The sequence below is a fragment of the Lactuca sativa genome, chromosome 8 (genome assembly GCF_002870075.4).
Source record: "Lactuca sativa cultivar Salinas chromosome 8, Lsat_Salinas_v11, whole genome shotgun sequence".
Taxonomy (NCBI): Eukaryota; Viridiplantae; Streptophyta; class Magnoliopsida; order Asterales; family Asteraceae; genus Lactuca; species Lactuca sativa.
Window position 1 is genome coordinate 97,449,475 of NC_056630.2, and position 72,089 is coordinate 97,521,563.

At 35.8% G+C, this 72,089-nt stretch overlaps 1 protein-coding gene across 1 annotated transcript; it reads right to left on the bottom strand.

Moving 5' to 3' along the window:
* Nucleotides 1-37,701: 37,701 nt before the first annotated feature.
* On the bottom strand, nucleotides 37,702-45,344 carry LOC111880293 (formin-like protein 6). The gene is made up of 18 exons (XM_052765983.1): nucleotides 44,990-45,344; nucleotides 43,733-44,436; nucleotides 42,712-42,936; nucleotides 41,289-42,331; nucleotides 41,088-41,205; nucleotides 40,906-40,977; nucleotides 40,725-40,823; nucleotides 40,608-40,649; nucleotides 40,432-40,512; nucleotides 40,300-40,350; nucleotides 40,125-40,206; nucleotides 39,941-40,035; nucleotides 39,798-39,869; nucleotides 39,597-39,713; nucleotides 38,753-38,821; nucleotides 38,612-38,678; nucleotides 38,031-38,520; nucleotides 37,702-37,932 (listed from the first exon to the last, which is right to left on the bottom strand). Exons 1-17 carry the CDS (start codon nucleotides 45,060-45,062, stop codon nucleotides 38,273-38,275), a joined length of 3,258 nt encoding a protein of 1,085 aa, XP_052621943.1. The 5' UTR covers nucleotides 45,063-45,344; the 3' UTR covers nucleotides 37,702-37,932; nucleotides 38,031-38,272.
* Nucleotides 45,345-72,089: the final 26,745 nt, after the last annotated feature.

Sequence of the window (72,089 nt, forward strand, 5' to 3'; positions counted from 1 at the left end):
AGCGTATTGTGTTGGGTCCTAGCCTTGGAATTTCATTTGGGTGATCTACCAAGGACTCAATCTATCAACTAACTTGAATTCATTTTTCTCCCGTTTTGTAGATGTCAAAGTTCGACAACTATGGTCTTCTCAAATCCCGTGGAACAAGCATTCCACATGAAGATGATATTCCACGATTCGATCGAGGAACAAGAGATCATGCTTCACTTCCTCCTCCTTCCCCAATTATTCTCCCTAACCCACAAGTTCAAAGGCTTGAAAAGTTCAAGATCACTCAAGCCCTTTTGGCAAGTAAACATAAAGAAGGAAAGTCCGTGTGTGCACACGTCCTAGGGATGAAGTCACACATTGATAAGTTAAGAATGTTGGGATCCGTTGTCTGTGAGGAAATGGTTGTTAATTGGGTTCTTCAGTCACTTCCCAACTCATATAGTGAGTTCGTAAGAGAGTACTATATGATGAACTACGACGTGACCCTTATAGATCTCACCTATATGCTTGTTGCTGCTGAATCTACAATGATTTGGCGCAATAGAAAAGCAAAGTTGATTGGTGAATCTGCCTTCGAGACCTCTATGGATATAGACAATGGCAATGAAAGACATGCTATGATCGAAAAGTTTGATCATAACAGAAAGGCGATGTCTGAAGTAGTTCCATGTCCCGTTCCAAAAGAGTCGATTTGCTTTTATTGCCAAGAGAAAGGGCATTGGAGATGAAGCTGCCCCATTTACCTAAGAGATCTAAGAGATGGGAGAGTCGAAACGTATGGCTCTAATATAGGTAAAATCCATTTACTAACTCTTTTAAGCTTCTATTCTAGATTCTTAATACATATTGTAATAAGATTACAATTGATGTTTTGTAGGATCGAAGAAAAGAAAGGGAGCTTAAGGGAAGAAGTGAGCAAAATCTAACCGTAAAGGAATGGATTTCGATCGCATTTCTCGAAGATTAGATTCTTGAGCTACTACTTAGAGTTAGAATTAGAATGCTAAGAAAGATGTATTAACATAAGTTTTTCAATGAATTGCATTGTAAGGACAAATTTTTCCGCAATAAAATAAATTTTGATTTTAAATTTTATTTATTTATCCTTACAATGGCGTGTATGAAAAATTGATGTTAAAATGGTTCTGTTATTAGCAATAATGGATTTGGTTCTTATTATGTTATTTATGGAAAGTCGAGAATTTACCAAACAGGGAGAGTTTCTCATCGCCCAAGTTTCAATTGAACAGAAACTTGGAATCATGCAATGTGGATGCACGATGAATGAGAAATTTCGTATTTGGAAATTAGACTAATTCATTGACAAAGTGTCAAGTGAAGGACTAGGAGATCGAGTACACAAAGTTGTGTGATCAAATTCCACCATAAGAGTAACGAGATATTCGTCATGATTTACTAAAGGTTTAGTAAATATGATTATACTTATAAGATTAAGTGTAATTCTGAATTGATTGAAAAGGTTTAAATCAATAGTAGAACGAATAACAAGAATCAAGTAGGCAGAGAGATAAAAGTTTCTCCATTCTAAGAAGAAGGGAGAGTACCTTTTATGCTTTATGATAGGTCTTAATGATTAAGAACCATATCTCAATTGATCATCTAAGTGAGTCTTGGTACAATTGTATGTCCAAGAAGAGGAATCAAAGATTGAAGAAATGGTCAAATCAAGAAGTCAATCATACTTCGTTCCAAAACAACTCTTAGAGTTAAGATTGTGACAATGAGTGAAAAGTATTAAGAAGGTTTAAAACATTCATTAAATGTGGTAAGTTGTGATGTCTTAGATAAGATAAAGATCAACTAGGACCAATTTATGAGGAGTTTTGATAAAAACTACACTAACTCTTGAATATTTGTTTGTCAAGAAATGGTTATTGACAAGAGAACCTTATATGTCAAGGAGTCATTGGGAGTCTTAATGGTCTTGAAAGGTCTCAAGAACAAATCAAATAAACCTTATCGATCATCACTAGCACACGAGTTAAGGTTTACAACCTATCATGATGACATTATTTTGATTCTGTGCCAATCCAATCGAGTTAATTATGCATGAGAGTTCTATGAGTTCTCATTTTGAATGCATAAAAGGCAAAGCACCTTAATCAATGAAAGGTACATTGATAAGAAAAGGTGAGCTGCTTAACTACTTGGAAGACATGGTGGGCAGCTGTGCTACCATAAGGCAAGAAATCAAGATTAAGAAAGCTCGGTCCATATGAGTTTGAATTTGTCGTAAACTTTAGTTTTAACAAATTCACATGGATAAGAACACATACACCGCTCAAATCTAAGTGTCATAAGATTTCCTCCTTCATGAAAATGATTGTGAAGAAATGCTTTCACTAAGAGAGATTTTAAGAAGATAGTGATTGTAAAATTGCATTCTCAAATTCGATTATGGTTACGACATCCCTTTCCATAATTTGAATTGTGAGGTTTGGCAATTAGTCTTAATTGTTTAGACACACATATGAACTATCGAAGGCAAAGGTGTATAAGTTCAAGAAGCATTGATAAAGTATTATCAAAGCACTAAGTATTAGAAACATGAACTTAAGAAATTCAATAAGTATTGTTTTCTGAAAGTTAAGATGTTTATGAATACATGTCGAAGCTAGTGGGAGCATAAGTGTTATGATAGTGGGAGCATAAAAGTTATGATTGTATGATTATTAAGAAAAGTATTGCAAGGTTAGCAATATTAATTATAGAAAACAAGAGTCATACTTTGCAAAGTTGTAAGAGTTGTAAGGTTGTTTTGCTATAATTAAGGGAGAGAATATTATGCTTCATTTCAAATCTAAAGGATTAGGTTGAGAAATGTTAATAAATTTAGTCAAAGGTACATAGTGTGTTCTTAAAATTTCGATTATGATTACGGCATCCCTCTTCACAATTCGAATTTTGAGAACATAGCAAATAAAACATTATGCGTCGTGTCCCATACGCTTCGGGTATAGGATCGATTGCAAATGCTTTAATGTTTGACCATTCTAAAATTTTCCAAATGTCGAGCGCATTTAGAGGGAAAAGGGACTAGAATTGGTTTTGACTAAAACAATTAAACAACTATCAAAGGACAACCCAAAGTTCGACGAGGATTGGTCGCTTGTGAGTAGTTGGAAGTATAGTATTGGAAAATATGGAAATGTTTCCATATTGGATGGACCGTATCGACATCATTATGAATAGATAAGATACTATTAAGAATGATTTGTCACATGGAAAATATGGAAGTGTGTCCATATTGGGAATTGAATATTGAAAATCTATGACTAGATTAGAAACTTCTATGCAAAAGGATGTTCAAAGAATGTACTTTGAGTGAGAGACATCACGTCTATGGAATTGTCTTGTAACAATCTCCGATATAGGACTTTGTAATATCATTGGCAATAGTCTTTGTGACTTTGGTGCAGTGACATTACGAAATGATAGTTGCATAGAATGTTAGAATCTAGCATATTCTATAAGTAGCAAGAATCTGATATTCTTTGACTTATGAAAAACGGATTTGGAGTTGTGAAATGAGAAGGATTGGAAATGTGTTCAATGTGATCTATTTCACAAAGTAAGAACCATAGGTAAACATTGTGTGCATGCTAGGAGCATGGGACAAGTCTTGTAATTCAAGTAAGAAGTTGATTACCCAAAACGACAAATAATGAGTAATCAATATGGTGATAAATAAAAGGTGTTTTATTTATGCTCAAAGGGTTGAGGCCATATGAGATTAGTATTATTCTTGTGTTTCACATTTGCATGTTTTGACTTCCAGAATAATTGAGTTTATTAAGAATAATCGAATTATTCAAACGGGCCACAGTCGTTCATATGTTGGAAGTAGATATGAATGAAGACTGTCGTGAATTGGTGTGTGGATTGTCTAAAAGAGTATTAGACATAAGCAAATGTTTGGTGCAACGTTCATGAGTGCTTATGAATGTGATTTGAGCATTGGATTAGACCCACGCTCACTTGGATCACTCCATGGATTTTATCACGAGTGATTGGTGAGACGATAACATCTTATATTCTTGAAACCGAGATGTGTGAGTTGTATCTTGCAAATCGGTTGCACATTGATAATATGTAAACGCACCAGTAACTTGGTGTTAGAAAACATATTGTTGTGTGTAATTCGGTGCGTGAGTGCAAGCGAGCATTGTATCAAAGTTTATCCGTTCCTTTTATTCAAAGTAGGATAAAAGTGATATCTTTTGGGCCCCTCGATGGTTTAGTGATGACAAACGTAAATGCTCGGCCGGGCTAGGGCTAATTTGATTTGTTCAATTAGTCAGTCGTCATTTATCGGAAATCGAGATATAGTACAAAGAGAATGATTTGAAATCATATCTCATATGATATCCAGAATGGAGGAATATATGATCCCTTATCTAAGGACACACGTATTTGATATGATCAGAGCTGACAGCGGCTTTGGAAAGCTACGATTGCAGATCGGGATCCGAAGTCATACGCAGAATAGTTATTAGACTTATCCAAGTGGGAGACTGTTGGATTAGTGTCTAAGTCCATAACTATTTTGGTATGTACTTGACCCGATGGTGCATGGTCCTTTTGGGTTGCCTTCACCAAAGCAACTTGATTGGAGAAATAAATAAAGAGAGAGAGGTTATTATGATTTATTAATATGTTATAAGAATAATATATTAAAGGAGAAATCATATTTGTTTAATTAATATTGGTCAATAATTAATTAAGAATTAATTTTGTGATCAAGTGTAATTAATTAAACTAGAGGGGCTGAATTGTAATTATGTACAAAATAAGGTAAGGATTATCTTATATATATGGTGAACGAATTTGAGGTGTAAATCCCTTAGAATTCGAGTATGATAAGGATTCAAGGATTATCTTATTGGTTGCTTGGTGGATAAGCAACTAGATAAGGATAATGACTGAAACCCTATCTCTACACCTATATAAACACCCCTAGGGTCACGAATTCGTGTAACCCTTCCCAAGAGGATCTAAGGACGAATTCTAACCTCCCTCCTTTCTCTTTATACCTTCTCCACTTGCTTATGGTGTTTGTAAGCCATTAGAGGAGTGACATTTGTGACTCTCAGCTTTCCAAGGTCAATTCAAGGAGGATTAGGATTGTTATTGCTATATAACAATCAAGGTATGTTCTTAAACCCATTTATATGTTAATATTGATTTCCATATGCTAGAATTAGGGTTTATAGTCTTGGATTCAAAGCATGTACAATAGAGAAACCTAGATCCAAGCATTAGGGTTTGTATGAGCACATAGGATGTCTTATGACCAAAACCCATCAGTGGTATCAGAGCCTTGATTGGTTTCTATTGTATTGATGCTTGATATATCTAAAAAATTCGTTTTTTTGGTGTTTTGGAGGCTGGACTCGCCGAGTCCATAGCTGAACTCGCCGAGTCCAAGGTGACTCGACGAGTCCAAGCCTGACTCGACGAGTCAGCTCGTCAGATGGAGGGTACTTCGGGATTTCTTGCTGTTTTTGCTTATAGATAGTTACCTTATCATGTTAGATCAATATTAATCCGATTATATGATATATTTGACTATATTTTTGATCTAATTGAAGATATTTATCAATTAATAAGATAATTGTTTCCTTATAAGATAATTGATTAATTATTTTGAGTAATTTGATAAATTGTTTTGCAAGAAATCATTAAATAAATCAAATATGGATAATTATGTGATTAAATGTTAATTTGAATTATTTGTTATTTGATCCTTGTAGTTATGAAAAGTTTCATATTTTGCCCTTTAGGTTTTATAGTTTAAATTTGAACCCCAAAAGTTTTGTTGTTTTGAAATTTAAATAGTTGGAACCCTAATGTTTTGAAAAAGGTTTCAAAACTTACCTTCAAGTTTTGGAATTTAAATTTTGATTAAATAGTTTAATTTTGATGCATATTTAAATTCTAAACCCTAATGTGTTGAAAAAAGTTTCAAAACTTGCCCTCAAGTTTTGGAATTTAAAGGTTGATTAAAAGTTTAATTAGAAATGTTAAATTCTAAAACTCTAGTATTGTTTTGAAAAAAGTTCAAATCACACCCTTATGGTTTTATTAATTAATTAAGGTGTATAATTAAAGAGGTTTAACAAATCCATAAAAGTTTAGGTTAACCATTTAATAGAATTAAAAGTGTAATTGTTAAAGTTAACCACATAGTATTTTAAAAGTTATAAAATACACCCTATACTATATATAACATTAAAAGTCTAACATTATATATATGTATAACTAAAAGTCAGTCTTACCGTTAGTAGGCCTCATTCACGAAGTTGGTCTATAAGGGGTGTTTAAGGAAATTGCCTATAAAATGGCGATTGAATGGGTATCCACTCTTACCCACCGCACTCTTGACTAGTGGAGGGTCGTTAGCCGAACGGGTAGGATAGGACGAAACCTTCCATTATAAGTATAATGAATTATTAAAGTAACTAAATGTTTTCATAAAATTCCCAATCTTAGTTACTTAGGCAAAAGTGAATTGATGCAATTCCATGAAATTACACTTTGTGCCCTTGCGAAGACATTAGTGGAGCGTGTGTGGTTAACCGGCACACTAAATGGTTCTAAGCAAAGGTAGCAAAGGGTGACTCAATGTTTGTCATAGTTCGTTGGAGCGTGTGTGGTTTACCGGCACATCGAATAGGTGACTGTAACATGTGAGGGCACCATGTAAGTTTGCATGGTTATTCACACCCGCTTTGTGATCCTCGGCATCCCAGTCACAAACAAGAGGGGCATATCGAGATATAAACATGCCATTGAAAGTTCAATGTATCTCAAAGGATCTAGGAGTTTTCATAGATTTAAAACTTAAATTTCTTTTTCGTTTTTCATGGCGGAAATTAGTGAATCGTCATTCACTTACCTTCAAATATTCTGCAACTAGATTACGGCATCCCTTTTCTAGGTTGTAGCGTATTGTGTTGGGTCCTAGCCTTGGAATTTCATTTGGGTGATCTACCAAGGACTCAATCTATCAACTAACTTGAATTCATTTTTCTCCCGTTTTGTAGATGTCAAAGTTCGACAACTATGGTCTTCTCAAATCCCGTGGAACAAGCATTCCACATGAAGATGATATTCCACGATTCGATCGAGGAACAAGAGATCATGCTTCACTTCCTCCTCCTTCCCCAATTATTCTCCCTAACCCACAAGTTCAAAGGCTTGAAAAGTTCAAGATCACTCAAGCCCTTTTGGCAAGTAAACATAAAGAAGGAAAGTCCGTGTGTGCACACGTCCTAGGGATGAAGTCACACATTGATAAGTTAAGAATGTTGGGATCCGTTGTCTGTGAGGAAATGGTTGTTAATTGGGTTCTTCAGTCACTTCCCAACTCATATAGTGAGTTCGTAAGAGAGTACTATATGATGAACTACGACGTGACCCTTATAGATCTCACCTATATGCTTGTTGCTGCTGAATCTACAATGATTTGGCGCAATAGAAAAGCAAAGTTGATTGGTGAATCTGCCTTCGAGACCTCTATGGATATAGACAATGGCAATGAAAGACATGCTATGATCGAAAAGTTTGATCATAACAGAAAGGCGATGTCTGAAGTAGTTCCATGTCCCGTTCCAAAAGAGTCGATTTGCTTTTATTGCCAAGAGAAAGGGCATTGGAGATGAAGCTGCCCCATTTACCTAAGAGATCTAAGAGATGGGAGAGTCGAAACGTATGGCTCTAATATAGGTAAAATCCATTTACTAACTCTTTTAAGCTTCTATTCTAGATTCTTAATACATATTGTAATAAGATTACAATTGATGTTTTGTAGGATCGAAGAAAAGAAAGGGAGCTTAAGGGAAGAAGTGAGCAAAATCTAACCGTAAAGGAATGAATTTCGATCGCATTTCTCGAAGATTAGATTCTTGAGCTACTACTTAGAGTTAGAATTAGAATGCTAAGAAAGATGTATTAACATAAGTTTTTCAATGAATTGCATTGTAAGGACAAATTTTTCCGCAATAAAATAAATTTTGATTTTAAATTTTATTTATTTATCCTTACAATGGCGTGTATGAAAAATTGATGTTAAAATGGTTCTGTTATTAGCAATAATGGATTTGGTTCTTATTATGTTATTTATGGAAAGTCGAGAATTTACCAAACAGGGAGAGTTTCTCATCGCCCAAGTTTCAATTGAACAGAAACTTGGAATCATGCAATGTGGATGCACGATGAATGAGAAATTTCGTATTTGGAAATTAGACTAATTCATTGACAAAGTGTCAAGTGAAGGACTAGGAGATCGAGTACACAAAGTTGTGTGATCAAATTCCACCATAAGAGTAACGAGATATTCGTCATGATTTACTAAAGGTTTAGTAAATATGATTATACTTATAAGATTAAGTGTAATTCTGAATTGATTGAAAAGGTTTAAATCAATAGTAGAACGAATAACAAGAATCAAGTAGGCAGAGAGATAAAAGTTTCTCCATTCTAAGAAGAAGGGAGAGTACCTTTTATGCTTTATGATAGGTCTTAATGATTAAGAACCATATCTCAATTGATCATCTAAGTGAGTCTTGGTACAATTGTATGTCCAAGAAGAGGAATCAAAGATTGAAGAAATGGTCAAATCAAGAAGTCAATCATACTTCGTTCCAAAACAACTCTTAGAGTTAAGATTGTGACAATGAGTGAAAAGTATTAAGAAGGTTTAAAACATTCATTAAATGTGGTAAGTTGTGATGTCTTAGATAAGATAAAGATCAACTAGGACCAATTTATGAGGAGTTTTGATAAAAACTACACTAACTCTTGAATATTTGTTTGTCAAGAAATGGTTATTGACAAGAGAACCTTATATGTCAAGGAGTCATTGGGAGTCTTAATGGTCTTGAAAGGTCTCAAGAACAAATCAAATAAACCTTATCGATCATCACTAGCACACGAGTTAAGGTTTACAACCTATCGTGATGACATTATTTTGATTCTGTGCCAATCCAATCGAGTTAATTATGCATGAGAGTTCTATGAGTTCTCATTTTGAATGCATAAAAGGCAAAGCACCTTAATCAATGAAAGGTACATTGATAAGAAAAGGTGAGCTGCTTAACTACTTGGAAGACATGGTGGGCAGCTGTGCTACCATAAGGCAAGAAATCAAGATTAAGAAAGCTCGGTCCATATGAGTTTGAATTTGTCGTAAACTTTAGTTTTAACAAATTCACATGGATAAGAACACATACACCGCTCAAATCTAAGTGTCATAAGATTTCCTCCTTCATGAAAATGATTGTGAAGAAATGCTTTCACTAAGAGAGATTTTAAGAAGATAGTGATTGTAAAATTGCATTCTCAAATTCGATTATGGTTACGACATCCCTTTCCATAATTTGAATTGTGAGGTTTGGCAATTAGTCTTAATTGTTTAGACACACATATGAACTATCGAAGGCAAAGGTGTATAAGTTCAAGAAGCATTGATAAAGTATTATCAAAGCACTAAGTATTAGAAACATGAACTTAAGAAATTCAATAAGTATTGTTTTCTGAAAGTTAAGATGTTTATGAATACATGTCGAAGCTAGTGGGAGCATAAGTGTTATGATAGTGGGAGCATAAAAGTTATGATTGTATGATTATTAAGAAAAGTATTGCAAGGTTAGCAATATTAATTATAGAAAACAAGAGTCATACTTTGCAAAGTTGTAAGAGTTGTAAGGTTGTTTTGCTATAATTAAGGGAGAGAATATTATGCTTCATTTCAAATCTAAAGGATTAGGTTGAGAAATGTTAATAAATTTAGTCAAAGGTACATAGTGTGTTCTTAAAATTTCGATTATGATTACGGCATCCCTCTTCACAATTCGAATTTTGAGAACATAGCAAATAAAACATTATGCGTCGTGTCCCATACGCTTCGGGTATAGGATCGATTGCAAATGCTTTAATGTTTGACCATTCTAAAATTTTCCAAATGTCGAGCGCATTTAGAGGGAAAAGGGACTAGAATTGGTTTTGACTAAAACAATTAAACAACTATCAAAGGACAACCCAAAGTTCGACGAGGATTGGTCGCTTGTGAGTAGTTGGAAGTATAGTATTGGAAAATATGGAAATGTTTCCATATTGGATGGACCGTATCGACATCATTATGAATAGATAAGATACTATTAAGAATGATTTGTCACATGGAAAATATGGAAGTGTGTCCATATTGGGAATTGAATATTGAAAATCTATGACTAGATTAGAAACTTCTATGCAAAAGGATGTTCAAAGAATGTACTTTGAGTGAGAGACATCACGTCTATGGAATTGTCTTGTAACAATCTCCGATATAGGACTTTGTAATATCATTGGCAATAGTCTTTGTGACTTTGGTGCAGTGACATTACGAAATGATAGTTGCATAGAATGTTAGAATCTAGCATATTCTATAAGTAGCAAGAATCTGATATTCTTTGACTTATGAAAAACGGATTTGGAGTTGTGAAATGAGAAGGATTGGAAATGTGTTCAATGTGATCTATTTCACAAAGTAAGAACCATAGGTAAACATTGTGTGCATGCTAGGAGCATGGGACAAGTCTTGTAATTCAAGTAAGAAGTTGATTACCCAAAACGACAAATAATGAGTAATCAATATGGTGATAAATAAAAGGTGTTTTATTTATGCTCAAAGGGTTGAGGCCATATGAGATTAGTATTATTCTTGTGTTTCACATTTGCATGTTTTGACTTCCAGAATAATTGAGTTTATTAAGAATAATCGAATTATTCAAACGGGCCACAGTCGTTCATATGTTGGAAGTAGATATGAATGAAGACTGTCGTGAATTGGTGTGTGGATTGTCTAAAAGAGTATTAGACATAAGCAAATGTTTGGTGCAACGTTCATGAGTGCTTATGAATGTGATTTGAGCATTGGATTAGACCCACGCTCACTTGGATCACTCCATGGATTTTATCACGAGTGATTGGTGAGACGATAACATCTTATATTCTTGAAACCGAGATGTGTGAGTTGTATCTTGCAAATCGGTTGCACATTGATAATATGTAAACGCACCAGTAACTTGGTGTTAGAAAACATATTGTTGTGTGTAATTCGGTGCGTGAGTGCAAGCGAGCATTGTATCAAAGTTTATCCGTTCCTTTTATTCAAAGTAGGATAAAAGTGATATCTTTTGGGCCCCTCGATGGTTTAGTGATGACAAACGTAAATGCTCGGCCGGGCTAGGGCTAATTTGATTTGTTCAATTAGTCAGTCGTCATTTATCGGAAATCGAGATATAGTACAAAGAGAATGATTTGAAATCATATCTCATATGATATCCAGAATGGAGGAATATATGATCCCTTATCTAAGGACACACGTATTTGATATGATCAGAGCTGACAGCGGCTTTGGAAAGCTACGATTGCAGATCGGGATCCGAAGTCATACGCAGAATAGTTATTAGACTTATCCAAGTGGGAGACTGTTGGATTAGTGTCTAAGTCCATAACTATTTTGGTATGTACTTGACCCGATGGTGCATGGTCCTTTTGGGTTGCCTTCACCAAAGCAACTTGATTGGAGAAATAAATAAAGAGAGAGAGGTTATTATGATTTATTAATATGTTATAAGAATAATATATTAAAGGAGAAATCATATTTGTTTAATTAATATTGGTCAATAATTAATTAAGAATTAATTTTGTGATCAAGTGTAATTAATTAAACTAGAGGGGCTGAATTGTAATTATGTACAAAATAAGGTAAGGATTATCTTATATATATGGTGAACGAATTTGAGGTGTAAATCCCTTAGAATTCGAGTATGATAAGGATTCAAGGATTATCTTATTGGTTGCTTGGTGGATAAGCAACTAGATAAGGATAATGACTGAAACCCTATCTCTACACCTATATAAACACCCCTAGGGTCACGAATTCGTGTAACCCTTCCCAAGAGGATCTAAGGACGAATTCTAACCTCCCTCCTTTCTCTTTATACCTTCTCCACTTGCTTATGGTGTTTGTAAGCCATTAGAGGAGTGACATTTGTGACTCTCAGCTTTCCAAGGTCAATTCAAGGAGGATTAGGATTGTTATTGCTATATAACAATCAAGGTATGTTCTTAAACCCATTTATATGTTAATATTGATTTCCATATGCTAGAATTAGGGTTTATAGTCTTGGATTCAAAGCATGTACAATAGAGAAACCTAGATCCAAGCATTAGGGTTTGTATGAGCACATAGGATGTCTTATGACCAAAACCCATCAGTGGTATCAGAGCCTTGATTGGTTTCTATTGTATTGATGCTTGATATATCTAAAAAATTCGTTTTTTTGGTGTTTTGGAGGCTGGACTCGCCGAGTCCATAGCTGAACTCGCCGAGTCCAAGGTGACTCGACGAGTCCAAGCCTGACTCGACGAGTCAGCTCGTCAGATGGAGGGTACTTCGGGATTTCTTGCTGTTTTTGCTCATGGATAGTTACCTTATCATGTTAGATCAATATTAATCCGATTATATGATATATTTGACTATATTTTTGATCTAATTGAAGATATTTATCAATTAATAAGATAATTGTTTCCTTATAAGATAATTGATTAATTATTTTGAGTAATTTGATAAATTGTTTTGCAAGAAATCATTAAATAAATCAAATATGGATAATTATGTGATTAAATGTTAATTTGAATTATTTGTTATTTGATCCTTGTAGTTATGAAAAGTTTCATATTTTGCCCTTTAGGTTTTATAGTTTAAATTTGAACCCCAAAAGTTTTGTTGTTTTGAAATTTAAATAGTTGGAACCCTAATGTTTTGAAAAAGGTTTCAAAACTTACCTTCAAGTTTTGGAATTTAAATTTTGATTAAATAGTTTAATTTTGATGCATATTTAAATTCTAAACCCTAATGTGTTGAAAAAAGTTTCAAAACTTGCCCTCAAGTTTTGGAATTTAAAGGTTGATTAAAAGTTTAATTAGAAATGTTAAATTCTAAAACTCTAGTATTGTTTTGAAAAAAGTTCAAATCACACCCTTATGGTTTTATTAATTAATTAAGGTGTATAATTAAAGAGGTTTAACAAATCCATAAAAGTTTAGGTTAACCATTTAATAGAATTAAAAGTGTAATTGTTAAAGTTAACCACATAGTATTTTAAAAGTTATAAAATACACCCTATACTATATATAACATTAAAAGTCTAACATTATATATATGTATAACTAAAAGTCAGTCTTACCGTTAGTAGGCCTCATTCACGAAGTTGGTCTATAAGGGGTGTTTAAGGAAATTGCCTATAAAATGGCGATTGAATGGGTATCCACTCTTACCCACCGCACTCTTGACTAGTGGAGGGTCGTTAGCCGAACGGGTAGGATAGGACGAAACCTTCCATTATAAGTATAATGAATTATTAAAGTAACTAAATGTTTTCATAAAATTCCCAATCTTAGTTACTTAGGCAAAAGTGAATTGATGCAATTCCATGAAATTACACTTTGTGCCCTTGCGAAGACATTAGTGGAGCGTGTGTGGTTAACCGGCACACTAAATGGTTCTAAGCAAAGGTAGCAAAGGGTGACTCAATGTTTGTCATAGTTCGTTGGAGCGTGTGTGGTTTACCGGCACATCGAATAGGTGACTGTAACATGTGAGGGCACCATGTAAGTTTGCATGGTTATTCACACCCGCTTTGTGATCCTCGGCATCCCAGTCACAAACAAGAGGGGCATATCGAGATATAAACATGCCATTGAAAGTTCAATGTATCTCAAAGGATCTAGGAGTTTTCATAGATTTAAAACTTAAATTTCTTTTTCGTTTTTCATGGCGGAAATTAGTGAATCGTCATTCACTTACCTTCAAATATTCTGCAACTAGATTACGGCATCCCTTTTCTAGGTTGTAGCGTATTGTGTTGGGTCCTAGCCTTGGAATTTCATTTGGGTGATCTACCAAGGACTCAATCTATCAACTAACTTGAATTCATTTTTCTCCCGTTTTGTAGATGTCAAAGTTCGACAACTATGGTCTTCTCAAATCCCGTGGAACAAGCATTCCACATGAAGATGATATTCCACGATTCGATCGAGGAACAAGAGATCATGCTTCACTTCCTCCTCCTTCCCCAATTATTCTCCCTAACCCACAAGTTCAAAGGCTTGAAAAGTTCAAGATCACTCAAGCCCTTTTGGCAAGTAAACATAAAGAAGGAAAGTCCGTGTGTGCACACGTCCTAGGGATGAAGTCACACATTGATAAGTTAAGAATGTTGGGATCCGTTGTCTGTGAGGAAATGGTTGTTAATTGGGTTCTTCAGTCACTTCCCAACTCATATAGTGAGTTCGTAAGAGAGTACTATATGATGAACTACGACGTGACCCTTATAGATCTCACCTATATGCTTGTTGCTGCTGAATCTACAATGATTTGGCGCAATAGAAAAGCAAAGTTGATTGGTGAATCTGCCTTCGAGACCTCTATGGATATAGACAATGGCAATGAAAGACATGCTATGATCGAAAAGTTTGATCATAACAGAAAGGCGATGTCTGAAGTAGTTCCATGTCCCGTTCCAAAAGAGTCGATTTGCTTTTATTGCCAAGAGAAAGGGCATTGGAGATGAAGCTGCCCCATTTACCTAAGAGATCTAAGAGATGGGAGAGTCGAAACGTATGGCTCTAATATAGGTAAAATCCATTTACTAACTCTTTTAAGCTTCTATTCTAGATTCTTAATACATATTGTAATAAGATTACAATTGATGTTTTGTAGGATCGAAGAAAAGAAAGGGAGCTTAAGGGAAGAAGTGAGCAAAATCTAACCGTAAAGGAATGAATTTCGATCGCATTTCTCGAAGATTAGATTCTTGAGCTACTACTTAGAGTTAGAATTAGAATGCTAAGAAAGATGTATTAACATAAGTTTTTCAATGAATTGCATTGTAAGGACAAATTTTTCCGCAATAAAATAAATTTTGATTTTAAATTTTATTTATTTATCCTTACAATGGCGTGTATGAAAAATTGATGTTAAAATGGTTCTGTTATTAGCAATAATGGATTTGGTTCTTATTATGTTATTTATGGAAAGTCGAGAATTTACCAAACAGGGAGAGTTTCTCATCGCCCAAGTTTCAATTGAACAGAAACTTGGAATCATGCAATGTGGATGCACGATGAATGAGAAATTTCGTATTTGGAAATTAGACTAATTCATTGACAAAGTGTCAAGTGAAGGACTAGGAGATCGAGTACACAAAGTTGTGTGATCAAATTCCACCATAAGAGTAACGAGATATTCGTCATGATTTACTAAAGGTTTAGTAAATATGATTATACTTATAAGATTAAGTGTAATTCTGAATTGATTGAAAAGGTTTAAATCAATAGTAGAACGAATAACAAGAATCAAGTAGGCAGAGAGATAAAAGTTTCTCCATTCTAAGAAGAAGGGAGAGTACCTTTTATGCTTTATGATAGGTCTTAATGATTAAGAACCATATCTCAATTGATCATCTAAGTGAGTCTTGGTACAATTGTATGTCCAAGAAGAGGAATCAAAGATTGAAGAAATGGTCAAATCAAGAAGTCAATCATACTTCGTTCCAAAACAACTCTTAGAGTTAAGATTGTGACAATGAGTGAAAAGTATTAAGAAGGTTTAAAACATTCATTAAATGTGGTAAGTTGTGATGTCTTAGATAAGATAAAGATCAACTAGGACCAATTTATGAGGAGTTTTGATAAAAACTACACTAACTCTTGAATATTTGTTTGTCAAGAAATGGTTATTGACAAGAGAACCTTATATGTCAAGGAGTCATTGGGAGTCTTAATGGTCTTGGAAGGTCTCAAGAACAAATCAAATAAACCTTATCGATCATCACTAGCACACGAGTTAAGGTTTACAACCTATCGTGATGACATTATTTTGATTCTGTGCCAATCCAATCGAGTTAATTATGCATGAGAGTTCTATGAGTTCTCATTTTGAATGCATAAAAGGCAAAGCACCTTAATTAATGAAAGGTACATTGATAAGAAAAGGTGAGCTGCTTAACTACTTGGAAGACATGGTGGGCAGCTGTGCTACCATAAGGCAAGAAATCAAGATTAAGAAAGCTCGGTCCATATGAGTTTGAATTTGTCGTAAACTTTAGTTTTAACAAATTCACATGGATAAGAACACATACACCGCTCAAATCTAAGTGTCATAAGATTTCCTCCTTCATAAAAATGATTGTGAAGAAATGCTTTCACTAAGAGAGATTTTAAGAAGATAGTGATTGTAAAATTGCATTCTCAAATTCGATTATTGTTACGACATCCCTTTCCATAATTTGAATTGTGAGGTTTGGCAATTAGTCTTAATTGTTTAGACACACATATGAACTATCGAAGGCAAAGGTGTATAAGTTCAAGAAGCATTGATAAAATATTATCAAAGCACTAAGTATTAGAAACATGAACTTAAGAAATTCAATAAGTATTGTTTTCTGAAAGTTAAGATGTTTATGAATACATGTCGAAGCTAGTGGGAGCATAAGTGTTATGATAGTGGGAGCATAAAAGTTATGATTGTATGATTATTAAGAAAAGTATTGCAAGGTTAGCAATATTAATTATAGAAAACAAGAGTCATACTTTGCAAAGTTGTAAGAGTTGTAAGGTTGTTTTGCTATAATTAAGGGAGAGAATATTATGCTTCATTTCAAATCTAAAGGATTAGGTTGAGAAATGTTAATAAATTTAGTCAAAGGTACATAGTGTGTTCTTAAAATTTCGATTATGATTACGGCATCCCTCTTCACAATTCGAATTTTGAGAACATAGCAAATAAAACATTATGCGTCGTGTCCCATACGCTTCGGGTATAGGATCGATTGCAAATGCTTTAATGTTTGACCATTCTAAAATTTTCCAAATGTCGAGCGCATTTAGAGGGAAAAGGGACTAGAATTGGTTTTGACTAAAACAATTAAACAACTATCAAAGGACAACCCAAAGTTCGACGAGGATTGGTCGCTTGTGAGTAGTTGGAAGTATACTATTGGAAAATATGGAAATGTTTCCATATTGGATGGACCGTATCGACATCATTATGAATAGATAAGATACTATTAAGAATGATTTGTCACATGGAAAATATGGAAGTGTGTCCATATTGGGAATTGAATATTGAAAATCTATGACTAGATTAGAAACTTCTATGCAAAAGGATGTTCAAAGAATGTACTTTGAGTGAGAGACATCACGTCTATGGAATTGTCTTGTAACAATCTCCGATATAGGACTTTGTAATATCATTGGCAATAGTCTTTGTGACTTTGGTGCAGTGACATTACGAAATGATAGTTGCATAGAATGTTAGAATCTAGCATATTCTATAAGTAGCAAGAATCTGATATTCTTTGACTTATGAAAAACGGATTTGGAGTTGTGAAATGAGAAGGATTGGAAATGTGTTCAATGTGATCTATTTCACAAAGTAAGAACCATAGGTAAACATTCTGTGCATGCTAGGAGCATGGGACAAGTCTTGTAATTCAAGTAAGAAGTTGATTACCCAAAACGACAAATAATGAGTAATCAATATGGTGATAAATAAAAGGTGTTTTATTTATGCTCAAAGGGTTGAGGCCATATGAGATTAGTATTATTCTTGTGTTTCACATTTGCATGTTTTGACTTCCAGAATAATTGATTTTATTAAGAATAATCGAATTATTCAAACGGGCCACAGTCGTTCATATGTTGGAAGTAGATATGAATGAAGACTGTCGTGAATTGGTGTGTGGATTGTCTAAAAGAGTATTAGACATAAGCAAATGTTTGGTGCAACGTTCATGAGTGCTTATGAATGTGATTTGAGCATTGGATTAGACCCACGCTCACTTGGATCACTCCATGGATTTTATCACGAGTGATTGGTGAGACGATAACATCTTATATTCTTGAAACCGAGATGTGTGAGTTGTATCTTGCAAATCGGTTGCACATTGATAATATGTAAACGCACCAGTAACTTGGTGTTAGAAAACATATTGTTGTGTGTAATTCGGTGCGTGAGTGCAAGCGAGCATTGTATCAAAGTTTATCCGTTCCTTTTATTCAAAGTAGGATAAAAGTGATATCTTTTGGGCCCCTCGATGGTTTAGTGATGACAAACGTAAATGCTCGGCCGGGCTAGGGCTAATTTGATTTGTTCAATTAGTCAGTCGTCATTTATCGGAAATCGAGATATAGTACAAAGAGAATGATTTGAAATCATATCTCATATGATATCCAGAATGGAGGAATATATGATCCCTTATCTAAGGACACACGTATTTGATATGATCAGAGCTGACAGCGGCTTTGGAAAGCTACGATTGCAGATCGGGATCCGAAGTCATACGCAGAATAGTTATTAGACTTATCCAAGTGGGAGACTGTTGGATTAGTGTCTAAGTCCATAACTATTTTGGTATGTACTTGACCCGATGGTGCATGGTCCTTTTGGGTTGCCTTCACCAAAGCAACTTGATTGGAGAAATAAATAAAGAGAGAGAGGTTATTATGATTTATTAATATGTTATAAGAATAATATATTAAAGGAGAAATCATATTTGTTTAATTAATATTGGTCAATAATTAATTAAGAATTAATTTTGTGATCAAGTGTAATTAATTAAACTAGAGGGGCTGAATTGTAATTATGTACAAAATAAGGTAAGGATTATCTTATATATATGGTGAACGAATTTGAGGTGTAAATCCCTTAGAATTCGAGTATGATAAGGATTCAAGGATTATCTTATTGGTTGCTTGGTGGATAAGCAACTAGATAAGGATAATGACTGAAACCCTATCTCTACACCTATATAAACACCCCTAGGGTCACGAATTCGTGTAACCCTTCCCAAGAGGATCTAAGGACGAATTCTAACCTCCCTCCTTTCTCTTTATACCTTCTCCACTTGCTTATGGTGTTTGTAAGCCATTAGAGGAGTGACATTTGTGACTCTCAGCTTTCCAAGGTCAATTCAAGGAGGATTAGGATTGTTATTGCTATATAACAATCAAGGTATGTTCTTAAACCCATTTATATGTTAATATTGATTTCCATATGCTAGAATTAGGGTTTATAGTCTTGGATTCAAAGCATGTACAATAGAGAAACCTAGATCCAAGCATTAGGGTTTGTATGAGCACATAGGATGTCTTATGACCAAAACCCATCAGTGGTATCAGAGCCTTGATTGGTTTCTATTGTATTGATGCTTGATATATCTAAAAAATTCGTTTTTTTGGTGTTTTGGAGGCTGGACTCGCCGAGTCCATAGCTGAACTCGCCGAGTCCAAGGTGACTCGACGAGTCCAAGCCTGACTCGACGAGTCAGCTCGTCAGATGGAGGGTACTTCGGGATTTCTTGCTGTTTTTGCTTATAGATAGTTACCTTATCATGTTAGATCAATATTAATCCGATTATATGATATATTTGACTATATTTTTGATCTAATTGAAGATATTTATCAATTAATAAGATAATTGTTTCCTTATAAGATAATTGATTAATTATTTTGAGTAATTTGATAAATTGTTTTGCAAGAAATCATTAAATAAATCAAATATGGATAATTATGTGATTAAATGTTAATTTGAATTATTTGTTATTTGATCCTTGTAGTTATGAAAAGTTTCATATTTTGCCCTTTAGGTTTTATAGTTTAAATTTGAACCCCAAAAGTTTTGTTGTTTTGAAATTTAAATAGTTGGAACCCTAATGTTTTGAAAAAGGTTTCAAAACTTACCTTCAAGTTTTGGAATTTAAATTTTGATTAAATAGTTTAATTTTGATGCATATTTAAATTCTAAACCCTAATGTGTTGAAAAAAGTTTCAAAACTTGCCCTCAAGTTTTGGAATTTAAAGGTTGATTAAAAGTTTAATTAGAAATGTTAAATTCTAAAACTCTAGTATTGTTTTGAAAAAAGTTCAAATCACACCCTTATGGTTTTATTAATTAATTAAGGTGTATAATTAAAGAGGTTTAATAAATCCATAAAAGTTTAGGTTAACCATTTAATAGAATTAAAAGTGTAATTGTTAAAGTTAACCACATAGTATTTTAAAAGTTATAAAATACACCCTATACTATATATAACATTAAAAGTCTAACATTATATATATGTATAACTAAAAGTCAGTCTTACCGTTAGTAGGCCTCATTCACGAAGTTGGTCTATAAGGGGTGTTTAAGGAAATTGCCTATAAAATGGCGATTGAATGGGTATCCACTCTTACCCACCGCACTCTTGACTAGTGGAGGGTCGTTAGCCGAACGGGTAGGATAGGACGAAACCTTCCATTATAAGTATAATGAATTATTAAAGTAACTAAATGTTTTCATAAAATTCCCAATCTTAGTTACTTAGGCAAAAGTGAATTGATGCAATTCCATGAAATTACACTTTGTGCCCTTGCGAAGACATTAGTGGAGCGTGTGTGGTTAACCGGCACACTAAATGGTTCTAAGAAAAGGTAGCAAAGGGTGACTCAATGTTTGTCATAGTTCGTTGGAGCGTGTGTGGTTTACCGGCACATCGAATAGGTGACTGTAACATGTGAGGGCACCATGTAAGTTTGCATGGTTATTCACACCCGCTTTGTGATCCTCGGCATCCCAGTCACAAACAAGAGGGGCATATCGAGATATAAACATGCCATTGAAAGTTCAATGTATCTCAAAGGATCTAGGAGTTTTCATAGATTTAAAACTTAAATTTCTTTTTCGTTTTTCATGGCGGAAATTAGTGAATCGTCATTCACTTACCTTCAAATATTCTGCAACTAGATTACGGCATCCCTTTTCTAGGTTGTAGCGTATTGTGTTGGGTCCTAGCCTTGGAATTTCATTTGGGTGATCTACCAAGGACTCAATCTATCAACTAACTTGAATTCATTTTTCTCCCGTTTTGTAGATGTCAAAGTTCGACAACTATGGTCTTCTCAAATCCCGTGGAACAAGCATTCCACATGAAGATGATATTCCACGATTCGATCGAGGAACAAGAGATCATGCTTCACTTCCTCCTCCTTCCCCAATTATTCTCCCTAACCCACAAGTTCAAAGGCTTGAAAAGTTCAAGATCACTCAAGCCCTTTTGGCAAGTAAACATAAAGAAGGAAAGTCCGTGTGTGCACACGTCCTAGGGATGAAGTCACACATTGATAAGTTAAGAATGTTGGGATCCGTTGTCTGTGAGGAAATGGTTGTTAATTGGGTTCTTCAGTCACTTCCCAACTCATATAGTGAGTTCGTAAGAGAGTACTATATGATGAACTACGACGTGACCCTTATAGATCTCACCTATATGCTTGTTGCTGCTGAATCTACAATGATTTGGCGCAATAGAAAAGCAAAGTTGATTGGTGAATCTGCCTTCGAGACCTCTATGGATATAGACAATGGCAATGAAAGACATGCTATGATCGAAAAGTTTGATCATAACAGAAAGGCGATGTCTGAAGTAGTTCCATGTCCCGTTCCAAAAGAGTCGATTTGCTTTTATTGCCAAGAGAAAGGGCATTGGAGATGAAGCTGCCCCATTTACCTAAGAGATCTAAGAGATGGGAGAGTCGAAACGTATGGCTCTAATATAGGTAAAATCCATTTACTAACTCTTTTAAGCTTCTATTCTAGATTCTTAATACATATTGTAATAAGATTACAATTTATGTTTTGTAGGATCGAAGAAAAGAAAGGGAGCTTAAGGGAAGAAGTGAGCAAAATCTAACCGTAAAGGAATGGATTTCGATCGCATTTCTCGAAGATTAGATTCTTGAGCTACTACTTAGAGTTAGAATTAGAATGCTAAGAAAGATGTATTAACATAAGTTTTTCAATGAATTGCATTGTAAGGACAAATTTTTCCGCAATAAAATAAATTTTGATTTTAAATTTTATTTATTTATCCTTACAATGGCGTGTATGAAAAATTGATGTTAAAATGGTTCTGTTATTAGCAATAATGGATTTGGTTCTTATTATGTTATTTATGGAAAGTCGAGAATTTACCAAACAGGGAGAGTTTCTCATCGCCCAAGTTTCAATTGAACAGAAACTTGGAATCATGCAATGTGGATGCACGATGAATGAGAAATTTCGTATTTGGAAATTAGACTAATTCATTGACAAAGTGTCAAGTGAAGGACTAGGAGATCGAGTACACAAAGTTGTGTGATCAAATTCCACCATAAGAGTAACGAGATATTCGTCATGATTTACTAAAGGTTTAGTAAATATGATTATACTTATAAGATTAAGTGTAATTCTGAATTGATTGAAAAGGTTTAAATCAATAGTAGAACGAATAACAAGAATCAAGTAGGCAGAGAGATAAAAGTTTCTCCATTCTAAGAAGAAGGGAGAGTACCTTTTATGCTTTATGATAGGTCTTAATGATTAAGAACCATATCTCAATTGATCATCTAAGTGAGTCTTGGTACAATTGTATGTCCAAGAAGAGGAATCAAAGATTGAAGAAATGGTCAAATCAAGAAGTCAATCATACTTCGTTCCAAAACAACTCTTAGAGTTAAGATTGTGAAAATGAGTGAAAAGTATTAAGAAGGTTTAAAACATTCATTAAATGTGGTAAGTTGTGATGTCTTAGATAAGATAAAGATCAACTAGGACCAATTTATGAGGAGTTTTGATAAAAACTACACTAACTCTTGAATATTTGTTTGTCAAGAAATGGTTATTGACAAGAGAACCTTATATGTCAAGGAGTCATTGGGAGTCTTAATGGTCTTGAAAGGTCTCAAGAACAAATCAAATAAACCTTATCGATCATCACTAGCACACGAGTTAAGGTTTACAACCTATCGTGATGACATTATTTTGATTCTGTGCCAATCCAATCGAGTTAATTATGCATGAGAGTTCTATGAGTTCTCATTTTGAATGCATAAAAGGCAAAGCACCTTAATCAATGAAAGGTACATTGATAAGAAAAGGTGAGCTGCTTAACTACTTGGAAGACATGGTGGGCAGCTGTGCTACCATAAGGCAAGAAATCAAGATTAAGAAAGCTCGGTCCATATGAGTTTGAATTTGTCGTAAACTTTAGTTTTAACAAATTCACATGGATAAGAACACATACACCGCTCAAATCTAAGTGTCATAAGATTTCCTCCTTCATGAAAATGATTGTGAAGAAATGCTTTCACTAAGAGAGATTTTAAGAAGATAGTGATTGTAAAATTGCATTCTCAAATTCGATTATGGTTACGACATCCCTTTCCATAATTTGAATTGTGAGGTTTGGCAATTAGTCTTAATTGTTTAGACACACATATGAACTATCGAAGGCAAAGGTGTATAAGTTCAAGAAGCATTGATAAAGTATTATCAAAGCACTAAGTATTAGAAACATGAACTTAAGAAATTCAATAAGTATTGTTTTCTGAAAGTTAAGATGTTTATGAATACATGTCGAAGCTAGTGGGAGCATAAGTGTTATGATAGTGGGAGCATAAAAGTTATGATTGTATGATTATTAAGAAAAGTATTGCAAGGTTAGCAATATTAATTATAGAAAACAAGAGTCATACTTTGCAAAGTTGTAAGAGTTGTAAGGTTGTTTTGCTATAATTAAGGGAGAGAATATTATGCTTCATTTCAAATCTAAAGGATTAGGTTGAGAAATGTTAATAAATTTAGTCAAAGGTACATAGTGTGTTCTTAAAATTTCGATTATGATTACGGCATCCCTCTTCACAATTCGAATTTTGAGAACATAGCAAATAAAACATTATGCGTCGTGTCCCATACGCTTCGGGTATAGGATCGATTGCAAATGCTTTAATGTTTGACCATTCTAAAATTTTCCAAATGTCGAGCGCATTTAGAGGGAAAAGGGACTAGAATTGGTTTTGACTAAAACAATTAAACAACTATCAAAGGACAACCCAAAGTTCGACGAGGATTGGTCGCTTGTGAGTAGTTGGAAGTATAGTATTGGAAAATATGGAAATGTTTCCATATTGGATGGACCGTATCGACATCATTATGAATAGATAAGATACTATTAAGAATGATTTGTCACATGGAAAATATGGAAGTGTGTCCATATTGGGAATTGAATATTGAAAATCTATGACTAGATTAGAAACTTCTATGCAAAAGGATGTTCAAAGAATGTACTTTGAGTGAGAGACATCACGTCTATGGAATTGTCTTGTAACAATCTCCGATATAGGACTTTGTAATATCATTGGCAATAGTCTTTGTGACTTTGGTGCAGTGACATTACGAAATGATAGTTGCATAGAATGTTAGAATCTAGCATATTCTATAAGTAGCAAGAATCTGATATTCTTTGACTTATGAAAAACGGATTTGGAGTTGTGAAATGAGAAGGATTGGAAATGTGTTCAATGTGATCTATTTCACAAAGTAAGAACCATAGGTAAACATTGTGTGCATGCTAGGAGCATGGGACAAGTCTTGTAATTCAAGTAAGAAGTTGATTACCCAAAACGACAAATAATGAGTAATCAATATGGTGATAAATAAAAGGTGTTTTATTTATGCTCAAAGGGTTGAGGCCATATGAGATTAGTATTATTCTTGTGTTTCACATTTGCATGTTTTGACTTCCAGAATAATTGAGTTTATTAAGAATAATCGAATTATTCAAACGGGCCACAGTCGTTCATATGTTGGAAGTAGATATGAATGAAGACTGTCGTGAATTGGTGTGTGGATTGTCTAAAAGAGTATTAGACATAAGCAAATGTTTGGTGCAACGTTCATGAGTGCTTATGAATGTGATTTGAGCATTGGATTAGACCCACGCTCACTTGGATCACTCCATGGATTTTATCACGAGTGATTGGTGAGACGATAACATCTTATATTCTTGAAACCGAGATGTGTGAGTTGTATCTTGCAAATCGGTTGCACATTGATAATATGTAAACGCACCAGTAACTTGGTGTTAGAAAACATATTGTTGTGTGTAATTCGGTGCGTGAGTGCAAGCGAGCATTGTATCAAAGTTTATCCGTTCCTTTTATTCAAAGTAGGATAAAAGTGATATCTTTTGGGCCCCTCGATGGTTTAGTGATGACAAACGTAAATGCTCGGCCGGGCTAGGGCTAATTTGATTTGTTCAATTAGTCAGTCGTCATTTATCGGAAATCGAGATATAGTACAAAGAGAATGATTTGAAATCATATCTCATATGATATCCAGAATGGAGGAATATATGATCCCTTATCTAAGGACACACGTATTTGATATGATCAGAGCTGACAGCGGCTTTGGAAAGCTACGATTGCAGATCGGGATCCGAAGTCATACGCAGAATAGTTATTAGACTTATCCAAGTGGGAGACTGTTGGATTAGTGTCTAAGTCCATAACTATTTTGGTATGTACTTGACCCGATGGTGCATGGTCCTTTTGGGTTGCCTTCACCAAAGCAACTTGATTGGAGAAATAAATAAAGAGAGAGAGGTTATTATGATTTATTAATATGTTATAAGAATAATATATTAAAGGAGAAATCATATTTGTTTAATTAATATTGGTCAATAATTAATTAAGAATTAATTTTGTGATCAAGTGTAATTAATTAAACTAGAGGGGCTGAATTGTAATTATGTACAAAATAAGGTAAGGATTATCTTATATATATGGTGAACGAATTTGAGGTGTAAATCCCTTAGAATTCGAGTATGATAAGGATTCAAGGATTATCTTATTGGTTGCTTGGTGGATAAGCAACTAGATAAGGATAATGAATGAAACCCTATCTCTACACCTATATAAACACCCCTAGGGTCACGAATTCGTGTAACCCTTCCCAAGAGGATCTAAGGACGAATTCTAACCTCCCTCCTTTCTCTTTATACCTTCTCCACTTGCTTATGGTGTTTGTAAGCCATTAGAGGAGTGACATTTGTGACTCTCAGCTTTCCAAGGTCAATTCAAGGAGGATTAGGATTGTTATTGCTATATAACAATCAAGGTATGTTCTTAAACCCATTTATATGTTAATATTGATTTCCATATGCTAGAATTAGGGTTTATAGTCTTGGATTCAAAGCATGTACAATAGAGAAACCTAGATCCAAGCATTAGGGTTTGTATGAGCACATAGGATGTCTTATGACCAAAACCCATCAGTGGTATCAGAGCCTTGATTGGTTTCTATTGTATTGATGCTTGATATATCTAAAAAATTCGTTTTTTTGGTGTTTTGGAGGCTGGACTCGCCGAGTCCATAGCTGAACTCGCCGAGTCCAAGGTGACTCGACGAGTCCAAGCCTGACTCGACGAGTCAGCTCGTCAGATGGAGGGTACTTCGGGATTTCTTGCTGTTTTTGCTTATAGATAGTTACCTTATCATGTTAGATCAATATTAATCCGATTATATGATATATTTGACTATATTTTTGATCTAATTGAAGATATTTATCAATTAATAAGATAATTGTTTCCTTATAAGATAATTGATTAATTATTTTGAGTAATTTGATAAATTGTTTTGCAAGAAATCATTAAATAAATCAAATATGGATAATTATGTGATTAAATGTTAATTTGAATTATTTGTTATTTGATCCTTGTAGTTATGAAAAGTTTCATATTTTGCCCTTTAGGTTTTATAGTTTAAATTTGAACCCCAAAAGTTTTGTTGTTTTGAAATTTAAATAGTTGGAACCCTAATGTTTTGAAAAAGGTTTCAAAACTTACCTTCAAGTTTTGGAATTTAAATTTTGATTAAATAGTTTAATTTTGATGCATATTTAAATTCTAAACCCTAATGTGTTGAAAAAAGTTTCAAAACTTGCCCTCAAGTTTTGGAATTTAAAGGTTGATTAAAAGTTTAATTAGAAATGTTAAATTCTAAAACTCTAGTATTGTTTTGAAAAAAGTTCAAATCACACCCTTATGGTTTTATTAATTAATTAAGGTGTATAATTAAAGAGGTTTAACAAATCCATAAAAGTTTAGGTTAACCATTTAATAGAATTAAAAGTGTAATTGTTAAAGTTAACCACATAGTATTTTAAAAGTTATAAAATACACCCTATACTATATATAACATTAAAAGTCTAACATTATATATATGTATAACTAAAAGTCAGTCTTACCGTTAGTAGGCCTCATTCACGAAGTTGGTCTATAAGGGGTGTTTAAGGAAATTGCCTATAAAATGGCGATTGAATGGGTATCCACTCTTACCCACCGCACTCTTGACTAGTGGAGGGTCGTTAGCCGAACGGGTAGGATAGGACGAAACCTTCCATTATAAGTATAATGAATTATTAAAGTAACTAAATGTTTTCATAAAATTCCCAATCTTAGTTACTTAGGCAAAAGTGAATTGATGCAATTCCATGAAATTACACTTTGTGCCCTTGCGAAGACATTAGTGGAGCGTGTGTGGTTAACCGGCACACTAAATGGTTCTAAGCAAAGGTAGCAAAGGGTGACTCAATGTTTGTCATAGTTCGTTGGAGCGTGTGTGGTTTACCGGCACATCGAATAGGTGACTGTAACATGTGAGGGCACCATGTAAGTTTGCATGGTTATTCACACCCGCTTTGTGATCCTCGGCATCCCAGTCACAAACAAGAGGGGCATATCGAGATATAAACATGCCATTGAAAGTTCAATGTATCTCAAAGGATCTAGGAGTTTTCATAGATTTAAAACTTAAATTTCTTTTTCGTTTTTCATGGCGGAAATTAGTGAATCGTCATTCACTTACCTTCAAATATTCTGCAACTAGATTACGGCATCCCTTTTCTAGGTTGTAGCGTATTGTGTTGGGTCCTAGCCTTGGAATTTCATTTGGGTGATCTACCAAGGACTCAATCTATCAACTAACTTGAATTCATTTTTCTCCCGTTTTGTAGATGTCAAAGTTCGACAACTATGGTCTTCTCAAATCCCGTGGAACAAGCATTCCACATGAAGATGATATTCCACGATTCGATCGAGGAACAAGAGATCATGCTTCACTTCCTCCTCCTTCCCCAATTATTCTCCCTAACCCACAAGTTCAAAGGCTTGAAAAGTTCAAGATCACTCAAGCCCTTTTGGCAAGTAAACATAAAGAAGGAAAGTCCGTGTGTGCACACGTCCTAGGGATGAAGTCACACATTGATAAGTTAAGAATGTTGGGATCCGTTGTCTGTGAGGAAATGGTTGTTAATTGGGTTCTTCAGTCACTTCCCAACTCATATAGTGAGTTCGTAAGAGAGTACTATATGATGAACTACGACGTGACCCTTATAGATCTCACCTATATGCTTGTTGCTGCTGAATCTACAATGATTTGGCGCAATAGAAAAGCAAAGTTGATTGGTGAATCTGCCTTCGAGACCTCTATGGATATAGACAATGGCAATGAAAGACATGCTATGATCGAAAAGTTTGATCATAACAGAAAGGCGATGTCTGAAGTAGTTCCATGTCCCGTTCCAAAAGAGTCGATTTGCTTTTATTGCCAAGAGAAAGGGCATTGGAGATGAAGCTGCCCCATTTACCTAAGAGATCTAAGAGATGGGAGAGTCGAAACGTATGGCTCTAATATAGGTAAAATCCATTTACTAACTCTTTTAAGCTTCTATTCTAGATTCTTAATACATATTGTAATAAGATTACAATTTATGTTTTGTAGGATCGAAGAAAAGAAAGGGAGCTTAAGGGAAGAAGTGAGCAAAATCTAACCGTAAAGGAATGGATTTCGATCGCATTTCTCGAAGATTAGATTCTTGAGCTACTACTTAGAGTTAGAATTAGAATGCTAAGAAAGATGTATTAACATAAGTTTTTCAATGAATTGCATTGTAAGGACAAATTTTTCCGCAATAAAATAAATTTTGATTTTAAATTTTATTTATTTATCCTTACAATGGCGTGTATGAAAAATTGATGTTAAAATGGTTCTGTTATTAGCAATAATGGATTTGGTTCTTATTATGTTATTTATGGAAAGTCGAGAATTTACCAAACAGGGAGAGTTTCTCATCGCCCAAGTTTCAATTGAACAGAAACTTGGAATCATGCAATGTGGATGCACGATGAATGAGAAATTTCGTATTTGGAAATTAGACTAATTCATTGACAAAGTGTCAAGTGAAGGACTAGGAGATCGAGTACACAAAGTTGTGTGATCAAATTCCACCATAAGAGTAACGAGATATTCGTCATGATTTACTAAAGGTTTAGTAAATATGATTATACTTATAAGATTAAGTGTAATTCTGAATTGATTGAAAAGGTTTAAATCAATAGTAGAACGAATAACAAGAATCAAGTAGGCAGAGAGATAAAAGTTTCTCCATTCTAAGAAGAAGGGAGAGTACCTTTTATGCTTTATGATAGGTCTTAATGATTAAGAACCATATCTCAATTGATCATCTAAGTGAGTCTTGGTACAATTGTATGTCCAAGAAGAGGAATCAAAGATTGAAGAAATGGTCAAATCAAGAAGTCAATCATACTTCGTTCCAAAACAACTCTTAGAGTTAAGATTGTGACAATGAGTGAAAAGTATTAAGAAGGTTTAAAACATTCATTAAATGTGGTAAGTTGTGATGTCTTAGATAAGATAAAGATCAACTAGGACCAATTTATGAGGAGTTTTGATAAAAACTACACTAACTCTTGAATATTTGTTTGTCAAGAAATGGTTATTGACAAGAGAACCTTATATGTCAAGGAGTCATTGGGAGTCTTAATGGTCTTGAAAGGTCTCAAGAACAAATCAAATAAACCTTATCGATCATCACTAGCACACGAGTTAAGGTTTACAACCTATCGTGATGACATTATTTTGATTCTGTGCCAATCCAATCGAGTTAATTATGCATGAGAGTTCTATGAGTTCTCATTTTGAATGCATAAAAGGCAAAGCACCTTAATCAATGAAAGGTACATTGATAAGAAAAGGTGAGCTGCTTAACTACTTGGAAGACATGGTGGGCAGCTGTGCTACCATAAGGCAAGAAATCAAGATTAAGAAAGCTCGGTCCATATGAGTTTGAATTTGTCGTAAACTTTAGTTTTAACAAATTCACATGGATAAGAACACATACACCGCTCAAATCTAAGTGTCATAAGATTTCCTCCTTCATGAAAATGATTGTGAAGAAATGCTTTCACTAAGAGAGATTTTAAGAAGATAGTGATTGTAAAATTGCATTCTCAAATTCGATTATGGTTACGACATCCCTTTCCATAATTTGAATTGTGAGGTTTGGCAATTAGTCTTAATTGTTTAGACACACATATGAACTATCGAAGGCAAAGGTGTATAAGTTCAAGAAGCATTGATAAAGTATTATCAAAGCACTAAGTATTAGAAACATGAACTTAAGAAATTCAATAAGTATTGTTTTCTGAAAGTTAAGATGTTTATGAATACATGTCGAAGCTAGTGGGAGCATAAGTGTTATGATAGTGGGAGCATAAAAGTTATGATTGTATGATTATTAAGAAAAGTATTGCAAGGTTAGCAATATTAATTATAGAAAACAAGAGTCATACTTTGCAAAGTTGTAAGAGTTGTAAGGTTGTTTTGCTATAATTAAGGGAGAGAATATTATGCTTCATTTCAAATCTACAGGATTAGGTTGAGAAATGTTAATAAATTTAGTCAAAGGTACATAGTGTGTTCTTAAAATTTCGATTATGATTACGGCATCCCTCTTCACAATTCGAATTTTGAGAGCATAGCAAATAAAACATTATGCGTCGTGTCCCATACGCTTCGGGTATAGGGTCGATTGCAAATGCTTTAATGTTTGACCATTCTAAAATTTTCCAAATGTCGAGCGCATTTAGAGGGAAAAGGGACTAGAATTGGTTTTGACTAAAACAATTAAACAACTATCAAAGGACAACCCAAAGTTCGACGAGGATTGGTCGCTTGTGAGTAGTTGGAAGTATAGTATTGGAAAATATGGAAATGTTTCCATATTGGATGGACCGTATCGACATCATTATGAATAGATAAGATACTATTAAGAATGATTTGTCACATGGAAAATATGGAAGTGTGTCCATATTGGGAATTGAATATTGAAAATCTATGACTAGATTAGAAACTTCTATGCAAAAGGATGTTCAAAGAATGTACTTTGAGTGAGAGACATCACGTCTATGGAATTGTCTTGTAACAATCTCCGATATAGGACTTTGTAATATCATTGGCAATAGTCTTTGTGACTTTGGTGCAGTGACATTACGAAATGATAGTTGCATAGAATGTTAGAATCTAGCATATTCTATAAGTAGCAAGAATCTGATATTCTTTGACTTATGAAAAACGGATTTGGAGTTGTGAAATGAGAAGGATTGGAAATGTGTTCAATGTGATCTATTTCACAAAGTAAGAACCATAGGTAAACATTGTGTGCATGCTAGGAGCATGGGACAAGTCTTGTAATTCAAGTAAGAAGTTGATTACCCAAAACGACAAATAATGAGTAATCAATATGGTGATAAATAAAAGGTGTTTTATTTATGCTCAAAGGGTTGAGGCCATATGAGATTAGTATTATTCTTGTGTTTCACATTTGCATGTTTTGACTTCCAGAATAATTGAGTTTATTAAGAATAATCGAATTATTCAAACGGGCCACAGTCGTTCATATGTTGGAAGTAGATATGAATGAAGACTGTCGTGAATTGGTGTGTGGATTGTCTAAAAGAGTATTAGACATAAGCAAATGTTTGGTGCAACGTTCATGAGTGCTTATGAATGTGATTTGAGCATTGGATTAGACCCACGCTCACTTGGATCACTCCATGGATTTTATCACGAGTGATTGGTGAGACGATAACATCTTATATTCTTGAAACCGAGATGTGTGAGTTGTATCTTGCAAATCGGTTGCACATTGATAATATGTAAACGCACCAGTAACTTGGTGTTAGAAAACATATTGTTGTGTGTAATTCGGTGCGTGAGTGCAAGCGAGCATTGTATCAAAGTTTATCCGTTCCTTTTATTCAAAGTAGGATAAAAGTGATATCTTTTGGGCCCCTCGATGGTTTAGTGATGACAAACGTAAATGCTCGGCCGGGCTAGGGCTAATTTGATTTGTTCAATTAGTCAGTCGTCATTTATCGGAAATCGAGATATAGTACAAAGAGAATGATTTGAAATCATATCTCATATGATATCCAGAATGGAGGAATATATGATCCCTTATCTAAGGACACACGTATTTGATATGATCAGAGCTGACAGCGGCTTTGGAAAGCTACGATTGCAGATCGGGATCCGAAGTCATACGCAGAATAGTTATTAGACTTATCCAAGTGGGAGACTGTTGGATTAGTGTCTAAGTCCATAACTATTTTGGTATGTACTTGACCCGATGGTGCATGGTCCTTTTGGGTTGCCTTCACCAAAGCAACTTGATTGGAGAAATAAATAAAGAGAGAGAGGTTATTATGATTTATTAATATGTTATAAGAATAATATATTAAAGGAGAAATCATATTTGTTTAATTAATATTGGTCAATAATTAATTAAGAATTAATTTTGTGATCAAGTGTAATTAATTAAACTAGAGGGGCTGAATTGTAATTATGTACAAAATAAGGTAAGGATTATCTTATATATATGGTGAACGAATTTGAGGTGTAAATCCCTTAGAATTCGAGTATGATAAGGATTCAAGGATTATCTTATTGGTTGCTTGGTGGATAAGCAACTAGATAAGGATAATGACTGAAACCCTATCTCTACACCTATATAAACACCCCTAGGGTCATGAATTCGTGTAACCCTTCCCAAGAGGATCTAAGGACGAATTCTAACCTCCCTCCTTTCTCTTTATACCTTCTCCACTTGCTTATGGTGTTTGTAAGCCATTAGAGGAGTGACATTTGTGACTCTCAACTTTCCAAGGTCAATTCAAGGAGGATTAGGATTGTTATTGCTATATAACAATCAAGGTATGTTCTTAAACCCATTTATATGTTAATATTGATTTCCATATGCTAGAATTAGGGTTTGTAGTCTTGGATTCAAAGCATGTACAATAGAGAAACCTAGATCCAAGCATTAGGGTTTGTATGAGCACATAGGATGTCTTATGACCAAAACCCATCATATATGAGATTTGAAATTTTTATTATATATATATATATATATATATATATATATATAACTTTTAAATATATAATTATATAAGTAAATTTTTTTAATAAATATTATTATAAATAAAAAACAATTATAAAAAAGTAATCAACGTTGCAATTAAATTGTCAAACAATAAAACTAAAACAATAATAATTATTATACATATTTAACCATTAAAACTAGAACGATAATAATTATTTTACATATTTAGATGCTAAAACTAGAAAGATAATAATGATTATATATATAACCATTAAAAGTAAAACCATAATAATGTACCAAAGTGCACATCCCATCTTTAGTTAAGAGCCCACTTTCTTTTATCTTTTTTCTTCTTATCATAATAATGTACCCAAGCACACGTCCCATCTTTTGCACCCATTCTATTAAATCGTCACAGGATTTGAACTCCTAAAAATGATTGTTTGGTTAAAAAAATTAAAATGTCATTTGACAATTTATGAAGATAAAATATATGCTAATACATTTTTTGTAGAAAATCCTGACGAGTTATTAACAACTTTAATTTCTTCGTTTGGTTGAAAACTCGCCATTATATTGATGAAAATTGATATAGAAGTTCTATAGGAGTAGTAATTGAGAATTATAAAGAGATGAGTAATGGTAAGTATAGTTGTGTAGTACTTGACATTTATATAGAGATGAATTATTTTTTTAAATTTGTTAAAGCTATAGATGAAGTGATATGTTATTCTTTCAAATTACAAGTTGTAAAAAAAGTGATGAATTATTTTTTGAAATTTGTAAAAGTCCAAAAAGGAAGTGATGTTTTATTTTTTGAAATTGCAAGTTGTAAAAAAAGTGATGAATTATTTTTTGTATTGTAAAAGTTATAAACGAAGTGATGTTTTATTCTTTGAAATTGTAAGCTGTCAAATAAGTGATGAATTATTTTTTGAAATTTGTAAAAATTATAAACGAAGTGATATTTTTGCAAGTTGTAAAAAAAATGATGAATTATTTTTTGAATTTTGTAAAAGATATATGAAGTGATATGTTATTCTTTTAAATTAATAGGACTATATAAAATTTAAGCTATTGTTTGGTACCAAAAATTAAAATACTTAAACCCTTGAACAATTTCTATCACATTGGCTTTCCCTACAACCTCTATTAGTTTTTGTTGGATTAAACTGGTTGTTAACCACTTCTTGTTCTTCAACTTCTTCACCTACCACCGATAAATACAAATGCACCGTCTTTTTTGATTCAGACATTACATGTCTCAATTGAAATACATCAATTTCATTTCTAAGTTCCATGACATACCCTAACTCTGGGTGTTTAAAAGACAAACATATATGATTATTTAACATACCTGCATTACTTTTAACCATTTTTAATAACATTTCATGGTCAATGTTAGAAAGGAAAATTTAACCCATAGTTTTTCACATTATTTCTAACGTAAACCTCATCTCCATTAACTAACTGCCACGACCCTCTCGTACACAAAATAATAAAACTCATTTTACAAATCACTCTCCACAAACACAATGAAAAAACAACTTCTACTGTTAATTGAAACTCGCAAACTCACAAAAAAACCACTTAAATACGTCTATAACTTCTATAACTAATCCGCAGAGGTGTACACTGATCCACATAGGTGTACACGGATCCGCAAAGGTGTACACTAATCCGCAGAAAATAGTTCTGCGTATTCCTTAGCAGTTATGTAGAGGTGTACACTGATCCGTAGAAAATAGTTTTGCGTATTCCTTAACAGTTATGCAGAGGTGTACACTGATCCGCAGAAAACATTTCTATAACTGATCTGCAGAGGTGTACATTGATCCGTAGAGGTGTACACTGATTCGTAGAGGTGTATACTGATCCGCAGAAAACAGTTCTTACGTGGCTAAGTGATGTGTCAAAAACTCCTTACATGGAGTTTTGTATATCAAAGTTTTTGTGGTTTGATTTGAATGGATGAAGTTTATTTCTAGGTATGTTTATTATGAAGGTTGTAACAGATCAGAGTTTTTGTGGTTCGATTTGAATGAATGAAGTTTATTTCAAAGTATGTTTATTACGAAGGTTGTATGTTTATGTTTTTTAAAGTATGTTTTGTAACCTACTTAAAGCATGTTTATTATTCAAAATACCGGTGTGTGTAATTTTATATAAAAGATGGTATATTTGTATAATTTTTATTAAACACACAACTTTTTTAAACGGGTAATTAAATAAGAAAATAAGGAAAAACGAAAATAATTTTTTTTACATAATAATCACATAATACCTTATGTGATTAAAAAAAATAATAATAACCACATAATAAGATCAGGACCCTTTGTTATATTGTTATAGGCTTTGGAGGCTTCCATGGGGATCTCACCAAAAAAAACACAAGTTTTTCTCTTCTTTGATCTCCACGATTTGTTGGGTGATATTCAATCGACTATTTTTTCTTGGATGAAGTTTAATTAATTTGCATATATTATATTATCAGGCTTGGTTTCCTCCTCCATATTAGCTTGTAAGTTTTTAGCTCGTGTTGTACTCAATATGCTAGATCTATCTAATTGATTCCTTGAATGAATCTTTCGGCGTTCTAAAAATTATTTCCCACCACATAAAAACCTTAAATAATAAAAATGGCTAATTTCATTTTGCAATTTCGAAACCCATTTTACAACTTTCAAAATTGTTCTTATAAAAGGCATAATTGTTCTTGCAATTTGAAATAGCAAAAAGAAGATATTTCAAATATTAAAGGTTTTTGTTAGGGGAACAATATAACACAAAATCAATTTGAAACCACAATGAAGTAAAGGATGAAAAAAAAAACATTTATGTATGATTTTTGTCCATCTCTTCTACATAATAGTAATGAAGTAAAGGAACAATTAAAGGTTTTTGTTAGGGGAACAATATAACACGAAATCAATTTGAAACCACAATGAAGTAAAGGATGAAAAAAAACATTTATGTATGATTTTTGTCCATCTCTTCTACATAATAGTAATGTTGAATGGGATACCTCATATATATGAGCTACTATAGAATAATAATTCAAAATCGTGATTTTAGAAGTTTTCAAAACCATTTATAATTAATTGCAGAAGTCCCAAAGCTTAAAAAACCTTTGACTAAGCAAGTTGTAATGTTAAGGAGTATATGAGGACTATTAACAATCCATAAAAGAGATTCGATATTATTCCAAACGTTAATAGTTCTATCAATTTTCGCGCCCGTTTAACGTCATGGGCTCCAAAAACATATAAAAACTATAAAATTTCCCACCAGTTTCATCCAACTCTTTTCTGAAACATTTATAAGATTATTAATGACCTAGAGTGGATTTATTGAGTTCAAATTAAAGCATTGTTCATACCCTTTTTCTTCGAACCGGCAAGACATTGAAATAAAAACTCCGACTAGCAAGGAGCTAGAGGGAACAAAGTTTACAAATTAGATACAAAGAAAAGGAGATTACCCCAATCTAACCCAATTACAAATTTACAATCCTTCTTGTTACCCCTATACTTGTACCAATGGAGAGACAAGGAAACAGTGACTTCAGCCATCATGTTAGGAAATGTATCGATCTAACTCACATAAATGACCATTTGCAATAGATTTCTTCAATCGAGTGGACGTAAGACAGTAGAATCCATATCTAAACACCATTGAGCTATCAAATAGTTCATCATCAAGTCATAAAAATCTCCGTTGTTACATAAGGAGATAGGTTACCGAATAAACAAACTGGCATCTACAATGTGGCAAATAAGAAAAAAGGCAACCTCAGTCAAAGCATTGCCACAATTTGTATATTTTAATGCTTACAACGGATCCCATAAGAATTCAACATTAATCACGCTCATGAGGCGAGAGTAGTGCTATAATTTGTGGCACCCATAAGAATTCAACAATTACAACAGATTCCATAAGAATTCAACAATTAATCATGCTCTTGATACATGCATACGAGACGTTAAATTTTATATCAAAGGTAGTTCTATGTGTCTAATACTAGCATGATCGTTTATACTTTTCATCACTATTCCAACAATCACTCTTTTTTACAATCACAACTGCTTGACTATGTACTTGGTTAATATGTATATTGATGATACTAAAAGCTTTTTAAAAGCTGTAACTTTAGACCAGCATAAAATGCTACAAAATTGGTATCATTAAGTGCGCCAGCGAGAATGTTGGGTTCCGTATGGGTGGTGGATGAGTGTAAAATCATTCCCAGGTTGGTTAAAGTCTGGAACCAAGCACTCATGATCATAATGCTGTGGATGCATCTCCTACCAAGACATTTAAAAGCAAGAGGCAACTGATCACTTAAACACTCCATAATTAAGCTTGATAGGTGTAAATGGTCCCCCTGCCAGGTAGCCTAAAGCAAAAATATATCGATATGTGTGTTCCTCGGATGTTAACATCATGTGTATAAACTAACATAACATGTATAAACCAGTTCCCCAAAAAAGGGTACACATATGCCTCTTCTGATTCATGGATAACTTGACGCATGCAACATGAATAACTCAAATTTCTAACTATGTCATCCAGATTAATCTGATGTTCCATAAAAGAACTACAAAATCTTATAGATATAACTGTAATTTTCTACAAAATCGGTGAGACCTAGGATGCTATCACACTAAAATATTACAAAACTTTCTACATCTTACTGTCTCGGCTGCAACCCTAAGTTTTCTATATATTTACAAGATGCCAACTACAAAAAATTACTCGCACCCATTTCTCTTCGCTGCAAAATACATAAAATTCATCATCAAACGGAAAAAAATAAAAATCGACATAAAATCTTCTCAAGTTCTTGATGAAAGTTTGAAAATCACGACTAACCTTCAGTCTAGTGATGCTCCAGCAGTATCAGTTACAGCAAAAAACTATTGTATTAATGTATTATACAACTTTACATTGCAGAGATTCATCATGGGAACCCTTCTTCATAATCAATCAACACCAGATCATTACCAGTTTTTTCAGCAAAGAAGGCTGGAACACATGCACTGGCTGCTGCAACCAGAACCCGCTGCTATTTTCCCACCCTTTTTAGTTATATAGAAAGGGCAAAAGAAAAAAAATTATTCGGCACTTTCTATAGGAGTTTTATTTCTTATTAGTTCTGACTCCATTTTGGAATGATTTTGTACTTTTGACTTTTCTTTTTCTTCTGCTCTCAACTTATCTTTTTCAGCTGCCTTTAATCTTTCTTGTTCGGCTGCTTTCTGTGCAGCCTTCTTTTCTGCAATCTTCTCGGCCTCAATTTGCTTGCAGTTTTCATCATGAGCTTGATTAAACATTCTCACAAACTTAAGCAAAGTGTCAACAACTGAAAACAATATCACAACTTAGAAACTGGAAATCAATTTGTAACAAATGAATATTTTATCATGAATGTATATTGTTCTATGACTGATTACCTTTTTCATATGGGCATTTGGCAGGGTCTTCTCCGAAGTAAATAATTAAAGCATCCACACTTTTACCCTGTGTAAAGTGCAGTGTTAAAAACTGGGATACTTATAGCTATCTTTATATTTACAGGAATTCTTTATACCTACCAACTTTGAGAAAAGTGAGGCGAGTTCCTTCACATTAGGTTCAGCAGAAGCCAGAAACTTTTTCAGAGACTGAACATGAAAAACAAAGAAAAACATTTACGGTTAAAAAAACTAATTATATCTGTTCCACCTACACAACCCAACTAAACCCAAACTTTACCCCATTAGCAAACAAACCCAAGCCAATCTTTTTATAAAAAATATATCATCATCGGTATCATTTTGTAGAGAATTTGTTTTTAGGTAATTGAGCAGATTTTATTTATTTATTTTATAAACATAACATCTAATTATTTATAAAGTAAATTTAATAAACAAAATAAACTAAAAGGAAAAATAAATGACATGTGGGTTTTTGTGATCTTTTCTTTTCTTATTAAATCTTTTGGACAACCAACCAAGGTTTTAGTTGCTAAAGGGGATGGTCAAAGTCTAGTGCAATAACCTCTAGATCAACATAAAACAGTGGTGGAAGTTATTGGTAGCCCATAACATAACAAGGGCAAGTTTGAAATTTGAAATTCCATTGCATGACGTGTTTGGTTGCCAAATACATGGAATACAATTCCATCGGATCCAATTCCATTCTTTTCATTATATATATATATATATATATATATATATATATATATATATATATATATATATATATATATATATATATATATATATATATATATATATATTAAGTTTAAACCTAAAAAAGATCAGCTTTTATTATTGAATTCCATTGCATTTCCTACCAACACATGATAGGCTGCAATTCCTTGGGATTCCAATTCCCCCAAAATCCAATTCCTTTGACAGGTTCCATTTATGGCTGTTATCAACTTTATGTGCATACCTTCCGAAATTTTTTAGACACATGTCCATCTTTTTTACACAACTTCTTTTCTTGGACTACTTTCTCTAGTCCTTTTGTAATCGCTTGCATCTCTTCTGCCAAGATTTTTAGTTGTAACTGAAATAAATATATCATTGTAATCAACAAAAGAGAAACTAAAAGAAGTTTAATTAAAAAAAATAAATGTGAATGCCACAAAACCTTTGATGCAGGTTCCAAGCTGCCAAGTTCCTTGGAAAAATCCAAAAGTTCAGGCAGTTTGTCTGCAAGCACCTAACATATACAGCAAGATATGTACCATAAACAAAGTGAAAGAAACACAAACAAATAAATAAAAGTCTTACTTTACAAAGATAATGCATGAGAGTCATTTTATTGTTCCTGGCACGCGTTTCGTTAAGTTTTAAGAGGCTGTCCAATCTGAACCCAACAGCAGCACCTAAAACCAAAACAATTTTCTGTAACTCCAAATAATATACAAAAAAAAAAAAAAAAAAAAAAAAAATCAAACTAAAATTAGTAACTCACCTCTTGTAGTTCCTTGGTTCAAAGCATTCCCAAGAGAAAGAATTGTCTGCATGACTCTTCTCAACTTTACAGAACTCCTAATCTGATATAACATACATAAAAAGGTAAAATTTAATCCAATCTTTTTGTCGCTGAATAACTGCATAATTAAAGTGACAGATAACTAATAACTTGCCTGTTCTACTGATAAATATACAACTTTTAGGCTATCGTTAAGTTCTGAAACCTAAATTTGCAAAAAGAACAGCAAAGTTAAAATATGGTAAATATAAGAAAGCAGGAAACACAAAGAATAATATCTCCTGACCTGTTCACTAAACTGTATCTTATATGAAAAAACTACAAGCTTCGCTTCTGAACGTGGAACTTTCATTAGCTCTAAGAAGAACTGTTACAAATAATCAGATATTAAAATTTCACATTTTGGTCCCCGAGTTTATTTACATACTAATGACATAAATCCAGAAATATGGTACTATGTACCTGTTCACATTTGCCCAACATCTCAGGTTCTCCTTTATAGCCCTAAGCATATACAATGTAAGTTATACTATGAATAAAAGATATGGGTATGTAATGTAATGGAGAATAAAAATACACCTTAAGTAGTTCCATCTCCTCCTTGGTAGGACAGAACTTTATAAGGTTATCCACCTGATCAACATCCATTGCTAACTCATCCAAATTAAGGACATGTTCCTGTTAAGTTTCACAACTAAAGCATTAAAAACATTTATTACAAAGTTAATTTTGAAATAAATGCATCATATTTTGATCTTACCATCAATTCATGCAATGGTGCCTTCACCTTTGAAAGCATGATTTCACAGTTATATGCCCGCCTATGGTCAATCTGCAACAAGTACGAAATATAAGCCAATCTTCCATAAAAAGATGTGTGAAGTCAGCCACAAGTACAGTTTAAGATTTTTCATGCAATCAAGAAGGAAATTAAATTATTACCAGTTGCACTTTTTCAGGTTTATTAGCTGCTTTGGATTTTGCTTTTGTGGCCTTGTCAGAATTTGGATTTGATGCTGAGAAGAGTGTTTCAAGTTCAGACATATCAATCTCTGGTGCCCTAATGAGAAAAATAAGAATGCAAAACTTAGTAGGGGATCAATGTCAATATGTCAAAAAAAAAAAAAAAAAAAAAAAAACCACCTTGCCGCTTCACCAGATTTTTCTGCTTCAGCCCACAAGCTTCCTTGTCCTACTCTATTTATTTTTGACCAATGTAAAGGCTTCAGCTTTTTTCCTGGTTGAGTTTTCACAGCAGTTGTCCTTGATAGAGCACGTGGTTTATTTAACGGAGGTGGTGGAGATGGAGCAGCTACACCGCCTCCTTTTGAACCTGGAGGTGGTGGTGGTGGACCTGGAGCACCTTCTTTGTTTCCATTAACTGGAGGAGGCGGTGGTGGTGGACCTGATTTATTTGGTGGTGGTGGTGGTGGGCCTGGTGGTGGGGCTGCTGGTTTTGCTTGGGGTGGGGGTGGCACTGGTGGCGCTGGTGGCGCTGGTGGTGCTGGTGGTGCTGGTGGTGCTGGTGGTGGTGCTGGTGGAGGTCCTCCTCCACCACCACCGGGAGGAGCTTCACCACCTCCATCTCCCTGTTGAGGAGCAGGTTGGGCTGGTTGAGGCTGCCCAGGTAGTGGGCTGGAAGCTGGGACAGAAGAAGGCAAGGAAGATGTCCCACCATCATTCAAACGTGTATCGAGTTTGTCAGAAACAGAAGGATGTGTACATGTCAAGATTATATGAGGTGACATGGATTTAAAAGAAGAAAAAGCTTTTGCACCACCATCCAATGATGCTTGTAACTGTTTTGATGATGGTAAGTGTCTAGGAAGCGAAACACTTCTAGGCCCCACAATACCAGATGAAGTCTTCTCATCACCGAGAAATGAACTCTTTGACTTTGTATGAGATACTGTAGGTCCGTCTTTGCCTTGATTCCTTTTAGGAAGTGTTTGAAGTAGATTACTAGATTCAGTGCTTTGAATCCCCAACATTTCATTAACAATATCAGATAAAGCCATATTATGTAGCCTATTCAAAGCCGCATCACTTTTAGGTACAAGCCAATCCACACTACTAAACATATCTTGAACCTTTGCAAATGCTTCCATTGGTAGCCCCTCTTCTTCAAAACAAGACAAATCTACTGGAACCGTAGAAGCTGTAGCGTCCATTTCGGTGAAAAGAAGCTTCATCCAATAAAAAGCATTCAGATAGTGTGTGTGTGTGTGTGTGTGTGTGTGTGTATATATATATATATATATATATATAAAAGCATCGAAACAAATATGAAATGCTTTGGTCGGGAGCTTTGCTATAAAAACATATTAAAAAAGTTCAAAAAAACCAAAATCATTGAGGATGACCACTCAATCTTGGCCCTTGGATGAAATTCATCCGATGGCCAAGATCTATTAATGCCAAACCGCTTTGTAATCGCGACCCTTGATTTCTTTTAATTTAAGGGCCGTGATAGTAGTACTATGGTTCAACTCATATGTTTTAGGTTTTTTTTTTTTTTTTTACTTTCATTATGTCCTGTGAGCGGGAGTAATGTAAAGAAAAATACCTCAGCTTTAAAGTCTTTAGAAAATTGATCCTTAATGTCCCAAGATACATCGATTTCATCACGATTAAGCACTAAAGTATTTGACTTGATGAACGCTGTGTTGAACATGGCCTGATACATAATATCATCCTTTGCCATGTCATCATCATGCAAGTTAAGACACTCCAGCACAATGTCACCTTGAATATGACAATTAATATCTATTTTGACCAGTTCACTTTCTGCCTGCAATGCATAGCAAAGGTCAGAAGATATGCAATCCAAATCCAGGCAAATCCAATTACTGGCACTGATAATCCTAAAGAATAAGAAACACCTCTCTAAAAATATAACGGTTAATGTCATAAATGGGTAACAAGTTATATGATCTTTTTTTCCTTCGGTCACCTGAGTTCTAATTGTGTTCATTAGAGCATTAAACATCATTTTTTTTCAATGTCCGCATCATAACCTTTTGTAGCCTTATATTTGTTGGTTTTATGTGAAAATGGAAATTTGATTTTTCTTAACGTCATAATGAGAACAGATGATTATGTCAAATTTGCTCATTCAGTAAGGGTCCTATGTCTTTATATTATAGTATTTGAATTTTTTATTGGATAAATTCTTCCAAACAAACCCAGTTGAAATATAGATCAAATATATATAATATAAATAAAAACTAACTTTCCATGTAGGAGTACTCAAGCCAGATGCCATGTCGACATGGATACCGGTTTCACAAGCTATATCATGTCAGGTGGCCAACATTGTAACAAATATTGATGTTTAGAGCTCTATTGGCCAAAATTAGAACTTTGAGGACTGAATGAGCAAATTTTTCGAGTAGTTTATTTCCACTACATAGCATTAAAAGTTGTTAAGCCGGTCACAAAAGGTTACATTGCCAACATTGAAAAAGAAATGATGACGAAATGAATATAGCAAGCACAAGAAACATTTTGAATTCTCAGAGCTGGCAATAAGATAATTTAGATAGACCAATGGTATAGTATACTACAATCATGATAGGACATCTTACCTGATTATATGAGCAGACATTTTTACTCCTCCTTGGGGTTGAAAAAAGAAGTTTAGAACTTTTATCAACAAGTAACAAAGGATCACGCCCATAAATTCTAAATATAGGACAACAACCCCCTTTTCCATCAAAATCAGGAATCATTCTCATCATCACACAAACTAATGTGAGTGGTTTGTCTGCTGGAGGCCATTGCTCTTCAGCATTTCTCTTTAACACATACTGTAAGTACCTCAACTGAGAAGCTAACGAATTCAATCGTGACATCAGCTGTGGTGACACATCAGGTGGGGCCTGCTTATAAACCATCTCCAGGGCCCTATTTGCAGCAGTGTATTGTTTTCTGTAAAGTAGAAGAGCAGCCGACATGAAAGCCAAAACTGGCCAACCACCAACCTCACAGTGCATTAGCGCAATGTTTTGTTGTCCAAGTGAGAGCCAGCTTTCAGTTGATTTAAGAAAATGGTGGATCACCTCCACTGAGAGCAATGGGCAACTTTCATAGTGCCGAGGGTAGTCCATTATAGTAATAAAGTATTGTGATAGAAATTGGTGGATCTTGCTTGCTGCATCTCCCTCCCGAAAATTGAAAATCATGACTGAAGATTCAGGGTAAGTTTCTTGAAATTTACTTATGATGTTGCCCACGTATGCTTTGTATTCTTCTTGTTCCCAAGTTTTAATTCTGAAACAGGAGTCAAAGACTACACCAAATGGGCGTGTCATCATATCAAACTGAAACAAGTTCTAAGCTTAAACAAATTCATACTTATAAAGAAATTGGACAGACAATATTACACACATGCATGCACTTGTATACACATTATACTTGCCTCTAATCTACTAGAAAAAATGATATTAGTTCAAGAACAAAAACCTTATAATTAATAGGAGAAATGATGGCCTAGAGAAAGTTCCCCAACACAATCCTAACTTAATGTTCCCAGTTTCAATTTTATTGTGTCGGACCACTGTTTTTCAATTTTTCCACTAAAGCTTCGAAACGTCCAATAATAAAACTTCAATATAATGCCACAAGTTCATAATCCGACAATAGTTTGAAGAGTAAAGCTGAGCGATAAACAATTACGTACAACTAATTGTCCCGGCATTCAAACCCGCATATTAGAAGTAGCATCTAAAACCTAGATAGAAGTGAAGTGATGGTTTAAGAAGAAAGGTTTAAAGAGAAAAGGTAATCGCATTACATACATAAACATACCAAAGTAATTACTCCATAGAAGGGTAAATAATTACCGTAGAGTCTCTCATAGACACCGACAAGTCCATCAGGCTGCTTCTTGGATAACAATTTCCGTAACAACGCCATTCAAAATCACTGATTTCTCAAACCCTAGAAACAATTTTGATAAATCCCCCGACCTCTGTAAAATAGGTACATTTGCGTTGTGGTTTTGTACGTGTGGAAAAGTTGTATAACTTTTGCTTGTCTATAGAATCTAACATTGACGAATGCCACATTTGCGTTGTCAGGTTGACGATACTTCGATTTTGTGTTTGTGTCAGAAGGTTTCTATCAGATCAGCAATGGGAGTTGCACAATCGTTGCTCCAACACCAAGGGTTTGTGCTTCGCATCCAACTTTTTTTATTTTTATTTTAATTCAATCTCTCTTCAAATAAATACTTTTTCTTTTGTTTCAAGAAAACCTGTTTTTTTCATTATTAATTAACTAGCGTATATATTTAAATAATATGATTATAAAAATATATACTATACACTAATAAATTTTAGATATAATTTTAATACTAAAATAATTATAACCGGAACACCACAATACATATTATCTTACAATAACAATATTTCTATCACAAAACTCAAACAAAAAAACATGACATGTTCAACATGCACTACAAGAAATAAGGTTATTTCCAGCGACGTTATTAGTAGCGATAACGACTTTTAGTGGCAACTCAAGCTTGATTCACCGCTAAAAGTTGTTGTCGCCACTAACAGCGTATCCGGTAATGCTTTGGGACCGAATCCAAATTAAAAGATTCTGGTAAATCTCAACTGTTCGATCGACGATCTAATCCAACGATTGGGTTCATTTTCGAACAAACACAACACCGGCGATAAATTGTTGTCGCTAAAAGTTAAAATTGTCGCCGCTAAAGGTGGAAAAAAAAAAAGACATGGTAATCTTCCCTCCACAATTGTCGCCACTGTTGATGTTTGTCTCCGTTAAAGGGGTAAGTATCATCCGTAAAGATGTCGCCGGTATTGCTGTTCGTAAATATTAAAAAAAAAAACACTTGCTCTTTCACTTTCTGCTTCTTTCACTTCCATCTGCGCTCGTGTTTTTTTCTTCCCCGTTTTTATCCATCGACGATCGATTCAGCCAACAAGGAGATTCTGACAAAGGGGAACTCCCCATTGTGAGATTACCGACGAAGGGGAACAACAATTTTCGCTGCCATATGTGCATCTCCGGCGATGGTAGGGCTTCAACTTCTGATTTCTCTTTCTCTTTCTTTTGTAACATCAATTTCCAGCGCCACCTTGTGATTAGCAAAATAATTGTCAATTTCAGTTTTTTTTTTGTCTCTTTGTCTTGGTCACCGTCGGGTACTGTCACCACCAAGGACCACCGCCATTACACCATCTCTTAAATTCCGACCACCACATATTTTATTTACTATGAATTTCAAGATTTTATTACGAAATATGTGTGTTTGTATATATTATGTGGAATTTGGCATATGTGTGTAGAAATGGTGTATGTATGTGAAAGTATGTGTATTTGGTGTATCTATGTATGTATAATATGTATGTGAAAGCATGTGTATTTTTGTAAGTAGGATGCTATTATGTATGTATATGAAAGTATGTATATTGAATATAAGTAGGATACAATTGTGTATTTGGTATATGTATGTGAATATATATGTATTTGGTATAGATTGGATATAAGTAGGATGCAATTGTGTATTTGGTGTATATGCAGTATATGTATTTGGTGTATATGTGGTATATATATGTGAAAGTCGGAGGGTATGAGGATATCCTGAGAGCATTAACCTCCCCCCCCCCCCCCCCGGACGTGATATGAAGGTTGATAATTGGAGGAAAACATTTGAGTATTTACAAATGGATTAACAACTAGCTGCTTCAGAAAGACACAATAAAGTTTATGAACCGCAAACGACTGTGAACCGTGGGGGTCGAGCTCGTATAGTAGTACTTGCTATAAAAAGGTAATGTACGATATATGTAATTATTTATTTAAAATATAATTTAATTTTTAATGTTAAATAGAACCTGAAGATAGTGGAAACATTCTGCAAGTATCATACCGATAAGAATGGTGTGTTTGTTAATGTCGAGGCGGAGCAACAATACATAAGTATTTAATTATAATTTTATCATAAAATTAAGTGTTTATTTATACTTAATTGTTGATCACTTTTGGAAAACACAAAATCGGTTAGTGGAAGAGCTCTTAGAACAAACGCAAGGGTCAAAAGGTGAAAGAGAGTTAACACACGTGGAAGAAAGAGCTACTTCTGATAGAGTATTAGGTGAACGACGTGGCCATATAAGAGGTATCGGCCAAAAAACCTTCTGATATGTTGCAGCCATCGCAACCACCACCACAGTCCTCACAATCATCACAAGTAAAACAAGATTATTTAATTTCAATAAATGCATGCTCATTTGGCAATTCTAGTTTGTGGTGATTATTTGCTAAAAGCTTTGTTAATTGGTTTTTTGTCCCAAGTGCAAGAAATAGCAATGTAGTTTGGTTTTTTGTCCCTATTTAAGAAATAGCAATATAATTTGGCATAAATAAATGCATGTTGATTTGGTAATTGTATTTTTGTCTTAAGTGCAAGAAATAACAATGTACTTTTGGTGTTTCTTGTATTTAAGTGCAAGAAATAGCAATGTACTTTGGTATTTCTTGTATTTAAGGTTCTTTAGCATAAAAAAGTAGATTACTTAAATACTACTCCTGATGTATAAGTCGTCCTTTTGTTGTTTTGAGGTCTATTGATCCATAAAGCTTGTAGATTGATGGTTGTATATCAACCATGCATGAGTTAGTGACCATTTAATGGAAGTAAAGTGTTAAATCCATGACGTGAGTCCCATTAAGGCATACAAAGGGATAAAGTTGTCAAATTTATTGTTTAGAACATATATAGGAGGGTAAATCTAAAGTTACACATTAGGTCTTAAATGATTAAGATCTTAAAAGGGGAATTCGACCAACTGGGGTGTATGTGGGGCGTACGTAGTTGTACGCTGAGCGTACACGCCTGGGTCCCGATGTGGTGAAGCATCCGAGTACGTCGGGCGTACGAGGGGTACGCTTAACGTACTCACGTAGGGGTTTTGGGATTTTAGTTTTAGGCCATCTTAGGCTTTAGGGTTTTGGGCCCTTGTTGGACCATAATTTTTTCTGAGCTAGGCCTTTATGGATTTGGGCCCATATTGGACTTGGAATGCCTTTTTGGACTTTTGGGCTAGTTTGAATTTGGGCCATGGTATGTTAGACCTAATAAGGGAAGGGTAAAGCAGCTTGTTACCCTTAAAGTCGGGATTTAGGGCTTGGACTCTCGGGTTAGGTTATTGACCTAATTTCTAATTAGAATTTTATTATTTATGATTTAGTGAGAAGATTTCACGATTCAGTAGCTCGAGTGTGATTTGATATCTTCAGTCCGAGGTGAGTTTCCTTCACTATATCTGTGGGTCAAACGCACCAATGTTGGAATACTATAATATGTTTGTAGGATGATGATTGTCTTCGTGGCAATTACCTGTTATGCTTGTATATGCTTGATGTCTTCATGGATCGTACTGTTATGATTATATGCTAGTTGTTGGGGGTGAAACAGACCTGATATCGTTTGAAAGAGACCGAAGGGGTTGAAATATACCCAGTACCAGTTGAAAGAGACCGAAGGGGTTGGAATATACCAATTACCGGTTGAAAGAGACCAAAGAGGTTGAAATATACCATGTACCAGTTGAAAGAGACTGAAGGGTTTAAAATAGACCTAATTATGTTTTGACTATTATGTATGATATGGGGTATTTTAGGAGAGCTCACTAAGCTTTGTGCTTAAAGTTTCAGTTTATGTTTTAGGTACCTCTAGCTCGAAAGGGAAGGGCCCGACTAGATCGCACTGCATCTTCCCATGTTTTCCTTATCTACCTGATTTATGGGATTTGTACTATATTATTTTTTTTCCTTATGATACACTCTTGGATGTTTGAAATGAAAATTTTTATCTGGAAATTTTGGGATGTTACAAGTTGGTATCAGAGTGTTGGTTTGAGGGATTTAGGCACACTCTCGGGTGTGTCTGAACTCAAATCGAGGATTTCGTAGATTTTCCATTAAAGAAACATTTTAAATATGGGATTTTAATAAAAGAAATAGGTGTGATGCGTGCAATCAACGGAGCTCAAGTAAGTTTTGCCAAAATACCCATACATGTTATGTGTTTTATGCTATGATATGAGAATTGCATGCTACATTAGGGCTAAGGATCTGCTCAGGATTGTATGATAGAATGATAGGAGAGATGACTTTTATGTTCCAATTGTATGAGCTTATAGATTTTCATGCTAGTATGAGATCAATTATCTGATAGGATGACCTATTTAGGTTGTGTTCTGATTTGAATGGCTTGATGATCGAATGTTGCGTGCTTTGTGCTTTTAGGAATTTTATTAGTACCAGTGGACTAGTGGAAGAATGTGTCTGGTTGCGTATTATTAAGATTAGATAATTTTAGAAGGATATGTTTAACTTTATTGTGCAACTCTTTTTTGAGTCCAACCGTTGTAATGTGGGACCTTTCATTCAAAGAATTAATCTAGTACTAAGAGTATGTACTTGTATTCGCATGGTAGTTAGATGGTATTAATGGGAGTTACTTATGTAGCTGATAGCAGAGAGTGGTGAGGAAAGGAACCTTAGCAAGTTCCTTGAATATATATTGGCATGTAGGATGCCTTATAGTATGAGGAGAGTATTAGATAGGAAGGAATGATTTGGAGGAGTCGAGTTAGTCCTTGAGGAGGGTATAGATAGGTGTGGAAGGTAGTATTGGGCCCATACTACTGGACACACAAGATTTATACCCAGGACCAGGAAGACCAGGGTGAATCTAGGAAGCTCGAGAGTGTGAACCTCTTTGTGTGTTCACTGATTGTTTATGTAGTTATGTTTCAGCATGGTGGTGACACACGATGGAGCAGGGGGTTTAGAATCTAGATCTGGTTCGGGTATGGGCACCTAACCAATTAATGAGGGATTATGTGATTTCATTGCATTAGAGGTTAATAGAGGCATCCTTGATGTGACCCTGATGATGTTTGGGTCGATCAAGGAGGGTGTCATCAAGTTGATGGAGGATCGCCTTCGGATCTTTAGGGACAATCTGGCCGCTAGGCAATCTGGGGCCCACACTCTCTCCTTCAAGGATTTCAAGGAATGTGGGGCACCAAAATCCTTTGGAGTGAAGGACCCTATTGCCGCCAAGCATTGGCTAGCAGATATTGAGGGTACCCAGATGACAAGCTTCTACCTCGAGGAGTCAAAGGTGAGGTTCGCTGCAGGATGTATGAGGGAGTGAGCTCGGGATTGGTCGGAGGAGGTTGGCTATAATCTGGGAGCCCCATCCATTGAGGCCATGACTTGGTCAAATTTTGTGACTCGATTTCGAGCGGAGTTTGCACTAGCTGTTGAGGTGCAACAGTTAGCGAGAGAGTTTCCTAATATGTGACAGACAATTGAGACCGTAGCAGAGATCACCGTCAAGTTCAGAGAGAGAGCTATATTGGTACCCTAGTATGCTGCAAAAGAGGATATGTGGAAGACTCAGTACCATGACATGTTGAGATCATATTTTCGGGAGTTTGTCATTTTTTGCGCCTGACCGACACTCGACGATATGATATATATGGCTTGGGAACAAGAGTTTGATTTGCAGCACATAGGGAAGAGGAAGGCAGAGCATGGGCTGACAACTGGGTTTCCGACAAAGAAACCTAAGGGTTTCAATTCTAGATCGAAGGTGTAGTAGGGTCGGGGGCCGTTGTGGCAAGTGTGGCAAGGCACATGATGGGTTCGGTAGGGCGGGTGGTTTGGGCTGCTATAAGTGTGGCAAGACATGAATTTTAGTAGGGATTGTTCTGCTACCACCACCACCACCTATATATCATATATGATTTGCTTTCATTGCAATCAAAGAGGACATAAGAGGTCCAACTGCCCGAGTTTAGCATTAGTAGGACTAGTAGCAACACCTGCTCTGGTGACTATGAGGATCACTGGCCGCCAGGGCAAGGCGAAGGTGCAAGTTGTTTAGAGTAGGGAATTTCAGCTGAAAGTCGAGTAGGCTCGTGTAGCACCCGATATTGTCATTGGTATGTATCTTCTCCTTATCTTCTTATTTAGGTTATTTTTCATGGTTATATGTTTGTATTCTTGATTAGGGTCGATCCTTGTGAATGGTATTCTTGCATTGGTCTTATTAGATTTGGAGGCTACCTGATCTTTTGTATCCCTTACGCTTAGCAGGAGGTTTGATGATGTCCCTGGAGAGTTGGATTATCCACTAGAGATTGAGATTGTGAACGACTATCCGGTGCGAGTGTCGAGGGTTCACCGTGGATGTACTTTGGAGTTATTCAGTGAGCAGTATCCGGTTGATTTGGTTCTAATTCCCCTACGCGAGAGCAAGGTAATTATGGGGATGGATTTGTTGAGCCCTAATGGGGCGATGATTGATTTTGGGATTTAGTTGGTACGTGTTTGGACCCTAAGTAGGGGAGATTTGGTGATCCATGGTAAGGGTGCTTAGCGTGGGCCGACTTTATGTTCGGTAGCCAGAGCCAGGTGTTATCTTCAGTAGGGATGTTCCAGGGTTGGGGTCCATTTTATGGATATGCAGGAGAAGGATGATATGACCATAGATGATGTACCAATTGTTTGTGAGTACTAGGATGTGCTCCTAGAGGACTTGCTAGGAGTGACTCTAGAGAGGCAGGTGGAGCTTCGAATTGACTCGATTCTAGGTGTGACCCCGATAACTAAAGCACCTTATTAGTTAGCACCTCTATAGATGCAGGAGTTTTCTATGCAGCTGTAGGAGCTGCTAGACAAAGGATATATTTGGTCGAGTAGTTCACCTTGGGGAGCGTCGTTCTTATTTTTGAAGAAAAATGATGGGATACATTAGATGTGTATTGACTACCGGGAGCTGAATAAGTTAAAAATGAAGAATTGTTACATGCTTCAGAGGATTGACGATTTATTTGATCAGCTTCAGGACACATCTTGGTTTTCCAAGATTGATTTGCATTCGGGTTATCACCAGATGAGGGTCCGAGAGGAGGACATGCAGAAGATGGCCTTTCAAACTTTCTATGGTCATTACGAGTTCGTGGTGATGCCTTTCGGGCTCACAAATGCTTCAACTACATTCATGGATCTCATGAATCGCATATGCATGCCCATGTTGGATCGTTCTATGATTGTGTTTATTGACGAAATCCTGGTCTATTCCAACACTCGGTAGCATCATGAGCATCATCTAAGGGAGGTATTCAAGACTCTGAGGATGTAGAGACTGTAAGAAAAGTTCCCCAAGTGTGGGTTCTATTTGCGCTAGGTGTAATTTTTGGGGCACCTTGTCAACCAGAGCGGCATTTTGGTCAATCTGGCCATGGTCGAGGCAATGATGAGGTGGGAGGTTCCGAGGTCTCCATTAGAGATTCGGAGTTTCCTTGGGTTAGAAGGTTACTATCGGACATTCATTCAGGATTTCTCCAATATAACAGTTCCTTTAACCCAGTTGATGTAGAAGACCGTCACGTTTAATTGGGGGCATGAGCAACATGCAACCTTTGAGACTCTGAGATAGAGATTATGTGAGGCGCCGATTCTGACCCTGCCAGAGGGTGTTGAGGAATTTGTTGTATATTGTGATGCTTCGATCACGGGCTTGGGTGCAGTTTTGATGTAGCTTGGTCAAGTGATCGCTTACACCTCCAGGCAGTTGAAGCCTCATGAGGTGAATTATCCTACGCACGATCTGGAGTGAGTGTTGTGGTGTTTTACCTCAAGATTTGGTGACATTATCTCTAGGGGTCCGTTGTACTATCTACACGATCACAAGATCCTGAGGTATTTCATTGATCAACCAAATCTAAACATGAGGCAGTGTAAGTGTTTGGACGTGGTAAAGGATTACTACTATGACATTCTTTATCACCCAAGGAAGGCTAATGTGGTAGCCTATGCTCTCAGTTGCAAGGCAGTTTCTGCCTCGATCAAGAATTTATGTTTGAGGATGACGGTGATTGCCCAACTATTAGAGCAGATCCTAGAGCCTCGGGTTAAGGCTATGAAGTGCAACGAAAGATTAAGCATATAGTGTGTTAGGTGTTGAGAAATGGATATTTTAGACCCCTGGTTTGGGAGTCAGAGCAGTGTTGACTAGTTTTTTGGATGGGCATCAGATCTACGTAGAATCCAATTCTGGCGGATCACACCAGTAGGGTTGGAAAGGAGTCATTCTGATCTCGGTTCTAATAGCATTCAGGTTAGTTATGGAGTTTTCCTTCAAGTAGGAAGTTTGGCTCGATAAGTTGAGCAATTATAGGATCTGTTCGATTATTTAATATTGGTATATTACTTTAAGAAGGTTTTTATGGTTGGAATGTCTATTGATATGGATTTTGATCCCAAGTTGGAAATCTTAGGGTTTGGACGCTATGGATTGTGGACGTATAGTGGAATTCTTGAAATCGTTGAGGAGTGGTTGATTGCAAGTGGGGGAGAACCGCTTTGGAGTATCGTAAATATTTTTGTAACACCCGTTTTCCAGAAAGAGTCGAATTAGGATTTCAAGGAGTCTAAGGTTGGATTTTGGAGGAAAAAGGATCCTCACGACATAAGGCATGGGGGCTCATGACGTGAGATGAACTGCATGAAGATTTTTTTCCTAAGAATGAGCTCACGACGTGAGCAACAAAGGTTGATGACGTGAGAAGCGCTCCAGCCCAATCCCATGTAAGGCATGGAGGCTCATGATATGAGATGAACTGCATGAAGATTTTGTCTATGACTGAGCTCACGACGTGAGCAATAAAGGCTCATGACGTGAGAAGCGATGCAACCCAATCCCATGATCTTTTAGGGTTTCCTTCATATTTAAGTGTCTATAACCTCATTTTAGGGTTTCTTATCATCCCCAAACCCTCTTCCACATCAGAAAAACCCTAGTGCCCATCCTTGCTTGATATTTGCTGGTTTTAGACCATTTATTGGATTGGAAAAAGGAGGAAAGGAGAAGAAAAAAGGTGGTATTGTGTTTTGGCTTACAAGGAATCATCATCTTCATCACCTTACATTGTTTTTGGACCATTATAAGTAATAAAGCTTCTAGCTTTATGGTTATATAATGCTATATTTTAGTTTTGTCCTGCTTTTCTTCTTGATTGTGCATGTTGGAATGAATAGAAACCATACATTTGGCAACTTTAAGGGTTATGAGGGCCTTAAGGATGTCTTGGAGTTCAGATCTAGTAAATGGTTGAGTTTTGGAAGCTTCAATGAAAGTTGGATGCCTTTTTCTTCAAATTTGGACCTAAATGAGATCTAGACATGTATTAGACATATATGTCTTAAAAGCATCGACTTTCTTGTGTATTAAGAAGTTATAAGGCCTTGTAGAAAGTTAGAGTGCAAGGCTTAATGGATTAAGGACTTAAAAAGATGGACTTTTTGCTTCAGACTATTCTCATGACGTAAGACATGGGCGTCTCACGACGTGAGGAATGAGTGACCCCATTTCTGGTTATCTTCTTGGATCTCATAACGTGGGAGAAGGTTTCTCATGATGTGATGGTAACTCTATTGACTTTTCTTAACCGAGTTGGCCAGGGTGAGTCGTGATGAGTTAGAATCAGACTAAGTGAGATCTCACGACGTGACCAAGGATTAACCACGACATGAGAATGGGAAAGTTGACTTCGGGCTGTTGACTTTGAATTTAACCATTGACTTTTGACTTTGTTTGACTTTTGGGTCAAGATTATATTTTTATAAGGTAGGCTTAGGGTTTACCTTGTGAGGATTGAAGGTACCGAGCACACGTCTTTTGGCTGGAGAGCAGTTAACTAAAGTCGGCTTTATGATTCATGTGAGTTTTCTTACTGTGTTTTAGTGGGTCGAAGGCACCAATGGCGGCGCATGGTTGTTATGTTAGGATGGTAGATGTATGTGTGAGTCTTGCATGTGTTATGCGCTTGTATGGTTATCGGGCGGGACCCGATGCGAGCGGGGCCCGGTGACCATTCTGTATGTTATTTATCTTTTGTGATTATTTCATGTGTTATGTGTTAATGTGTTTATATGTTATATGTATATCGAGCAGGACTCGATACCAGGCGGGGCCCGGTGATTGACAGATATGTATACCGAGCAGGGCTCGATGTCGGGCGGGGCCCATTATATGTTTGGTATGTATGGTATGTGGTATCCGGAGAACTCACTAAGCTTTGTCCTTACGGGTTATTGTTTATGGTTTCAGTTACTTTCGGTACAAAAGGGAAGGGCCTAACGTGACTGCACCGCATCCACCCATGTTTCTGCAACTTTATGATTTTTGGGATTGTACTCTGATACCTGTTTTACATTCATATACTTTCGAATGATTGGTAATACTATATGGTGTTTTTAAGGTTGAATTAAAAATGAAATTTTTACCTTGGAATTTTTAGGATGTTACAAGTTGGTATCAGGGATTTGGTTTAAGGGATTTAGGAACACTCTCGGGTGTGTCTGAACTCAAATTGAGGATTTTGTAGATTTTTATAAAAGGAATGTTTTATAAAATATAATTTTCTAATAAAAGAAGGGATGTAGTGCGTGCAATCAGAGCTCAAGTAAGTGATTCCCAAAATGCCCATACATGTTTTTTGAGGTTATATGTTATGAGCTTTGCATGCTAGATTAGGGATAATGATATTCTCAGGATTTCATGCTAGAAAAGATGCCTTTATATATGCTTGATTGTTTGTGCTTTTATAAATTGCATGCTAGTATGGTTTTCAAATAATTGGATAGAATGGCTTGATTAGTTAGTGCGCTGGTTAGATTTTCGGTTGCTCGAAAACTTCTTGCTTTGTGCTTTGTGGGACTCTTAGTGATGGACGTTAGTTACTAAGTGAATATGTCAAGTCACATGTTGCATAGGTTAAATAATCTCAGAGTAATGGATTTAACCCTATTGTGCAGATCTCGTATGAGTCTAACCATTGTAGGGATGAGTCTTTTACTCGAAGGATTATCTAAGTTTTGTTGCATGTGATTGTATTCATGAAGTACTTAACAAACATTATTGGGAGTTCTCCAGCAGCTGATGGCAGGGTGAGGTCGGGAACCTAGGAGAGCCGAGGGAGTGTTTTTTTAGCGGGTTCAGATGTGTTGCTTAGCGAGTACACTGTGTATCAGTTGAGAAGGTGGCTTAGAGGATTCGGGATGATTATGGATAGGTGTGGAATGTAATATTGGGCCACTAATACTGAAAGCACAGGGTCCATACTCGACTCAAGGAGAGCCACGAAGAATCTTGGAAGCCAGTGGATGATTATTTGGGTAGACTACTTCAAGGATGATGATCTTATTGCTAGCTCTGATTATTAGAAATCAAAGGTGGATTATAATGGGTTTTATACAAACAATCATATGTGTGCATGCAACCCTAGAATTGGATCTATGTTTTCACTATTAGATACACAACATTATGAACACATATAGAAACCCTAATATGCTTCTAGGAATTTCGAAATCCACAAGGAAAGATGAAATACATACCTCTTGTTGTTATATTGTAATAACAACTCAAATCTTCAAACCTTAAGTCTTGAAAGCAAGTACCACAAGTGTAGTACCTCTAATGGCTCACAAACACCAAGAGCAAATGGAGAGACAATAGAGAGAGAGAGAGAGAGAGAGAGAGAGAAGAGGTATGAAATTCATCCCTAGGAGCCCTAGACAAGGCATGGACGAATTCTTATGGCCTTAGGGGTATTTATATAGGTGTAGAGATTAGGGTTTCAGTCCTTATCCTTATCTAGTTGCTTGCCCACCAAGTAACCATAAGATAAGCCTTGAAAACCCCTTATCCTTATCCTTTGGATGATTTCAAGGATATCTTATCCCTTGAATTCGTCCAACCCATATCTAGGATAACCATTACCATATTTTGTAACTATCACATAATTACAATTCAGCCCATCTAGTTTAATTAATTACACTTGAACACTAAATTAATTCTTAATTAATTATTGACCAATATTAATTAAACAAATTTGATTTCTCCTTTAATATATTATTCTTATAACATATTAATAAATCATAATAACCTATTTCTCTATTATTTCTCCAGTCAAGTTGCTCTGGTGAAGGCAACCCAAAAGGACCATGCACAATCGGGTCAAGTACTTGACAAATATGGTTACGGGCTTAGACACTAATCCAACAGATTATGCATCATACCTTCCTGGGGATCGATTCCATAATTGGATTGCCACTAAAGTTTCACGAGCTTTACGCGAGGAGTTACCTGACATCATTGGTCGTGTCACTTGCAGATTGGTGGCCAAATTCAAGGATCGGATACTGACTGTTCAGGCGATTGATAGGATGGTTGAGGTGACTTAGGACTAGGAGCTTGGGTTGGAGAGGCAACTGGGGAGAGGAAGCGGGCTCATGATTCGCCTCTGCTAGCAACATCTAAGAACTCTAATGTTTCCATGTCTAGTGCTAGAGGCCCGAGGGGGCACGACACTTATGTGGAGGGTGAAGGAATGCATGAGCATGTGCATGACAAGTCCAAATGCCGCTGGTGTGGACGGAAGGGCAACTCTCGTCAAGAATGCACCCTGGAAGTAGAATTGTGCCATCGTTGTCATCATCCTAGTCATATTAGGGAAAATTGACTGTGTTTAGTAGTTGGGGCGAGTTCGGTTCCATTGCGAGTGCTTTCATAGGGAAGGGGTCCAGAACTCTGAGACACTATGGGTATGTATCATATTCGTCTCATTCACGCTTAAATCATTATGCTAATAATTTTGTATTTGTGTGTTTAAAATGGTATGCCCTGATTATCTAAGAATGGAAGCACCTATATGAGTAATATAGTTATGTTATCTGGAAAGTTGACATATGTCATTTTGAATGCCGATAGTCGTGTTTAGGAGATGTTTGGGTAAGCCATATTTGGATTTCGATGTGAGAAACATCAGCCATCATTAGAACAATTGTAAGAGAGAAGAGATCAGCAGTCAATTTGATCTTTGGTAGTTTCAGCAAGGATTCAAGGAATTCGCGAGGTAGGTAAGTTTGGTTTGAATGCAGAATGTGTAAGGGTGTTCATAATTTCAAGGTAGTTTGGGATTAGATTGGTCATGGGGGTAAAATCGGTAGTCCTCAAGTTCACACCTTCGAAGCGAGGTTAGTTGAAGGTTGTGTGGGGATTGCTCTAGCTGAAAGTAACTAATTGAACGAGTTGGGTACTTGTTCGATATTGAGATGTTGTTCCTCATCAACTGATCAGTCACCAAGGACTTGTAGTGCATCAAGCGGAAAGTGCTTAAGGATTTTGAGATTCGTTGAGGTATTAGGAATGATCACTCGATCTTGGAATATGCAAGTGATAGGCTTGGCCTATCAAGGAAGACTAGTTATTGTAAAGCTCAGGATAGCAACTGCTACCATTAGTAGGGATTGAGCAGTGGTAAAGCATTACTCTTAAGTAATGAGAAAGTATCGTTCGCATAGGTGATTTTATTCATTGGGATTGTCATCGAAAATTGAATGTTATCTTTCGGCGAAGTGCTTGGTATTATTGAACTTGCTGATATTTCAGGAAATATTCATTTGCATTTGGATTGTATGTGTGATCGTTAAGATACGTTGGTGATGGAACGTTGGTTCTTGTAAGATCAGGTAGTTAATAGTCAGATTTTAAGGATGTGAGATGGGTTGGAAACCCATCAGTTTTTTTTGGATTAGAAGAGCACGGTCGAATCCATGTGGGGGAGAACCGTTTGGATTTTCAGGAATAGTATCAGGTGCGAACCAGGAAAAGTTCTACATCCTAGACGAGAAGGAAGCCAATTTAAGTGGCTGCCTGGATAGATGTTTCTAAAGGGTGAAGGTTGTGTTAGAACCTCTCTGCCTATTTTTTCCTGATTAAGGCTTTATGGTTTGAAACATAACCTGAACACCTGGTTAGGTCATAGTTGGGTGTGGCTTTGACTCATGATAATTATGGTTGGTATGACTAATGAATGTACCGGCCGAGGCCCAATGCAAGGTAGGGCCTAATGAATGTACCGGGTAGGGCCCAACGCCAGGTGGGGCCTAATGAATGTACCGGGGGGGGGGGGGGGGGGGGCAATGTATGTAGGTATACATGATATATATTACATGAGGATCATTGGATCTGAGGCAAGGTTAGGCCTGTATAGCACTCGACTATGTGAGACCTATGGGTGAGGCCCATATGATTATGATAGTGTGAGTGACCCGACGGAATAGGTTGGAGTGTGGTATTAGATCACATTAGACGGGTTGACCCTAGGGTCAATAGTGGGATCAGGTGTGAGACTGCCAATCTCGGCGGTCGAATGAGGAGTATATATCTCTATTTAGTGTAAAGTCACCATGGATGCAGGGGATCTTTAACATATCGGAATTGCAAATTTTGGTTATCAGGATGTGAGTTTTTAGATTGGTTTCATAATTTGGGGTGAGACTTGCGTTGTTGAGTCACCCTTGATCTCAAATGGATGATTCCTCAGTAACGAATAGTTGGTTATGTTATCCTTGGTTGGACGAGGAGGGTTGTTGGAGCCATTAAGGCAAGCAAGCTTGGACAACTATTGCCAAATAGGCCTTTGTTCAGGAGTCGTGTGGTGCGAATGTGTGTGCCTATCAAACGGCTGGAAAATATTGTATATTGTTTTTTGGTAGGTGAGTATGAGACTAGGGAGGTCTCGGTTGCCTCTGGAATGTAATTATGCAGCAACAAGATGAGCCTAAGGTGGTACTAATGATTTGGAGTCGTGTTAGGAGTCGCTTGTTATTAAGTGAATATGTTAAGTCACTTGCTACATGGGTTAAATAATCTCAGAGTAATTGATTTGACCCTATTGTGTAGTTCTCGTCTGAGTCTAACCGTTGTAGGGATGAATCTTTTACTCGAAGGATTATTTAATCCTTCTATAAAGTGAAAAGCTTTCGACAACAAGGAATGGTTAGTGATTCTGTTTTCAGTGGAAACAACAAGATAATCAAGGGGTGGAAGTGTTATGATAAGTTGGAATTCAAAAGTGGAGTGGCAGTGATTCAGAGTGGGTTGTCTGTCGGTGAGTCAGACAGGGTTTTAGAATTTCAGAAGTTGGGCAAAGTAGCAATGGTTATTCTTCAGGGGTGAACGCTAGTAGGGTAAGATCCATTCGTCAATAGCCCTACTAAGAATGGGTTTAATTGCAGTTTTGGAATGATGTGGTATGCTTGAGTTGTTTCCTCCGTTCGTATTTGGGTCGTGGAGGAAGTGTACAAGTTGCCTGGTATAGCTAGAAGATAGTAAGGATCAATTTCGAGGATGTAGTCTAATTTAAGTGGGGGAGAGTTGTAATGACCGTTTTCTAGAATGAATCGAATTAGGGTTTCAAGGCATAAAGGTTGGATTTTGGAGGAAAGGGGATCCTCACGGCGTGAGGCATGGAGGCTCACGACATGAGATGAGCTGCATGAATTTTTTTTCCGAGACTGAGCTCACGACTTGAGCAATAAAGGCTCACGATGTGAGAAGCACTGCAGCCCAAGGCCATGATCTTTTAGGGTTTCTTTTGTATTTAAGCATCTATAACCTCATTTTAAGGTTTCTTATCAGCCCCAAACCCTCTTTCACCTCAGAAAAACCTTAGTACCCATCCTTGCTTGATCTTTGGTGGTTTTGGAGATTTTCTTGGATTGGAATAAGGAGGAAAGAAGAAGAAGAATGTGATCTTGTGTTGTGGCTTGCAAGGAATTTCATCACCTTACATTGTTTTTGGACCATTGTAAGTGATAAAGCTTTTACCTTTATGGTTATATAAGGCTAGATCTAAGTTTTGTCCCACTTTTCTTTTTGGTTGTGAATGTTGGAATGATTAGAAACTATAAAGTTGTCAACTTTATGGGTTATCAACGCCTTAAGGATGTCTTGGAGTTCAGATCTAGGGAATGGTTGGGTTTTGGATGCTTGAATGAAATTTGGATGCCTTTTCTTCAACTTTCGACCTAAATAAGATCTAGACATGTATTGGACATATATGTCTTAAAACATCGGCTTTCTTGTGTATTAAGAAGTTACAAGATCCTCTAGAAAGTTAGAGTGTAAGGCTTAATGGAGTAAGGACGTAAAAGATGGACTTTTTTGCTTCAGACTGTTCTCATGACGTAAGACATGGGCGCCTCACGACATGAGAGATGAGAGATCCCGCTTCTAGTTATCTTCTTGGATATCACGACATGATGGCAACTCCGTTGATTTTTTTTGACTAATTTTTCCAGGGTGAGTCGTGATGAGTGTGAATCGGACTGAGTGAGACCTCACGACGTGACCAAGGATTGGCCACAACGAGAGAATGGGCAAGTTGACTTCGCGCTATTGAATTTGACTTTAACCATTGAATTTGACTTGTTTTGACTTTTGGGTCAAGATTCTATTTTTAGAATGTAGACTTAGGGTTTACCTTGTGTGGATTGAAGGTATCGAGCACCCATCTTTTGGCAGGAGAGCAGTTAGCTGAAGTCAGCTTTGTGATTCAGGTGAGTTTCATCACTGTGTTTTAGCGGGTTGAAGGCACCAATGTCGATCCATGGTTAGTATGTTAGGATGCTAGATGTATGCGTAACCCTTGAATGTGTTATACGGTTGTATGCTTACCGGACGGGACCCAATGCTGGGCGGGGCCGGATGACCAATATGTATGCTATTTATCTTTGTGATTATTGCATGTGTTATATGTATATCCGTTTATATGTTATATGTATAACAAGCGAGGCTCGATATCGGGCTGACCCGATGACTGGCGAATCAATATACCGATCAGGGCTCGATGCTGGGCGGGACCCATTATATGTTTGATATGTATGGTATGTAGTATTAGGGGAACTGAGTAAGCTTTGTGCTTACGGTTTATTGTTTATGGTTTCAGGTACTTCCTGTACAAAAAGGAAGGGCACCACATGACTGCAACACATCGACCCATGTTTCTACAAATTTATGATTTTAGGATTGTACTCTGATAACTGTTTTACATTAATATACTTTCGAATGATTGGTAATAGTAACTGGTGTTTTATGGTTGAATTAAAAGTGAAAATTTAACTTGGACTTTTTGGGATGTTAAAATTTTCAATTGTAGATTAACTTGGAGTTTCCTATCTAAGGACAAGAGGATAGATGGTCTATTGTTGTAGTAAGAACAAAGGCTCACAGGAGGAAGGTTTTCATTGGTCAGTTGTAATCAGGGAATCAGAGATTAAGGATTCAGGTTATCTCGTTCAGGGATTTAGGTTATCTCATTTAGGGACATGAAGCAGAGGTTGGGGCATATTTTGGATCTGTGGCTAGGTTCATGTTGAGGGTTATGTTAGGACCTATCCACCCATTCATGTCTAATGAAGGCTCTGGGGTACGTGTAACATCCCAAATTTCGAGACCAAAAAATTCATTTTAATAAAGCGGTTTATAAAACATTTAAAATAAAAACATCACCGATTAACATCCTTTCGTAAAACATAATCACATGTCTCAAAACCATATCATACAAATAGTAGTTTCATCATAGTACAATCCCAAGAACATCATAGTGTGGAAATCTTGTGTCTGTGTGATGCGCTGCTACCGCGCCGACTCTTTCCCTTTCGCTGAAGAGGTACCTAAAAAAAACTGAAACCTGTAAGCACAAAGCTTAGTGAGTTCCCCCATCATACCACATACCACATAACAAACATACTTTCGGGCAATTCGGGGGTGCCCTACCTACCATGTCTGGCGATTCTGGGGTGTCAACCTACCCTGTTCAACAGTTCTGGGGTGTCGACCTGCCCTGTCTGGCCATTATGGGGTGTCGACCTGCCCTCCGGTTTAAATCAACTGGCTACAGGGACTATTTCACCCCTACAACTACCACATAATACCATAGCATGAACATATTGCCAGGCCTATCTGGGGAGCCCGACCTACCCTTTGGTCCTACCGACTGGATATGGGGTCTATTCCCCCTACTACCACTACCACTATCACATAACATCATATCATACTAGCACATAAAACACAACAGATAGTGGCAAACCAGACAATTATCACAAAGACAATCATCTCAACTAAAATCATCTACTAGTGAGCAGGCATTGGTGCCTTCGACCCACCTCTACTGGAAGGTAACTCACCTCTGTGTTGTGAAGTGTCTGAACTGTCCTCGCTGCCGGGATTAACTCCTCTCAGTTCCTACACATAATAATCTTCCGTGATTACCATTTCGTACTCTTAACCCCTTTCGAGGGTCAACATAGGTCAAAGTCAAATTCAAGGTCAAAACCTTTGTCAAAGTCAACATCTGGTTGACTCAACTCGCCGAGTTGACCCAACAACTCGCCGAGTTCCATAATCCTTATAATGCTAAAAAATTCGACCCTAATCGCCGAGTATTTCAAGAGCTCACCGAGTTCTCCTTCAAACAAAGTCGGGACCTTCTACAACTGACTCGCCGAGTTCATCCTTGAACTCGTCGAGTCCTGGATCATGCAAGTTGGCACATCTAGTCCTGGAATTGTTGAGTTCTCCATGAACTTGTCGAGTTCTTCTTCGTGAAGTTGGGGCTTAGTAATTAACTCACCGAGTTTTTTTTCTTGAACTTGCCGACTTCCATGATCTTCAGGTCCACAATGATCCCAACTGGCTAAGTGTTCTTCCAACTCAGCACATAACCCAGTATCAAAAGAGGTTTGGGAGAAACTGCGACTTGACTCATCGAGTCGTATGAGCGACTCGCCTAGTCCCTCCATGTCTAAAACTATTTAGTCGATTTCAGCTGGCCTTAATGCATTCAAAACATAGATCTGACCTCCTAGGGTCCATATTACACATAAAGTTACAAACTTGACGTTCATGCATGGGGTATTTGGCTAAAATAGTCCTAAAAAGAGGTTTATATGATGCATGGGACTCCTATGGCCACAAAGTTGGCACCTTTATGCCATGGGGCCCCTTTAAGGCTTTGGATCCAAAATTATAACTCCCCAAATAAGCTTGCACCCATGAATGGTTCCATAAAATGCTCCATAAAACCCTAACTTACCCTATGGAGGGATCTAAGGAAGGAATAAGCAAGGTGTAGACTTTATACCTCAAATGAGTTGGAAAAGTGGCACAATCTCTGGATCTACTTGCTTCCCCAAGAAACTTCGAGCTTTCTCTTCCTTCTCTAGCTTCAAAATCACCACAAACACACAACTATGGCTCAAGAATACTCAAAATGGGCTAGGGTTTCGTGAATGTTGTTTGGAGGTGATGGAGGCTGTAATGAAGGCCAGTTAAGGTGTTTAATTTAGGTGCAAACCCTTAGAATTAGGGTTTCATCTAGACAGACCTACTCGTCGAGTCAGGGCATCTGACTTGGCGAGTAGGTCCTTCCTCCTGCGTCCAAGTTTCACCTCGACTTGACGAGTTAAGGCCTTCAACCTTCCGAGACCCAGAGTAAAAATGCAAAAATTCATATTTAAAATACGTACCAGGAATTGGGCGCTACAGTTCGAAACAAGACACGAACACCTGATAGGATTCAACATACTGGGGATCTGACTCATATCGATCTTTGGTTAGGTATTCTTGTTGGTAGTTGGGAAGACCATGGGTTGGGCCCATGACAGTTACGGAAGTGTTGTAAGATAGTGGGGTAGCCGTAGCATTCACTAGGTTGGTAAATGGTTGTGGAAGTGTGGCAAGTCTATTACTTAGCTCGTAGCATTCTATATGATGAGCTAGTCCATTATAGGAATGGTTGTGAGACTATACAAGGATTGCATATTGTAGTATGGTATGGCTCATGTGGTTTTGGTAATTGCTAAGTGGGATGTTGACTTGTTTTCTATAGGCCGTGGGATGATGATCCTGTGGCTATAGGCCCATCGATTGTTGGTCGGGAGTCATCATGCTTGTGATTAGGTGAGGGAAAGAACGGTGAAGAACTATGAACTGCTCATTCCAATGGTTGGATGATGTCACGATGTTTCGTGGACCCTCATGGATTTCAATTATGTGTTGCGCCGGTATTTATGTCATAAAGATCCGGATGGTGCAATTCATTTGGTCTTTGTCATAATTGGGTATTTTGAGTAGTATGGGAATAATACTGATGGCTTAGTATCTGACGGGTATGGGTCGGGTTTTGCTAGGATTTGGACTTGTTGTAAAAGTCACGGTTGTTTATTGGCAGTTCCTCATGGAGTTCCTTACTGAATCTTTATTCGTTGTTGCAAGATCGGTTTCGAGTGAGTTGAGTTGCTAATGGAAGAGTTCGTTGTAGGAATCCTGGATGAATTGTTAGTGAAATTTTACCTTGAGCACATGGAAGTATGTATGATGCCCAATATTTTCTTTCAGATTGACCACTAGTATGCTCATGGGAACGGTGGGATGGTGATAACATGGCAGGATGTCAAGTGTGTACCTAAGAACTTTTAGGCGGTTTTGAATGGATGATCATCAGCCACTGTGTTTATCCGGGGAAATTCCAGGTTTATGGATTACCGATTCTACAAAGTATAAGTTTGTTCAGTCGTAGCTTCGAGATTTTCCCGGCTTGAGTAATATGTTATGAGTGGGGTAATGTAATTGGAGGAGAGGGAGATGGTTGTTGTAGTTGAATTTTTTTCAAGTGTTTGGATTATTACTAACATCAGTTAGGTTCTGCATGTTGTCTCGACTTTTCAGTTTGGGTGTGTTAATGTTATGAAGCAATGCGAGGGAGCATGTGAAATAGTGTTAATACAGTTTTCAGGATTTCTGACTAAGTTAGATTTTGAGGACGAAATCCAGTTAAGTGGGGGAGAATTGTAACACCTAGTTTTAGTGATGTTAAAACACCAAAACGTCGGGCTATAATTTGATCAAGTGATGGTGTTAGGCTTCAAACGAATATGGTTTAGGCCTTTTCGAATGTTGGTAATGTTGGATTAAGTGATTAAAGTCATCGATTTGTGCCTTGAAGAAAAGGGTAAAATTTGAAAGGTGATATCTTGGGTTTTTTTGCATGAATTAATGATTTTAGTTTGATATGTTTTTAGTCAAAAGTAACTAGATAAGATTGTGGGGCTATTCAATAACTTTCTGTGCATATAAAGAATATTGAAAACAAAATTGAAACGAAAAGGTTATGGTTGTTTGAAGTTGAATGGGAGGTTGGGGTTTTTTTCCCTACACAGGCCGTAAGCAAGCTACACAAGGTGTAGATGCTGAATGACGAACACGTTTTTATTAATCTAAGTAGGGTGTAGCAGCTGCTAACAAAAACCCTAACCCTAAGGTTTTGGGCCCTATTTAAGGGATCTAATGTCTTGGAACACTTCCCATTGCCAACCTCCATCACCTCATATCGTTCAATTGAAACCATAGCCACTAAATGTGAGTTTTGGAAGCATTAGTGTGATCTTTTTGTGCATTGTTGAAGAAGGAGTCCATTAGAGAATCAAGTGTGAGCTCCAAGCTTTGTAGATCCAGACTTTGCACTTCATCACCTATCTCCAGAAGGTATGAAGCTTTCATCTTGATGTTCCTTTTGTTAAATCTAACTAGTTCATGGGATTTTTATGTTTTGTCTCATAATCTTGGTCATTGTGAGTATAGGTTACTCCAAACCATTTTAATGCCTCCTTCTGATGTTTTTGAGGATATAGAATCATAAAAATGTGTGCTTGGACACTATCATCAATCCATCCATGAGTTCTTGAGCAATAGAAAACTTTATAGATCTAGGTTTTGGTTTTGTGCTCTTTGTGACCATGCAAATGGATAGAGTCAGAGACTTTATCCATTAAGATGTTCATCTAGATTAGATCTGGAAGTTTGGGGGTTTGGTTTGCTGTATTAAGAGATTAATAGATGTTTTTGGGATCAAGGGCGTAGCTCTAAGCAGGGTGTAGGTTATGCTACGCAGGGCGTAAGTCAACTGATGGTTGACCGTTGACTTTTTGACCGGATTGACTTTTAGTCAACTGTGTGGAGATTTAGTCTTGAATGGGCAAAATTATCTTTTTCCCAAAGGAGGTTTAATTGTGAGCCTAGACCTTCCGTGGGTTGGTCATTTCCTTAATTGTTAACCATGGTTTTTTAATGGATATTTGTAACAAGAGAAGGCTTGATATCGCCGGCTCAAGTGGGGAGTTTATCTTGTCTTCAGGATTGAGGTGAGTTTTCCTCACTGTACTCGTGGGTCAAAGGCACGAATATCGGCCCACTAGATTTTGTTATGTATCCTTGTGTATAAGATGTTGCTATGTTGTAGTGATATGTTAAATTTATAGATATGTATGATTAACTGTACTTGTTGGTTATTGTTTATCTGTTGCATATGTCGACATAGTGTGGTTGGGTTGAGGCTTTACTGTTATGTGCTTTAAGCCAACAAACCTGGGGCAATCTAGTCTGATGACCGTTGGTCGTGGCAATCCAATTTGATGAATGTGGGCTAGGGGTAATCCAGTCTGATAACTGTGGACCTGAGGGTAATCCAGTCCAATGACTATGGACCCAATGTGCATGCTTGTATATGTATTGTTGTGTGAGGTATTTTGAGGGAACTCACTAAGCTTCGTACTTACCCAGATGTTTATAATTGTTTTTTAGGTACCATCAGGGATTGTGGAAAGGCGAAAGCATAATCGTACGCATTCTCCTGTTGATTTATGCTTTGAGAGATTTTTGATAATCTAATTCTGTGGATTTGATCTTAAAACAATCATTTACTATGTTATGGTTTTTTGGAAGTGTCTTATTAAAATGAAAATTTTTATCATTGTTTTTATGATGTTACATTCTCTCTCTCTCTCTCTCTCTCTCTCAAAATCCTAAAAAAGCATTTAAAATAATATACCTAACATGTTATTTTTTTTAAAGTGATTGTTTAAATCGTAATATCTTTAACCACACAATTATAATTCCGCACAACAGGCAGAGTCACGCCTACTATCTTATAGAAGATGACCATATTCATTTGTTAAAAATAAACATTTATATTGAATAAATTAAACTTAATTAATATTTTAGTTTTAGTTCTTACTCTTCAACTATGAACATAATATACTTACTAATTTAAATATGTTATTGATATAAACTATTATCATTTTACCATTTTAACCTGCAATATCTTGAAGTTATTTATTAATCTAAGTAGGGTATTAAATGGAAAAGTAAATAAACAACTATGTTTAACTGTAGGGGTTGGCTAAAAAGACACCCTATATTGCAATATGGACACCCTAATCAATTTTTTAAATGTTTTTATTGGCTGAAATTGCATTGTTTTCCGAAAAAGCTAATTATAAACAGTTAATTATTGGTTGGCTTTTTAAAAGGTGGTCAATAGGATGTCCAAGGGGTGTCTTATTAGCAACACCCTTAACTGTAACTTGGGGAACCCACTTACCCACATGTAAAAGACATTACGATGATATGGTTATAGTATTTGCATCAAAAGCAAATGGAGGGTCAGGTATTAGAGTTTAGGGTTTAGGTATTAGGTCGCTTAGAGGACTAAATTCGACTCTCTTAACCGAGTAGATATGGAGAGTAAAGACAAACAAAGATGAACGATGGTGCAAAGTAGTTATCAGGGGAATTCACAATATGGACCGTAAACCTATGGCGAAGTTGGAAAAAGAATCTTCCCGGTACGTTGGGGAGTATTGTAAAGATAAAAGATGACTGTGACAATCTCGGGTTAGGTATTGAATCATTCTTCTATTATGAAATCAACATAGGTTCTGATACTCTTGAACCATCGTTCGATCATTGGATTGGCTCTGATGCACTTTCAAATATGTCCCCTCTTCTGTTCAAACTCGAGAAGTGAAAGTCTGGCTTCGTCTCTGAATGATTCAATTCTATTGGTTTTATCGGAACCTGAAAAAGGATTTCCATGCTCCTCTCTTGAACTCTTGGAATTATCTGGACTGCGGGCATTGGTGGACTCAACCCGACTTTCTTCCTTAAATTCTGATAAGTTAAATTTCAATCGCTCTCCTGATGGTGTGTTTTATGTCGATTGTTTAAGGAGAATAATTGACTCAAAATTTACTTGATCCTCAGCCAACCCATTTGTATGGATTAAAATGGTGCCGATAAAGGTGATGACATTTATATGGAGGGCTTGTCTAGATCGCATACCCACTGCCTTGGCCCTTAGTTCCAGAGGTGTGCATATCGTTTCTTCTTCCTGCCCTTTGTGTCTATTGGGTGGTGAATTCATAGATCATCTCCTTGGTTCTTGCTCGTTTACTCAAGAAGTGGTGCATTGGATTTTCAAATGGTGTTTCATTTCACCTACCATTGGGGGATGCAATAAACTATGTTGTTAATTGGGGAAAACCTCCAAAGAAATGAAAAGTGTTGTTACCCATCATCTATGGTACTTTGTCGTGTGTTCCGAATGTGAGAAACGATAAAGTGTTGAAAAAGGTACATACTACCCCTTTGAAGACAGCCGATAATGTCATTTCTTTGGTGTTCGTATGGGTTAAGCATATGAGTAAAATAGGAAAATGTAATTGGACTGCCAGGAGTTGTAATCCCTTTTTGTATTTGTAACTTTCTTGGGTTGTTTGTTTTTTTAATTCCCTGCCCCTGCATCTTGCTAGGCAGTGGTAATAAAATTTTCCTGGTTAAAAAAACGATACGAAATTATAATTAACAACCGACATTGCATAGAAGGCAAACATGCAATTGGGAACTTCTCGATACTACAGATGAAGTGATCGTCTGATCATTACATACAACCACACTTTTTATGGGAAAACTAATGTAGATATAAATGTTGGTAAATTAATCTTGATAGAGTAAATGTATCTGCTACATTATCGATTAACGCTAGCCTCCTATTATAATTATTACTCGTATTATTTTCATTGGAAATATATTGTCTCTTCGAATCCTTATGCGTCAATGATAATAATGACATTTACTTAACTGTTTATTATATAAAAAGTTTTTTTACCCAAATGATGTATCATTTTCTTCATATAATTATCATCTTAAACATTCTTTCCATTCATAAAAATATCACACAAGATATCAAAGCATAATTAAACTTTTATTTATAGATGTTCTGTTAATATTTTGGTTTTAGGTTGTAAAAAAATCATTTTTTTTATTTAATAGTATATAAAAATTTCATGTTCATACTTAATTGATTGTTTTCGCACAAAGTATATGTTCTCGATATCGAACATATGTTGCGGCCTGTGCACTAAACGGAATTAATTTGAAGAAAGTTACGACTGTGGATAGTTGTTTCTGAGATCGATCTAACATATTTTGCAGCATGCGCAACAGACATACATATTTTCTCAGCGAACAACTTTTCGCACCTAACATAATATTAGTTACGCCATATTAGTAAATTAAAAGTACAATTAAAAAACTGATTTCTAAGATCAATAAATGCGAGCCCATGTTTACACACGGACCTATATATATATGGGTAAAGTGAATATACCTAACAACCTTATATAAGCTTAGGTACCTAACCACATCATACTACATAATTTTGTATCATATTTGCATTGTAATCACCCAAAGTTCTTAAAATTCAACCTCATAAATTGATTGCTTCCAAAATATTTGGACTTTCACCATTATCTTCCTTCAAATGACGTCTTTCTATCGGAGACCCCCCTTGGTGGGCTTCATATACTACCATTACAAATCAAATGGTGTAGGAAGAATATAATGGTGAATAACTGAAAATCTTGGAAGTAAATCAAGTTAAGGGTTGAAGTTTAAGAACCTTAGACGATTGCAATGGAAATATAATGCAAAATAATGTAGTATAACGTGGTTAGGTATGTAAGCTTATATAAGGTCGTTAGGTATATTCACTTTACCCTATATATATATATATATATATATATATATATATATATATATATATATATATATATATATATATATATATATATATATATATATAGAGAGAGAGAGAGAGAGAGAGAGAGAGAGGTGAGTTCAATTGAGAAAATAAAAAATGTTGAGAATGAGAGAATCATTCTCAACCACTCATTTTATTCAAGCATAAAAAGACACGGTGGCAAACTTGTAAATATGAAAACAACTTTCAATCCCAAATACGTATCTGTAGTTCAAACTCATTCATCGTTCATCATCCAAATTTCTTCTCCAACTTTCAACAATCATCCAGATTTCTTCAATTAAACCATCATCAACATCATCCAGTGCTAATCAATCATTGGTCTTTGTCAATAATCAACACGATTCAACAGTTAACAACAAAAATTCTTTTTTGGTTCTTTTAATTCAACATTCAATTGTGCTTGAATAAGATCAGATCTTCAACATCTATGATTAATTATACTCCCAGCGTTATTAGATCAACATCATCGATAATCAACAAAAATCCACTTCATATCATTCATTTAACATCGATTATCAAATAAAACTTGAAAATTGAGGTTAGAAAAATATCAAATCCTTTTTTTTTTGAAAAATTTCATATAATTCTCTATCAATCTACTCTTTTGTAAGATTTAAATAGTCAAAATATCATGTTTTTAACATTTTTAAAAAAAGTTCAATTGTATGCACTCCAACTGTTTGATGAAATGCATGGACTAAATTATCACGTTATATTCATATATGAATATGTTTTCTCAGTATATGATTATTAAAACAAAAAAACAAATATGCAAGTATGTATGTTATTCATATGTGAATAACACATAAAAATTATATATATTTGTGAAAATACCTTGTAATATTCATATGTGAATATACTGTGTAATATTTATAAGTGAATATATAATCTAATATTCACAAATGAATATATTATGTAATATTCACATGTGATATACCATGTAATACTATGTAATATTCAGATATGAAAATATTATCTAATATTTATAAGTGAATATACCATCTAATATTCACAAGTGAATATACTATGTAATATTCATAAGTGAATGCATCGTCTAATATTTAAATATAAATATACTATGTTTATTATATGCTATATT

Bases quoted from the DNA above. Each gene is read 5' to 3' on its own strand.
- LOC111880293 (XM_052765983.1), bottom strand. From the start codon at position 45,062: ATGGCGTTGTTACGGAAATTGTTATCCAAGAAGCAGCCTGATGGACTT. The intron at 39,714-39,797 runs GTTTTGTGGCAT...TATTTATTTCAG, and splicing joins GCTTGGAACCTGCATCAAAG to TTACAACTAAAAATCTTGGC. The intron at 38,822-39,596 runs GTATGCACATAA...TTTCATGTTCAG, and splicing joins TGTCTAAAAAATTTCGGAAG to TCTCTGAAAAAGTTTCTGGC.